Source organism: Chamaea fasciata, unplaced genomic scaffold (genome assembly GCF_029207755.1).
Source record: "Chamaea fasciata isolate MVZ Bird 193981 ecotype frontalis unplaced genomic scaffold, bChaFas1.0.hap1 SCAF_6, whole genome shotgun sequence".
NCBI lineage: Eukaryota > Metazoa > Chordata > Aves > Passeriformes > Sylviidae > Chamaea > Chamaea fasciata.
Window position 1 is genome coordinate 57,002,552 of NW_027094091.1, and position 67,646 is coordinate 57,070,197.

General features: G+C 52.3%; 1 protein-coding gene and 8 long non-coding RNA genes across 9 annotated transcripts in view; all 9 read left to right on the forward strand.

Annotated features, from left to right (window-relative positions):
• Window positions 1–9,643: 9,643 nt before the first annotated feature.
• LOC136290683 (uncharacterized) lies at window positions 9,644–11,464 on the forward strand. Its single transcript, XR_010721309.1, has 3 exons — window positions 9,644–9,806; window positions 10,054–10,154; window positions 11,179–11,464. It is a non-coding gene; the product is annotated as an uncharacterized lncRNA (long non-coding RNA).
• A 92-nt stretch (window positions 11,465–11,556) lies between these two features.
• On the forward strand, window positions 11,557–13,066 carry LOC136290684 (uncharacterized). The gene is made up of 3 exons (XR_010721310.1): window positions 11,557–11,871; window positions 12,069–12,141; window positions 12,788–13,066. It is a non-coding gene; the product is annotated as an uncharacterized lncRNA (long non-coding RNA).
• Window positions 13,067–22,942: 9,876 nt separating this feature from the next.
• LOC136290685 (uncharacterized) lies at window positions 22,943–25,364 on the forward strand. The gene is made up of 3 exons (XM_066185017.1): window positions 22,943–23,707; window positions 23,954–24,054; window positions 25,079–25,364. Exons 1-2 carry the CDS (start codon window positions 22,985–22,987, stop codon window positions 23,993–23,995), a joined length of 765 nt encoding a protein of 254 aa, XP_066041114.1. The 5' UTR covers window positions 22,943–22,984; the 3' UTR covers window positions 23,996–24,054; window positions 25,079–25,364.
• A 227-nt stretch (window positions 25,365–25,591) lies between these two features.
• Window positions 25,592–26,908, forward strand: LOC136290686 (uncharacterized). The gene is made up of 3 exons (XR_010721311.1): window positions 25,592–25,771; window positions 25,969–26,041; window positions 26,688–26,908. It is a non-coding gene; the product is annotated as an uncharacterized lncRNA (long non-coding RNA).
• Window positions 26,909–39,433: 12,525 nt separating this feature from the next.
• Window positions 39,434–40,573, forward strand: LOC136290687 (uncharacterized). Its single transcript, XR_010721312.1, has 3 exons — window positions 39,434–39,613; window positions 39,811–39,883; window positions 40,530–40,573. It is a non-coding gene; the product is annotated as an uncharacterized lncRNA (long non-coding RNA).
• A 10,498-nt stretch (window positions 40,574–51,071) lies between these two features.
• LOC136290688 (uncharacterized) lies at window positions 51,072–53,161 on the forward strand. Its single transcript, XR_010721313.1, has 3 exons — window positions 51,072–51,466; window positions 51,713–51,813; window positions 52,838–53,161. It is a non-coding gene; the product is annotated as an uncharacterized lncRNA (long non-coding RNA).
• An 82-nt stretch (window positions 53,162–53,243) lies between these two features.
• LOC136290689 (uncharacterized) lies at window positions 53,244–54,611 on the forward strand. Its single transcript, XR_010721314.1, has 3 exons — window positions 53,244–53,532; window positions 53,730–53,802; window positions 54,449–54,611. It is a non-coding gene; the product is annotated as an uncharacterized lncRNA (long non-coding RNA).
• A 10,405-nt stretch (window positions 54,612–65,016) lies between these two features.
• Window positions 65,017–67,106, forward strand: LOC136290691 (uncharacterized). The gene is made up of 3 exons (XR_010721315.1): window positions 65,017–65,411; window positions 65,658–65,758; window positions 66,783–67,106. It is a non-coding gene; the product is annotated as an uncharacterized lncRNA (long non-coding RNA).
• Window positions 67,107–67,188: 82 nt separating this feature from the next.
• The window catches only part of LOC136290692 (uncharacterized), a 1,361-nt gene continuing 903 nt past the window's right edge, over window positions 67,189–67,646 (forward strand). The window contains exon 1 of the long non-coding RNA XR_010721316.1: window positions 67,189–67,477. This is a non-coding gene — a long non-coding RNA (uncharacterized lncRNA). The remainder of the gene's footprint in view (window positions 67,478–67,646) is intronic.

The window sequence follows — 67,646 nt, forward strand, 5'->3', positions numbered from 1 at the left end:
GTAATAAAGTTTGCTTTCAGGAAAATAATGTATTAAAACAACAGTTGTTTTGTATTCCCCAAAGTAAAACATAAAAAGGAAAAAAAAATGTAATGCTATTTAAAATGTACAAAGACAACAAAATTTAAGTTGCAGTTTTATTTTAGAAAATTAACTCTTTAGAGAACTATTAGCTCTTTAGAATTTTTCTGTACAATTCTTATGTGATCTGTTTTCACACAAAAAAGGTAACCAAATAACAACTTGTCTTGAAGCCATAAGCTGCCAGCTCATAAATCATCTCTTTTTTTCCCAGCAAAATTAGATCTTCTGCTCTAAGCAGTATGCTTTATTATAAAAGATTGTAACATTTAATTTCAGAAAATTGTCATTGCTGACATGTAATGGACAAGGTGTAGACAAGAAATAGACAAGAAAAAAGTAGCTCACATCAAGAACTAAAACTCTGTCCTCCACTTGTCTGATTATTTTTCTGAAAAATTGCAAAAAAGAGTCCTCCAGAAGCCACTGCTTAATGAAAGAGACAATTAACTAAAACAGGAAATTGCTGAGCAACTTGTACTATGCACAATACTGCTGTAATTTCAACACCTGCTAAATGTCTCATTACTTCTTCACCAATTCCTTATTTGAGAACTGGGAAAAGGCTGGAGCAGCAGGTATATTGGTGTATTTAAAGTAATATATTTCCTGGAGTTTTTAAGAGATGCACGAAGTGCATTCTAAAGACCCCATTCCTTATGTTAAGAATTTAGTACTTTTAGTCTAAAAATAACAAATGGGAAAACTTTATTCCATAAAGATGTAAAATCTCTCAGTTTCCTATTCCATAATTTGGAATAAGAATTTGGAGGAATACAAAAAAGGAAAAAGTATGGCCCAGATTGCAGCCAGAGAAGAGACCACGGTGCCAAGAGAGAGTCTCGGGGAAGTTGCCCCCGCGGATGGATGTGAGGAGGCCAAGAAGCAGGAGCAGGACAGCAGCAGCAATTCCTCGCAGCAGCACAGCGAGCCGAGGGAGCCTCCTCACAAGAGCCGGGTGGCCAGAGCTCCTCAGGACACTCGTCCGCCTCCAAAGGGAACAGCCAGAAGCCTCCTGTGCACACCAAGGACACCTTTTCTTTACGTACTGCAAAGAGGCCAGGAGGAAATGCCCCTTCATCCTCCCAGGAACTCCAGCATTCAGCTCGGGCAAATGACACTCAGGAGTTGACGTCCTTTCAAACAAAACTTTCCAGAGGATGAAGCAGAAAACTTTGTCATCAAACCAAAAGCCAGGGGAAGCGAAATGAAAGCTGTGCTTTTATTCCCAGCGAGTGCAGCACTCCATCCCGAGCGATGGGGTTAGGTGGGAAGGAGGCCGGGCAATAGGCTGGTGTCCGAGTAAAGCCTTTCTCCCTGTCAGTCCTGAGGGCTCCCTGAGCGGCTCCTTCTCAGCTGCTGGGCAGGGCCCTCGGGGACAGCCCGCGTGCTGCCCCGGGGCAGGGCTGGCTTCCCGCAGGGCAGCAGGGGCTGCGGGCACAGGGCGCGCTCCAGCAGGGTCCCGCGCCCTCGGAGCCCCGCGGCAGCCGCACACCGGCCCGGCCGCGCTCGGGACGCTCCGTTGGCCCCCGGGCCCCGCCGACGGCACAACCGTCCTTGGGCAGCCCCGCGGGCCGCAGCAGCACGGAGCGCAGCGCAGCGCAGCAGCTCGGCTCGGGAGCAGCGCTCGGCCACACAGCCTGTTCGCGGCGCCTTTCCTGCCTCTGCCGAGGCATTCCTCGCCCGCAAGGCCGCCTCGGGCCAGGTAATTCTGCGCTTGGCCGCCGGGCTTGGGCACACGGGCCAGCCGCGGCTGTCCCCGCCGCCTTCCAGCGCTGGCCCCCCCCGGCGACAGCTTCAAAGCCGGGCTCCTGCTCCTGCCTCTGCCAGCGCTTTGCGGGGAAACAGTCGCTGCCCAGGGAGATCGCCTTCAAGGCCTCTCTCATGCAAAGAGTTAGCAGTGGCATCGCCCAGCCGGCAGTGGCACCGATTCATGTCAGCCGGAGAGGGCGAGGTTGCAGGAGGGCTGGCTGCTCATTCAGCTTGAAGCCTGAATGCCGCTGAGGAGCAGGAGAGCCAGGCAATCCCTGGCAAGGGAGGGGGACGTGGGAAGCACCAAGGGCCCTTGCCTCTGCCCCGTGTGCTGCCAGAAGGAGCCAGCACTGAGCAGGAGAGGCTTGGGGGCAGAGGCAGCAGCTGTGTGCCAGGGGGAAGGAAGCCCGGCCTTTTCCTGGGCAGCGCCTGCAGCAGCTGCTCCAGCTGGGGCCGGGATTGCCCCGTTGGGAGTGGGAGCAGCTGCCCGGGGCCGCTCTTCCAGTTGACCCGTCACAGGCAGGGACTCCCTCCCGAGGGAGGTGGCAAAGCCCCTGTGGAAACCCCCAGGTGCCAAAGTAAAGCCAAAGCTATGGAGGTGTTCTTTCTCCAGTCTTAGCAATCGAGGCCCTTCTAATTACAATGGCCTTGTCTGTATCTAGTGGTCCGTCGTATGTCTAGAAGTAAAGTGGCCAGCAGAATATTGGAACCATTCAAGGCCACGTTGGACAGGCCTTAGATTAGCCTGGGCTAGTGGAAAGTGTCGCTGCCCATGGCAGAGGGGCAGAACCTGGTGAAATCTAGGGCCCCTCCCAACCTCCAACGTTCCACGCTTCTGTGGTTTTATGGTGCTGTGGTTCTCCAAAGCCGGTGTTTTCTCTGACTGTATGTCGCGCTGTCCCTTCGAACAACGGAGTGTATGCAAACCAGCAAGCTTTGCCCACGAAAATATCCCGGGGAGCCTAGAGATAGCAACATTTCAAGGAAAAGCTCTTGAGATGGGGACACAAGGTTTAGGTTTCCAATCAGCTTCCAAGCTTCCTTGCTCCATTAGAGCAGCTCCCTGCCTGCGGCTGGATGCAGAAGGCAGAATGTAGAGCAATGAGATATGTCCTGCTAAGGGCTGCAGAGACGAGCCTGGCCACATCCAGCAGTGTCAAAAGCCTGTTGGAATTGCCATCAGGGTCCCTTGTCTTCTGAATAAGGTGGAGCCATTGGCTCATGCAAACGAGGAGGAGTTATTAAGAAGGGGGGGGAGAAGCTCTGTTGGGGTCTGCAGTTCTTTTGACGCGTGCTTTTGTTGTTCCAGTCTGGTTTTGAACCCTTTTCTGTTGTCCCCTCAATCCTCCCCTCTCCTCCTGTGGTTACTGCCTGGCAGCTCTGGCTGCCAGGGCTGTACAAACGACTGGGGAAGGGCGTGTGCTTGTGGATCTGGGCAAGACCACGGAGTGTGGGAAGTGCTGGGAGGGCATCTAAGGGCTGCTCGTGAATATTGATGAGGGCGGTGCACTCTCATCCTAGAAAAGGCAGCGATGCCATTTTGTGGGCCTGAGCCGGGCTTTGAGTAGTTTACAACCCTTGGGTATCTGCTTTGCTCTCCGCAGTGAGGAAAGCACAGCTTGGTTCCGAAGTTCTGAGCACTGCTGTGTTCACAGGCACGGCTTGGTTGCAAGAGCATTTGTGCCTTGTGGGAATTGTGTCAGGTTAACGCCGCCTGTGCCGCCTCCAAGCCGCGGGGCGTCAGTGTGGGCAAAAACCTGGCCCGGTCAAGGGCATTTGCAAAACTTTTGGGCTGTTTCTTGAAGTGCAAATTTTCCTGCTGGCCACTTGTGTGCTTTGTGGCCGTGTTAAGGAGAAGCCGGTGACAGAGCAGGCTTCCCTGCCACGCTCTTTTCTCGCACGTGTGCGTGCACCTCTCTGTGTCCAAGTTATGCCAGTGCCAAGTCCATTCCAGAGAAGCTGGAAGGTTGTTGGAACGACTTCTCCCTGTGTGCACTTCTTCCTTCTCCCAGCTTTGTTTGTGTTTAAATCCAAGTGGGCACCTTGTTCTTCTAAGGCACTTAATTTCCCCGCCAACATTCTGGTTTTCATGATTGTGAGGAGGGAACAAAGCCGCAGTGTTTGTTTGCTTCCAGGTGTGTCCTCTGAGCCTAGTGTGAGTGTCTGTTCTTGGGCCTCCCAGCTGCAGGGGGAGGTGGGGTCTGACAGGATTCCCATCCCCAGTGGCCCCTGTCTCTCTGTGGCTTGCAGAATGGTTCCCTGCTGGTGCCTTCCCTGGTGTTAAAAGCCATGGCCTAGAGCTCAGCTGCCTCAGCTCTTCCCCCAGGTGTCCGTGCTCCTGTCTCATGCCAGTTGTCCTAAGTGGGGTGCTTCACAAGACTTCAGCCAATGCTCCTGTAGCCTCCTCCCCAGGGAGAAATCATTCTGCTCCCTCCAGAGTGTGACATGCTGCGGATGAACGTCAGCAATTGAAACGTAAAGGTTTTCAGTCCTGTTTCCACCTGTTTGAGGTTGTTTTCCTCTGCCGAGAGAATCTTGTTACCTTTTCAACTGGAGTCGTCTTTTTAGGGCCTTTTTTGGCCCTCCTTATCTTTCCTTCCTCTTTCCGCAAATGCTGCCATTGATGTGAGGCCCATTTGGTTGTCTAAAGGCAGGGCTCCTAGGGCACTTTTGTCCTTAAAATTGAACCGGATCTCCTGGAGCGTGTAGCAGTGGCCTGGTTTGTCATGCTCTTGGCCAGATGTGGAGTTAAGGGCTGACCTGAACTGCAGCAGCAGTGCTGGCAAAAGGGGAAAATGGGTCTCTTGGTTCTCCCATTCTCAGCTCCGTGTAATCCCCATGTTTGGGTGGTTTCTGTTTAGGAACACTGCCGTGACTCCCAGTCGGGCACTCCGGGCTCTGAGTGTAGCAAGGCCCTGCAGATCTTGACCCCTGCTTTGGGCATGACCTCGTGCAGATGGTGAATATCTGTTTGTTCTCTTCCAGAGAAGCTGACTCAGTCTGAGGCTTCGTCATGGAACCGACACACGACCAGAGCAGCGGCAATAGGTAGGAATTAATTGGATGCAGTCTCGGCTTCCCGGGTGCTGGGATGAATGTGGAGATCCATGCAATGTGCCCGCACACTTTTCCTTCCCCAGTGTCCACAAATATCAGAGCCAGAGTATCCCTCCTTTTGCAGTAGTCTTCCACAGAGCAGGGACAGTTTCAAGAGATCTGGTATTCCATGACTGGAGACAGCTTTATTGGGGTTTTAGTGGGGGGCTGGTGGCATTGAGTACATGCCTGTGTGTCTGAGGAGGAACAGGGGGATTTGCCCTGGTGTTCTCTGAATGTCCGAGGTCTCATTTTTCATTCCATTTATGGGGCTGCTTTCAATGCAGCCGCATGACACAGTTCAGTGTTTGAAAGTGGCAAAAGCCTCAAGACAGAGGATTCTCTTTTAGTCAGGACTAGCAATCCCTGAGAAGGCTGGCTGCTGTCCCCTGTGTGTCATTGCCCTGGGGCACAGCACACGCTGGACAGAACTGATGTGTCCAGTGTCAGCATCCTGTGGATTTCACCACTGCTTTGCTCCTGGACACGTGGCCTTGTGGGAAAGCCCCAGTGTGTGCAGGGAGTATCAACAGGGCTTCAGGAGTTAACTCTCCTTTCTCCGTGTCTGTCTGACAGCTGCAACAACAACAGAGCCTTGCTCCGCATTCTGGAGCAAGAGAGGCGGAGGAGGCAGGTGGCTCCAGAAGAGAAATACCCGCTCTCGGAGAAGACTCCCCTCTTTGCCAGACCCTACAAGGTGATGGGAGTGGGGTGCAGGCTGGAAGGAGAGGACGAGGGAGGCTTGGGGTGGGCCAGGAGAGCTGTGTCTCCGCATGGGCTGTGGCAGACTTGAGCCCGACCCCTGCAAACACAGCAGCTTCCCATCTGCTCCGCTGAGCGTGCCAAGCTTCCCTTGTGGGGCTGCATGGAGATTCCAGGAAGATCCTGAGCAGTGTCTCTTGCTGGGCTGGATCTCTTGCTTGGGCTGTTTCTGCCATTTCCCCCTCTCTGTTCTTCTGCTGCAGACCCAGAAAGAAGATTGGCTGTCAAGGCGCATTAAGAACTTGCTGGGCGATGTGGACTCCAAGGTGCTCCTGAGCCACGAGTCCCCTCTGAATCCCGCATGGATTCCAGAAAAGCCCACATCCCAGTCAGAGAGCAGCAGTCACAGGCCGGCATCCAGACAGACAAACGTATGTGAGGACAGAAGGAGAGGATCCTCAGCAGAAGCACGAGACCTCACGCTCAAACCTGGGCAAAATGATGTGGGCAGAGTTGGAGGTCCCTCAAATGAGAGGTCGGAAGGCAAAGCTCCACAGTCCAAAATCCATGCTGAGGCTGTCAGGGTGAGTGCAACGGTTGGGCCCCGCTGTTGCTGGCAGTGCCTCGAGGCCAAGGGAGCAGCACACGCGCCCTGCCTGGCTCGTGGCTCAGCCTCCCCAGAGCTCAAAGGCACTTGCATCCCAGGTGCATTGAAGACAAAGCTCAGCTGCTTCAAAGCACAATTCCATAAAGGGAGAAGACTGCACAAACATACTAAGATTATAAAAATAACAATAATGATAAGTAGCAGTAGAAGTAGTAGTAGTAGTAGCAGTAGCAGTAGTAGTAGTAGTAGTTTAAGAATGGAAACAGTGTTTCCTGACTGCCAGGTCCAAAGGGAACACAGACATTTTTATCAGCAGAGGAGGTGGAAGTGACTGTGGGGATTTCAGCTGGTTTTCTACCTGGCCTCCCTTATTAACTCCCCTTCAGATGGGCCTTTTGATTAGCATTTCATTATTAATGGGCTTGCATGACACTTTTAGAGATGTTGGTAAGCAAATGCCGGCTGAGTGCATGCTTGTTTGCTATCGGTGAGTGAAATGGCCAAAGAAACTCACACTGCTTCCCTCTTTCTTGTTTCAGCGCATCCTGCACGTTAATGTGCACTCTGTTAAAGGAATATTGAAGGTGGGTGCTTTTCCATAGCAGATCTCCACGGGGAAGGCTCTAGAAATCCCTGAGGATTTCTGTCAGACTCTGGGAAGGGTGAAACTCCCTCTGTGTCCATCAGCAAAACTCCTGAGAGCTGCTTCTGCTCCTCTCTTTGCAGGAAATGAGCAGCCCACTGCCACCTCTCCTGTCACCTCTTCGGTCACCTCCTAGAAGAAAGACTTCCAAACTGCCATTGCAGGCAAAGGTAACCCAGCCCATTTTTGCCAGGGCTTCTGAACACTGACAAGAGATCTTTCTGCTGAGCACAAGTTCAGTCTTGGCAGAAGGAGCCTGCTTGGGGGCCAGCCCGAGTTCCCTGACCATAAAGAGCGTTGCTAGTTAGAAACCAAGCACACACTGCACAATGTGTGGCGTTGCATTATACCCAGGTGTCCTGGGTTTTTTTACTTCAGTACAACGAGGAGTCTGATTTTATTTGCGTGAATGACAAATATTCCTGTCTCTCGGGAACTGCCTTAGAAGAATTGGAAACTCTTAATTCTAACTAATTTTTTTCTAACTAATGAGGCTTTGTGCGGAATTCTTACATGCAGAGGCAGCCTGTGCCTTTACAGGCAAGGCTCAGCTGCTTCAACAGCAACTTAGGGAAAGTGCGTTTCTATCAACTGAGCAGACTGCAGGAACACATTTATACAAAAATACTGATAATAAGGACAATGATGATGATGATGAAAATCAGAGTAATAAGGAGTAGATGTAGTAGGAGTAGTAGCAGTAGTTTAGAATTGGTAACAGTTTTCCCTGACTGCCAGTTTCCAATGGGAAGACAGACATCTCAGAGGAGAAGGAGTTGACAGTGGTGGCTTCAGCTCTCTCCAGGCCTGGTCTCCATGATTAACTCCTGTTCAGATGGGCTTTTTTAGTACTTACTCCCGTTTTACTTTTAATACATTTGCATGGCATTTATAGAGCTGTTGGTCAGCAAAGGCTTGCAGAGTACCTGCCGATCAGTAAAAATCCCTAACAAACTCCTTCTGTTTCCCTCATTCTTGTTTCAGGCACAGAAGCCCACTGATGTGCCATCAATTAAAAAAATATTGAGGGTAAGTGCTCCTAAGTGGAAGATCTCCGTGTTTGCTCATGTTTTGCATACACTAAGGAGATGGTTGGGGACAAAACACATTTAGAGAGCTGCTTCTCTCCCCCTCTTTGCAGGAAATGAGCAGCTCCCTGCCACCTCTCCTGTCACCTCTTCACTCCCCTCCAAGAGCAGAGACATCCAAACCGCCACTGGTCAAAAAGGTAAGGCAGCCCATTTTTGCCAGGGCTTCCGATAAATGACGAGAGAACTTTCTGTTCTGACAGACAAGTTCATCTCAGCTCTTTGGCAGCTCTGAGAATGCTTTAGAAATATCTATTCCAAAATGCTCATGGCCCTGACATGCCATTGAAGGCTTAGCTCTTTGCCACTGTCTGGTTTATGGAGTTTTATTCAGCACATCCCCGTCCATGGTGCTGGAGGAGCAAGTTAGTGCACGTGGCCTGTTTGTTTAGAGTCAGCTCTTCCCAGGCCAAAGGCCCGACTTTACAACCTCTGGGCAAGAGTCCCTGGGCTCTGGGGAGCTGTGCTAGGACAAAAAAGCCCACAAAGACATCAGTCTTGAATCCTTCTTTTCTCTTTTGCTTGGCAGCCTGAGCCATCAACTTCTAAAAAGCGGCGCCTTGACAACCCGGTGACCCAGACAAAGCGAGGAGCAGTGCCAAGAGAGGGTCCCAGGGGAATCGTCTGTGGGAATGGACGTGAGGAGGGTGAGAAGCAGAAGCAGGGCTCCAACAGCAATTCCTGCCAGAGGCCCTCCAAGGCAAGGGAGCGTCCTCACGAGAGCTGTGGGCAAGTGGCCAAGAAATCTCAGAAAATCTTTTGCCAAGTTGCCAAGGATCCTAAGAAGGGCTCTGGACAAGTGACCAAGGATCTTCACAAGAACTTTGGCCAAAAAGACAAGGGTTCTCAGAAGGGCTCTGCGCAAGCAGCCAAGCACTGTGAGAAGAGCTCTGGCCAGGTGATGAATCCATTGCCAAAGAGCTCTGTGCAGGTGGCCAAGGAATTTTGGAAGGTCTCTGGCCAGGCGGGCAAGGCTCCTCATGAATCTCAAGTTACGACTACACACAGCTCTCTGAAGCCAGCTGTGCACACCAAGGAGGCCTTGCTCAAAACAGCTGCGGATATTAAAAGGCTCACTGAGACTCTGGTGCACAAGAGATACAAAAGTGTCCCGATGGAGAGTGAGCCTGGTTCTTTGATGGTCACAGACCAGTTTTGCAAGGACAAGCAGAAAGTCCAGGAAGCAGAGAAACCAATATCTGCTTTCAAAGCAGACCTGAAGCTGGGAGTGCATGAGGTGTCTGAGAAGAGAAAGCACAAGGAGCCTGACAAGAACTGTGGCCAAATGGCCAGTCACTCCCGGAAGAGCTATGGCCAAGTGGCCAAGGATCCATGGGAAGCTCATCTTCCCACCAAACACAGCTGGCTGAAGCCTCTTGTGCTCCCCAAAGAGGCCGTGCCCAGGAACACTGTGGGAATCAAAAGGCCCGGGGAGCCCCTGGAGCACAACGAACCCAAGAGAGTGAGGAAGGTGGAGAGCGAGCCTGGTCCTTTGCAGGTCACAGCCCAGTTTTGCAAGGACCAGCTGAAAGTCAAAGCAGGGAAGCCAAAAGCCACAGAGAGTAAAGGCCTGAAGCTGGCACCTCACGAGCCCTCTGGGACGAGAAAGGACAAGGGCTCCCACCAGGCCAACGCCAAAGGCTTTGTGGACCCCAATCTCCTGGGACATGCTCAGCAACGGGACACTCTCATCCCCAGTGGCCACAGGCCTGGGGATCCGCACAAGGAGAAGGTGCCCTTGCCTCCAGGGGAGAAGAAGTGGTTCTTGCCTGCAAGGAAGGCAGACTTGAAGAGGAAAGCCGTGAGGAGTCCTGAGGAGTCCCCTGGAAAGAAGAAGGTGAGAGGGGCAGGGGGAGATGGGTTTGGCCAATGATCAAGGGGGTGTTAGAAAAACCCATGTGAAGTTTCCCCTTCATACGCTGGCACTAGAGCCACGATCCTTCTCCTCTTAAAGTAATTTCAGTGTGTGATATTTTCTCTTTTCAACCAGAATCTCTCAATCTGAGCTGTACCGGTCTGCATTCTAGGTGAATTTTCAAGACCTGAGTGATTTTTTTTTTCCCTGTTTTCTTTCTTCCTGTTAGAGGGAAGACAAGGGGGATACTCCCAGGAAGAAAAAGGAATGAAAAAAAAAGCCAAGAAAATAATTGCAGCTTTCAGGAAACAAAGGCTCCAGTAAACTGAAGTGAGTATGCAGTGCTGAGATGTCAGAAAGATGAGTAAATCTGTCTTCAGAAGGGCAAGACAAAGAACTGTATCTCCTGTCCTGACACTGGAGAGTTTGCTTCCAACATGGTGTGCCTCCTGCACCTTCACTGCTGCAGACTGGCCTTGACATGCTGGAAGCAAGCAGTTCAAAAGCAGCTCTGTAGGTGTAGCTGGGTGAGGGTGGCAGCCTTTCCCTGCTGACATCCTCTGAGAGCACAGAGGTGTTGGGGCTGATGTTTGCCTGGGGGAGGAGGGATGTTCCAATTGCAGTAGGAATGGAAGAGCTTTGATTGTGGAGTTCCTCCCTCCCTTTCCCTCAGGGAAAATGAGCAGCTGTCTTAGTCCTGTGCTGGCTTTCACAGTGGGAAGGGTAGGAGGTGTTTTGGGGCAGAGAGGGCTCTGGATCAGGTCGGGGATGGTGCTGTGCTCTGTGTCAAATCGTCCTCTGTGCAGCATCAGCTGTGCCAAGGCAGAGCAGGTGCAGAGCACGTGTGCAGTGAGTAGGGACCGAAGCACAGGAAAAGTGGGGGCTGAAGGAGGGGAGAGGACTGTGCCATGCACAGCAGAGTCAGGTGAGAAGTGCAGCCTCCCACCTGAGCCTTCTCACTGGGTTTAACTTCATTTCCTGCTCTGCTGGTGCTGCACTCCATGAGCTGGGATTCTCTGCTCGGTGTGTTCTCGGAACCTTGGAGAAGCTGACTAAAACGGGTGGAAATGAGCAGCGGCGAAACAACAGTGGTTGAGCGCTGTTTGGTGCTGCTATTTGCTGCCAGAGTTCCCCGCTCATCCTGATCTCAGATGCTCAGAAATGTGCTAGGCCACTCTGTTACGGAATGGGACAGTCTCGGCCCATTAAAAGTCTCTCTCACTGAAGCCTCTCAGCTCTGGAAGTGTTGTCTTGTTGAGACACTGGCAAGATTTGTTGCAGGACGTAGCCAAGTGTTTAAGAAAAGCCTACATTAGGTGCGCATCAAAGTCCTGAATTTGCTTCTCTTGTCCAGAGCCATGAGAAGCTTCATTCCAAGCTGGGAGGAAAAATGTGGAGCTGCCGGCCGTGACTGCTGCACAAGGTGCACCCAGCTGACCTTGAGAGCCAAAGGAGAGCCAGAGCCGAGAGTGACGACCCGGAGCTGCCTGCCATGGATCACCCTGCCAGGACCCAGGATCCTCAGAACCCAGGGGAGCTGTGTGATTGTCTTCAGAAACATCCTCTCAGATAAGTGACCATTTCTGTTTGTAGGCAACTGTAAATAGCAGACGGGTGTAGAAGGGATTGTGTTTGTAAAAATAAAGAGTAGTTTGTTTAAAAATAAGAAACAAGAAACCTGGGGGGGGGGGGGGGGGAGCTGCAACCTGGGCCTAAGGTTTTACAGGACACTGACAAAATTCTTGGCCCTTGCAGCTTTGCATTTCTGGGTTATAAAATTGGATTTCATTGGCTGTTCATATAGATTTGGTTGTTTACTGTTGGCTCAGGCTGTGGGGTCTAGGATGTTGAGGGGCAGGAAGGGCTGTGAGTTAGGCCAGACTGTGCACACTGTATTAGCTGACTTCTAATTGCTTTCTTTTTCTTGATCATTTTCCTGCTTCTAGCCCTCACTGCACTCCCAGCCCTCACGGAGCAAGGAAACCTGCTGCTGAATTTCTCTGTGCTTGGGAAGGGTTTCTGGGTACAAAACACTGTGAGCTGCCAGGTGAGAAGCCAAGGTTCCATTTCCATTATTGGAGGGCTTGCTGGGGAAGAAGGCGACAGGGGGAGAGCCTGGAGCATAGACTATGCCTGGGAGAAACGAACATGTTTTTCTGGGCATTTAGGAAAGCCGGGCTTTGGAATTCTGTAGGCATCTCTCTCTGACCAGCTTTCTCTCTGTGGTTTTCCGGGCATCTGCAGGGGATGAGAAGGATCCGTTCCAGTGACTCCTCTGCGAAATGAAGACAAGACAAGAAGACCCGAAGCTGGAAGAGTAAGTGCTCGTTTTACAGCCCTGCCTGTAGTTTCTGAAGACACCAAAGAGGGCTGGCCCTGCACCCATCCCAGTTTCTGCTTCCTCATGAGCACTTCTTTAGGGAGCAAAGAGAGAGGGAGAGATGGGAGAGAGCTGCCCTGTCAGGGCGGCACCTGCTAAGTAGCTTGGCTGCAGCTGAGCAGCACTTGAATTTTGACTCCCCAGTGGGCCTTTGACCAGTACTGGCCAGCAGAAATTCCTAGAGTTGCTGCTGCTTTTTTTGTTGTACATTTTAGTCATGACAAATGCTGTGTCGTCCTGTGGTGCCACCAGTGGGGAATACTCAAAAGCTGTAACCTGCCATCCCACGGGACCTTGGCAGTGTCATTTCCCACAAACACAAAGTTTTGTGGGCCCCACTGGGCAAAGAGATGCACTGCCATGATCTGCTGGCAAACTTGCAAAAGCAAATAAGCACCATGTGCCTGGCAGAAGGGCTGGAAGGCTGTAAAAATCCTCCCCCTAAAGAGGCAGCTGCTGAAGCTGAAAAGGCTTTGCAGGTCCTCTTGGAGTAAAGTCACTCCAGTCATTGACTGTCCTCTGCCAGGTGTGCCTGTTGGATGAATCCAACCAAATGTTTTCTCTCTCCCTCCTTCTGTTCCAGAGTTTTCTGCTGAGGAACGCCAAGGAAGATGACCAGGAACTGAAGATGACCGGCCTGACTTTCCACCCCTAATGACACAGAATTTCCTGTGTCCCAGACTGGAACCCCAGTGCCTTAACTGGGTGATCCGGATGTAAATAGTTCCAAGTTCTCTGTTCTTTTGTTTGTTTGGTTGTTTGTTTTTACTTTCTTGTTCAATGCAGAGATCCTGCATTTTGTTTGTTTGTTTGTTTGTTTGTTGTAAATACAGTTGTAAGTTCTTTTGGTTACCTTTGGAAAACGTTGTGGTTTTTGAGGGTGATGCTTTTCTACCTTGCAAAAGAAAAGATGGGGGGTGGCGGTGGTGGTACCTGCCATTAAAATGAAACTGTGGGGAGAAGGATGGTATCCCAAAACACTTGTGATTACAAGAAAGAATTACCTCCCTTTTCCACATCACTTTATGATACAGGAACAGCTTAGCCAGGCAGTGAAATAAAGTTACTCTTTGCCACGGGTTTGTGGTTGCTCCAGTTGCCCGCCTGTGCCGACTCACACAGCCACATTTCCCAACAATCTTTTGGATACTGCCACGAACAAAGGCAAGGCTCACGTGGATGTTCCTCCTGAAGGGGAAAAACGAGAACTCTTATCTCTGAGGTGCAAGCATGTGGGGTGTCTGCCTGTATGTGTCACCCCGAGCCTTTCCAAAGCCCGGGCTGCAGAAACCCTCGGGGTTAACAAGCCCCGACAGTGATTCTGGCAGCCAACGCTGCTCTCCAGTGTGGCTAGTTTGAACTCCACTCTCCAGTGGCTTCCATTGGGAGTTGATAAATGCGTTTGGAGTGCAGGGATGAGCATCTCACCTTGTGACTCCATCTAACTTGCAGAAAATCTTTTCAAACTCTTCCCAACCCATTACTTGCCTTTTTCCAAGTAATTAATTCAAAAAGATAAAGGACTGTGTAAATATAGAAGTACCGCTTTCAAAATTTCTAGAGAGTTTTACGTCTTGTGTAGTCATCCTTTGAAATCAAAACACCCTCCTGCACCCTCAAAGCATTTGGAGCTGTTCTTCTCGAACCGTGCAATTGAGCTCGTGGATATACACAAACACCTCAGTCTTGTTCAGAAGTAACTGGGGGCATTTCAGGCATAGCTGATTTTAATTTATTTGGTAATCATCTGTCTTCCACAGTCCATCTAGAATTTCCTGTGGAATTTCAATCCAGAATTGCAGTCAGAGACAGTAGTAATACCACCTTGAGTTAGTACGCTCAGGTAGTGCCAAGCAACGAGTTTTGCAGGAAGGTGAATTCAGCCGCATTTTCTCTGTCTACACTCCCTTCAGGCAGAAGGGACAGGACAAGAGGAAATGGCCTCAAGCTGTGCTGGAAAGAACAGGGCATTCTCCCAAGAAAGGCATTCTGGTTTCTTCCCTCCCCACAGCCCTGTAGCCTCCCTGCACTGTGCCACAGGGCACATCCCAAGGAGACTGGAAGTGCCCCGGGTTTACGGGAAAGGCAGACAGCGGGCACGTTCTGTGTCCCGTACACTTGCCGATGGCTGCCAAGGCACACGGGGCTGCAGAGAGACACGCCGTGTGCCAGGCAGGATTCGGTGTCGCCCAGGTGGCCTCAGCCCCAGGCCGGCAGGGTTCCCGACCCACGGCACCCGCCCCCGCCCCCTTTCCCGGCAGCGCTCCCGGCTCCGTGAGGGCCACAGGCCTTGCCCAGAGCCAGACGGCGCTGGCAGCTTTACGTACTGCTTTCCAGCATATTAAAACAGGGCTTTACGTGACTGGTTTTCAGCATTTTTCGCTTTCCTTTTCTTGAGTAGAAATGAAATAGCTCATTTAAAAGTAAGACAGAGATGTACCCGGCACTGGTTATGACCAAGCCCGTCATTTCTGGCAGTAATGCTTCTGGGATAGAATAGTCAAGGCAAAAAACCCAACAAGTGTGGCCCAGATGGCCTCCCGAAGAGAGACCACGGTGCCGAGAGAGAGTCTCGGGGAAGTTGCCCCCGCGGATGGATGTGGGGAGGCCAAGAAGCAGGAGCAGGACAGCAGCAGCAATTCCTCGCAGCAGCACAGCGAGCCGAGGGAGCCTCCTCACAAGAGCCGGGTGGCCAGAGCTCCTCAGGACACTCGTCCGCCTCCAAAGGGAACAGCCAGAAGCCTCCTGTGCACACCAAGGACACCTTTTCTTTACGTACTGCAAAGAGGCCAGGAGGAAATGCCCCTTCATCCTCCCAGGAACTCCAGCATTCAGCTCGGGCAAATGACACTCAGGAGTTGACGTCCTTTCAAACAAAACTTTCCAGAGGATGAAGCAGAAAACTTTGTCATCAAACCAAAAGCCAGGGGAAGCGAAATGAAAGCTGTGCTTTTATTCCCAGCGAGTGCAGCACTCCATCCCGAGCGATGGGGTTAGGTGGGAAGGAGGCCGGGCAATAGGCTGGTGTCCGAGTAAAGCCTTTCTCCCTGTCAGTCCTGAGGGCTCCCTGAGCGGCTCCTTCTCAGCTGCTGGGCAGGGCCCTCGGGGACAGCCCGCGTGCTGCCCCGGGGCAGGGCTGGCTTCCCGCAGGGCAGCAGGGGCTGCGGGCACAGGGCGCGCTCCAGCAGGGTCCCGCGCCCTCGGAGCCCCGCGGCAGCCGCACACCGGCCCGGCCGCGCTCGGGACGCTCCGTTGGCCCCCGGGCCCCGCCGACGGCACAACCGTCCTTGGGCAGCCCCGCGGGCCGCAGCAGCACGGAGCGCAGCGCAGCGCAGCAGCTCGGCTCGGGAGCAGCGCTCGGCCACACAGCCTGTTCGCGGCGCCTTTCCTGCCTCTGCCGAGGCATTCCTCGCCCGCAAGGCCGCCTCGGGCCAGGTAATTCTGCGCTTGGCCGCCGGGCTTGGGCACACGGGCCAGCCGCGGCTGTCCCCGCCGCCTTCCAGCGCTGGCCCCCCCCAGCGACAGCTTCAAAGCCGGGCTCCTGCTCCTGCCTCTGCCAGCGCTTTGCGGGGAAACAGTCGCTGCCCAGGGAGATCGCCTTCAAGGCCTCTCTCATGCAAAGAGTTAGCAGTGGCATCGCCCAGCCGGCAGTGGCACCGATTCATGTCAGCCGGAGAGGGCGAGGTTGCAGGAGGGCTGGCTGCTCATTCAGCTTGAAGCCTGAATGCCGCTGAGGAGCAGGAGAGCCAGGCAATCCCTGGCAAGGGAGGGGGACGTGGGAAGCACCAAGGGCCCTTGCCTCTGCCCCGTGTGCTGCCAGAAGGAGCCAGCACTGAGCAGGAGAGGCTTGGGGGCAGAGGCAGCAGCTGTGTGCCAGGGGGAAGGAAGCCCGGCCTTTTCCTGGGCAGCGCCTGCAGCAGCTGCTCCAGCTGGGGCCGGGATTGCCCCGTTGGGAGTGGGAGCAGCTGCCCGGGGCCGCTCTTCCAGTTGACCCGTCACAGGCAGGGACTCCCTCCCGAGGGAGGTGGCAAAGCCCCTGTGGAAACCCCCAGGTGCCAAAGTAAAGCCAAAGCTATGGAGGTGTTCTTTCTCCAGTCTTAGCAATCGAGGCCCTTCTAATTACAATGGCCTTGTCTGTATCTAGTGGTCCGTCGTATGTCTAGAAGTAAAGTGGCCAGCAGAATATTGGAACCATTCAAGGCCACGTTGGACAGGCCTTAGATTAGCCTGGGCTAGTGGAAAGTGTCCCTGCCCATGGCAGAGGGGCAGAACCTGGTGAAATCTAAGGCCCCTCCCAACCTCCAACGTTCCACGCTTCTGTGGTTTTATGGTGCTGTGGTTCTCCAAAGCCGGTGTTTTCTCTGACTGTATGTCGCGCTGTCCCTTCGAACAACGGAATGTATGCAAACCAGCAAGCTTTGCCCACGAAAATATCCCGGGGAGCCTAGAGATAGCAACATTTCAAGGAAAAGCTCTTGAGATGGGGACACAAGGTTTAGGTTTGCAATCAGCTTCCAAGCTTCCTTGCTCCATTAGAGCAGCTCTCTGCCTGCGGCTGGATGCAGAAGGCAGAATGTAGAGCAATGAGATATGTCCTGCTAAGGGCTGCAGAGACGAGCCTGGCCACATCCAGCAGTGTCAAAAGCCTGTTGGAATTGCCATCAGGGTCCCTTGTCTTCTGAATAAGGTGGAGCCATTGGCTCATGCAAACGAGGAGGAGTTATTAAGAAGGGGGGGGAGAAGCTCTGTTGGGGTCTGCAGTTCTTTTGACGCGTGCTTTTGTTGTTCCAGTCTGGTTTTGAACCCCTTTCTGTTGTCCCCTCAATCCTCCCCTCTCCTCCTGTGGTTACTGCCTGGCAGCTCTGGCTGCCAGGGCTGTACAAACGACTGGGGAAGGGCGTGTGCTTGTGGATCTGGGCAAGACCACGGAGTGTGGGAAGTGCTGGGAGGGCATCTAAGGGCTGCTCGTGAATATTGATGAGGGCGGTGCACTCTCATCCTAGAAAAGGCAGCGATGCCATTTTGTGGGCCTGAGCCGGGCTTTGAGTAGTTTACAACCCTTGGGTATCTGCTTTGCTCTCCGCAGTGAGGAAAGCACAGCTTGGTTCCGAAGTTCTGAGCACTGCTGTGTTCACAGGCATGGCTTGGTTGCAAGAGCATTTGTGCCTTGTGGGAATTGTGTCAGGTTAACGCCGCCTGTGCCGCCTCCAAGCCGCGGGGCGTCAGTGTGGGCAAAAACCTGGCCCGGTCAAGGGCATTTGCAAAACTTTTGGGCTGTTTCTTGAAGTGCAGATTTTCCTGCTGGCCACTTGTGTGCTTTGTGGCCGTGTTAAGGAGAAGCTGGTGACAGAGCAGGCTTCCCTGCCACGCTCTTTCCTCGCACGTGTGCGTGCACCTCTCTGTGTCCAAGTTATGCCAGTGCCAAGTCCATTCCAGAGAAGCTGGAAGGTTGTTGGAACGACTTCTCCCTGTGTGCACTTCTTCCTTCTCCCAGCTTTGTTTGTGTTTAAATCCAAGTGGGCACCTTGTTCTTCTAAGGCACTTAATTTCCCCGCCAACATTCTGGTTTTCATGATTGTGAGGAGGGAACAAAGCCGCAGTGTTTGTTTGCTTCCAGGTGTGTCCTCTGAGCCTAGTGTGAGTGTCTGTTCTTGGGCCTCCCAGCTGCAGGGGGAGGTGGGGTCTGACAGGATTCCCATCCCCAGTGGCCCCTGTCTCTCTGTGGCTTGCAGAATGGTTCCCTGCTGGTGCCTTCCCTGGTGTTAAAAGCCATGGCCTAGAGCTCAGCTGCCTCAGCTCTTCCCCCAGGTGTCCGTGCTCCTGTCTCATGCCAGTTGTCCTAAGTGGGGTGCTTCACAAGACTTCAGCCAATGCTCCTGTAGCCTCCTCCCCAGGGAGAAATCATTCTGCTCCCCAGGGAGAAATCGTTCTGCTCCCCAGGGAGAAATCATTCTGCTCCCTCCAGAGTGTGACATGCTGCGGATGAACGTCAGCAATTGAAACGTAAAGGTTTCCAGTCCTGTTTCCACCTGTTTGAGGTTGTTTTCCTCTGCCGAGAGAATCTTGTTACCTTTTCAACTGGAGTCGTCTTTTTAGGGCCTTTTTTGGCCCTCCTTATCTTTCCTTCCTCTTTCCGCAAATGCTGCCATTGATGTGAGGCCCATTTGGTTGTCTAAAGGCAGGGCTCCTAGGGCACTTTTGTCCTTAAAATTGAACCGGATCTCCTGGAGCGTGTAGCAGTGGCCTGGTTTGTCATGCTCCTGGCCAGATGTGGAGTTAAGGGCTGACCTGAACTGCAGCAGCAGTGCTGGCAAAAGGGGAAAATGGATCTCTTGCTTCTCCCATTCTCAGCTCCGTGTAATCCCCATGTTTGGGTGGTTTCTGTTTAGGAACACTGCCGTGACTCCCAGTCGGGCACTCCGGGCTCTGAGTGTAGCAAGGCCCTGCAGATCTTGACCCCTGCTTTGGGCATGACCTCGTGCAGATGGTGAATATCTGTTTGTTCTCTTCCAGAGAAGCTGACTCAGTCTGAGGCTTCGTCATGGAACCGACACACGACCAGAGCAGCGGCAATAGGTAGGAATTAATTGGATGCAGTCTCAGCTTCCCGGGTGCTGGGATGAATGTGGAGATCCATGCAATGTGCCCGCACGCTTTTCCTTCCCCAGTGTCCACAAATATCAGAGCCAGAGTTTCCCTCCTTTTGCAGTAGTCTTCCACAGAGCAGGGACAGTTTCAAGAGATCTGGTATTCCATGACAGCTTTATTGGGGTTTTAGTGGGGAGCTGGTGGCATTGAGTACATGCCTGTGTGTCTGAGGAGGAACAGGGGGATTTGCCCTGGTGTTCTCTGAATGTCCGAGGTCTCATTTTTCATTCCATTTATGGGGCTGCTTTCAATGCAGCCACATGACACGGTTCAGTGTTTGAAAGTGGCAAAAGCCTCAAGACAGAGGATTCTCTTTTAGTCAGGACTAGCAATCCCTGAGAAGGCTAGCTGCTGTCCCCTGTGTGTCATTGCCCTGGGGCACAGCACACGCTGGACAGAACTGATGTGTCCAGTGTCAGCATCCTGTGGATTTCACCACTGCTTTGCTCCTGGACACGTGGCCTTGTGTGAAAGCCCCAGTGTGTGCAGGGAGTATCAACAGGGCTTCAGGAGTTAACTCTCCTTTCTCCGTGTCTGTCTGACAGCTGCAACAACAACAGAGCCTTGCTCCGCATTCTGGAGCAAGAGAGGCGGAGGAGGCAGGTGGCTCCAGAAGAGAAATATCCGCTCTCGGAGAAGACTCCCCTCTTTGCCAGACCCTACAAGGTGATGGGAGTGGGGTGCAGGCTGGAAGGAGAGGACGAGGGAGGCTTGGGGTGGGCCAGGAGAGCTGTGTCTCCGCATGGGCTGTGGCAGACTTGAGCCCGACCCCTGCAAACACAGCAGCTTCCCATCTGCTCCGCTGAGCGTGCCAAGCTTCCCTTGTGGGGCTGCATGGAGATTCCAGGAAGATCCTGAGCAGTGTCTCTTGCTGGGCTGGATCTCTTGCTTGGGCTGTTTCTGCCATTTCCCCCTCTCTGTTCTTCTGCTGCAGACCCAGAAAGAAGATTGGCTGTCAAGGCGCATTAAGAACTTGCTGGGCGATGTGGACTCCAAGGTGCTCCTGAGCCACGAGTCCCCTCTGAATCCCGCATGGATTCCAGAAAAGCCCACATCCCAGTCAGAGAGCAGCAGTCACAGGCCGGCATCCAGACAGACAAACGTATGTGAGGACATAAGGAGAGGATCCTCAGCAGAAGCACGAGACCTCACGCTCAAACCTGGGCAAAATGATGTGGGCAGAGTTGGAGGTCCCTCAAATGAGAGGTCGGAAGGCAAAGCTCCACAGTCCAAAATCCATGCTGAGGCTGTCAGGGTGAGTGCAACGGTTGGGCCCCTCTGTTGCTGGCAGTGCCTCGAGGCCAAGGGAGCAGCACACGCGCCCTGCCTGGCTCGTGGCTCAGCCTCCCCAGAGCTCAAAGGCACTTGCATCCCAGGTGCATTGAAGACAAAGCTCAGCTGCTTCAAAGCACAATTCCATAAAGGGAGAAGACTGCACAAACATACTAAGATTATAAAAATAACAATAATGATAAGTAGCAGTAGTAGTAGTAGTAGTAGTAGTAGCAGGAGCAGTAGTAGTAGTAGTTTAAGAATGGAAACAGTGTTTCCTGACTGCCAGGTCCAAAGGGAACACAGACATTTTTATCAGCAGAGGAGGAGGAAGTGGCTGTGGGGATTTCAGCTGGTTTTCTACCTGGCCTCCCTTATTAACTCCCCTTCAGATGGGCCTTTTGATTAGCATTTCATTATTAATGGGCTTGCATGACACTTTTAGAGATGTTGGTAAGCAAATGCCGGCTGAGTGCATGCTTGTTTGCTGTCGGTGAGTGAAATGGCCAAAGAAACTCACACTGCTTCCCTCTTTCTTGTTTCAGCGCATCCTGCACGCTAATGTGCACTCTGTTAAAGGAATATTGAAGGTGGGTGCTTTTCCATAGCAGATCTCCACGGGGAAGGCTCTAGAAATCCCTGAGGATTTCTGTCAGACTCTGGGAAGGGTGAAACTCCCTCTGTGTCCATCAGCAAAACTCCTGAGAGCTGCTTCTGCTCCTCTCTTTGCAGGAAATGAGCAGCCCACTGCCACCTCTCCTGTCACCTCTTTGGTCACCTCCTAGAAGAAAGACTTCCAAACTGCCATTGCAGGCAAAGGTAACCCAGCCCATTTTTGCCAGGGCTTCTGAACACTGACAAGAGATCTTTCTGCTGAGCACAAGTTCAGTCTTGGCAGAAGGAGCCTGCTTGGGGGCCAGCCCGAGTTCCCTGACCATAAAGAGCGTTGCTAGTTAGAAACCAAGCACACACTGCACAATGTGTGGCGTTGCATTATACCCAGGTGTCCTGGGTTTTTTCACTTCAGTACAACGAGGAGTCTGATTTTATTTGCGTGAATGACAAATATTCCTGTCTCTCGGGAACTGGCTTAGAAGAATTGGAAACTCTTAATTCTAACTAATTTTTTTCTAACTAATGAGGCTTTGTGCGGAATTCTTACATGCAGAGGCAGCCTGTGCCTTTACAGGCAAGGCTCAGCTGCTTCAAGAGCAACTTAGGGAAAGTGCGTTTCTATCAACTGAGCAGACTGCAGGAACACATTTATACAAAAATACTGATAATAAGGACAATGATGATGATGATGATGATGATGAAAATCAGAGTAATAAGGAGTAGATGTAGTAGGAGTAGTAGCAGTAGTTTAGAATTGGTAACAGTTTTCCCTGACTGCCAGTTTCCAATGGGAAGACAGACATCTCAGAGGAGAAGGAGTTGACAGTGGTGGCTTCAGCTCTCTCCAGGCCTGGTCTCCATGATTAACTCCTGTTCAGATGGGCTTTTTTAGTACTTACTCCCGTTTTACTTTTAATACATTTGCATGGCATTTATAGAGCTGTTGGTCAGCAAAGGCTTGCAGAGTACCTGCCGATCAGTAAAAATCCCCAACAAACTCCTTCTGTTTCCCTCATTCTTGTTTCAGGCACAGAAGCCCACTGATGTGCCATCAATTAAAAAAATATTGAGGGTAAGTGCTCCTAAGTGGAAGATCTCCATGTTTGCTCATGTTTTGCATACACTAAGGAGATGGTTGGGGACAAAACACATTTAGAGAGCTGCTTCTCTCCCTCTCTTTGCAGGAAATGAGCAGCTCCCTGCCACCTCTCCTGTCACCTCTTCACTCCCCTCCAAGAGCAGAGACATCCAAACCGCCACTGGTCAAAAAGGTAAGGCAGCCCATTTTTGCCAGGGCTTCCGATAAATGACGAGAGAATTTTCTGTTCTGACAGACAAGTTCATCTCAGCTCTTTGGCAGCTCTGAGAATGCTTTAGAAATATCTATTCCAAAATGCTCATGGCCCTGACATGCCATTGAAGGCTTAGCTCTTTGCCACTGTCTGGTTTATGGAGTTTTATTCAGCACATCCCCGTCCATGGTGCTGGAGGAGCAAGTTAGTGCACGTGGCCTGTTTGTTTAGAGTCAGCTCTTCCCAGGCCAAAGGCCCGACTTTACAACCTCTGGGCAAGAGTCCCTGGGCTCTGGGGAGCTGTGCTAGGACAAAAAAGCCCACAAAGACATCAGTCTTGAATCCTTCTTTTCTCTTTTGCTTGGCAGCCTGAGCCATCAACTTCTAAAAAGCGGCGCCTTGACAACCTGGTGACCCAGACAAAGCGAGGAGCAGTGCCAAGAGAGGGTCCCAGGGGAATCGTCTGTGGGAATGGACATGAGGAGGGTGAGAAGCAGAAGCAGGGCTCCAACAGCAATTCCTGCCAGAGGCCCTCCAAGGCAAGGGAGCGTCCTCACGAGAGCTGTGGCCAAGTGGCCAAGAAATCTCAGAAATTCTTTTGCCAAGTTGCCAAGGATCCTAAGAAGGGCTCTGGACAAGTGACCAAGGATCTTCACAAGAACTTTGGCCAAAAAGACAAGGGTTCTCAGAAGGGCTCTGCGCAAGCAGCCAAGCACTGTGAGAAGAGCTCTGGCCAGGTGACGAATCCATTGCCAAAGAGCTCTGTGCAGGTGGCCAAGGAATTTTGGAAGGTCTCTGGCCAGGCGGGCAAGGCTCCTCATGAATCTCAAGTTACGACTACACACAGCTCTCTGAAGCCAGCTGTGCACACCAAGGAGGCCTTGCTCAAAACAGCTGCGGATATTAAAAGGCTCACTGAGACTCTGGTGCACAAGAGATACAAAAGTGTCCCGATGGAGAGTGAGCCTGGTTCTTTGATGGTCACAGACCAGTTTTGCAAGGACAAGCAGAAAGTCCAGGAAGCAGAGAAACCAATATCTGCTTTCAAAGCAGACCTGAAGCTGGGAGTGCATGAGGTGTCTGAGAAGAGAAAGCACAAGGAGCCTGACAAGAACTGTGGCCAAATGGCCAGTCACTCCCGGAAGAGCTATGGCCAAGTGGCCAAGGATCCATGGGAAGCTCATCTTCCCACCAAACACAGCTGGCTGAAGCCTCTTGTGCTCCCCAAAGAGGCCGTGCCCAGGAACACTGTGGGAATCAAAAGGCCCGGGGAGCCCCTGGAGCACAACGAACCCAAGAGAGTGAGGAAGGTGGAGAGCGAGCCTGGTCCTTTGCAGGTCACAGCCCAGTTTTGCAAGGACCAGCTGAAAGTCAAAGCAGGGAAGCCAAAAGCCACAGAGAGTAAAGGCCTGAAGCTGGCACCTCACGAGCCCTCTGGGACGAGAAAGGACAAGGGCTCCCACCAGGCCAACGCCAAAGGCTTTGTGGACCCCAAGCTCCTGGGACATGCTCAGCAACGGGACACTCTCATCCCCAGTGGCCACAGGCCTGGAGATCTGCACAAGGAGAAGGTGCCCTTGCCTCCAGGGGAGAAGAAGTGGTTCTTGCCTGCAAGGAAGGCAGACTTGAAGAGGAAAGCCGTGAGGAGTCCTGAGGAGTCCCCTGGAAAGAAGAAGGTGAGAGGGGCAGGGGGAGATGGGTTTGGCCAATGATCAAGGGGGTGTTAGAAAAACCCATGTGAAGTTTCCCCTTCATACGTTGGCACTAGAGCCACGATCCTTCTCCTCGTAAAGTAATTTCAGTGTGTGATATTTTCTCTTTTCAACCAGAATCTCTCAATCTGAGCTGTACCGGTCTGCATTCTAGGTGAATTTTCAAGACCTGAGTGATTTTTTTTTCCCTGTTTTCTTTCTTCCTGTTAGAGGGAAGACAAGGGGGATACTCCCAGGAAGAAAAAGGAATGAAAAAAAATGCCAAGAAAATAATTGCAGCTTTCAGGAAACAAAGGCTCCAGTAAACTGAAGTGAGTATGCAGTGCTGAGATGTCAGAAAGATGAGTAAATCTGTCTTCAGAAGGGCAAGACAAAGAACTGTATCTCCTGTCCTGACACTGGAGAGTTTGCTTCCAACATGGTGTGCCTCCTGCACCTTCACTGCTGCAGACTGGCCTTGACATGCTGGAAGCAAGCAGTTCAAAAGCAGCTCTGTAGGTGTAGCTGGGTGAGGGTGGCAGCCTTTCCCTGCTGACATCCTCTGAGAGCACAGAGGTGTTGGGGCTGATGTTTGCCTGGGGGAGGAGGGATGTTCCAATTGCAGTAGGAATGGAAGAGCTTTGATTGTGGAGTTCCTCCCTCCCTTTCCCTCAGGGAAAATGAGCAGCTGTCTTAGTCCTGTGCTGGCTTTCACAGTGGGAAGGGTAGGAGGTGTTTTGGGGCAGAGAGGGCTCTGGATCAGGTCGGGGATGGTGCTGTGCTCTGTGTCAAATCGTCCTCTGTGCAGCATCAGCTGTGCCAAGGCAGAGCAGGTGCAGAGCACGTGTGCAGTGAGTAGGGACCGAAGCACAGGAAAAGTGGGGGCTGAAGGAGGGGAGAGGACTGTGCCATGCACAGCAGAGTCAGGTGAGAAGTGCAGCCTCCCACCTGAGCCTTCTCACTGGGTTTAACTTCATTTCCTGCTCTGCTGGTGCTGCACTCCATGAGCTGGGATTCTCTGCTCGGTGTGTTCTCGGAACCTTGGAGAAGCTGACTAAAACGGGTGGAAATGAGCAGCGGCGAAACAACAGTGGTTGAGCGCTGTTTGGTGCTGCTATTTGCTGCCAGAGTTCCCCACTCATCCTGATCTCAGATGCTCAGAAATGTGCTAGGCCACTCTGTTACGGAATGGGACAGTCTCGGCCCGTTAAAAGTCTCTCTCACTGAAGCCTCTCAGCTTTGGAAGTGTTGTCTTGTTGAGACACTGGCAAGATTTGTTGCAGGACATAGCCAAGTGTTTAAGAAAAGCCTACATTAGGTGCACATCAAAGTCCTGAATTTGCTTCTCTTGTCCAGAGCCATGAGAAGCTTCATTCCAAGCTGGGAGGAAAAATGTGGAGCTGCCGGCCGTGACTGCTGCACAAGGTGCACCCAGCTGACCTTGAGAGCCAAAGGAGAGCCAGAGCCGAGAGTGACGACCCGGAGCTGCCTGCCATGGATCACCCTGCCAGGACCCAGGATCCTCAGAACCCAGGGGAGCTGTGTGATTGTCTTCAGAAACATCCTCTCAGATAAGTGACCATTTCTGTTTGTAGGCAACTGTAAATAGCAGACGGGTGTAGAAGGGATTGTGTTTGTAAAAATAAAGAGTAGTTTGTTTAAAAATAAGAAACAGGAAACCTGGGGGGGGGGGGGGGGGGGCTGCAACCTGGGCCTAAGGTTTTACAGGACGCTGACAAAATTGTTGGCCCTTGCAGCTTTGCATTTCTGGCTTATAAAATTGGATTTCATTGGCTGTTCATATAGATTTGGTTGTTTACTGTTGGCTCAGGCTGTGGGGTCTAGGATGTTGAGGCGCAGGAAGGGCTGTGAGTTAGGCCAGACTGTGCACACTGTATTAGCTGACTTCTAATTGCTTTCTTTTTCTTGATCATTTTCCTGCTTCTAGCCCTCACTGCACTCCCAGCCCTCACGGAGCAAGGAAACCTGCTGCTGAATTCCTCTGTGCTTGGGAAGGGTTTCTAGGTACAAAACACTGTGAGCTGCCAGGTGAGAAGCCAAGGTTCCATTTCCATTATTGGAGGGCTTGCTGGGGAAGAAGGCGACAGGGGGAGAGCCTGGAGCATAGACTATGCCTGGGAGAAACGAACGTGTTTTTCTGGGCATTTAGGAAAGCCGGGCTTTGGAATTCTGTAGGCGTCTCTCTCTGACCAGCTTTCTCTCTGTGGTTTTCCGGGCATCTGCAGGGGATGAGAAGGATCCGTTCCAGTGACTCCTCTGCGAAATGAAGACAAGACAAGAAGACCCGAAGCTGGAAGAGTAAGTGCTCGTTTTACAGCCCTGCCTGTAGTTTCTGAAGACACCAAAGAGGGCTGGCCCTGCACCCATCCCAGTTTCTGCTTCCTCATGAGCACTTCTTTAGGGAGCAAAGAGAGAGGGAGAGATGGGAGAGAGCTGCCCTGTCAGGGCGGCACCTGCTAAGTAGCTTGGCTGCAGCTGAGCAGCACTTGAATTTTGACTCCCCAGTTGGCCTTTGACCAGTACTGGCCAGCAGAAATTCCTAGAGTTGCTGCTGCTTTTTTTATTGTACATTTTAGTCATGACAAATGCTGTGTCGTCCTGTGGTGCCACCAGTGGGGAATACTCAAAAGCTGTAACCTGCCATCCCACGGGACCTTGGCAGTGTCATTTCCCACAAACACAAAGTTTTGTGGGCCCCACTGGGCAAAGGGATGCACTGCCATGATCTGCTGGCAACCTTGCAAAAGCAAATAAGCACCATGTGCCTGGCAGAAGGGCTGGAAGGCTGTAAAAATCCTCCCCCTAAAGAGGCAGCTGCTGAAGCTGAAAAGGCTTTGCAGGTCCTCTTGGAGTAAAGTCACTCCAGTCATTGATTGTCCTCTGCCAGGTGTGCCTGTTGGATGAATCCAACCAAATGTTTTCTCTCTCCCTCCTTCTGTTCCAGAGTTTTCTGCTGAGGAACGCCAAGGAAGATGACCAGGAGCCGGCCTGACCGGAAATTCTGAGACAGAATTTCCTGTGTCCCAGACTGGAACCCCAGTGCCTTAACTGGGTGTTCCGGATGTAAATAGTTCCAAGTTCTCTGTTCTTTTGTTTGTTTGGTTGTTTGTTTTTACTTTCTTGTTCAATGCAGAGATCCTGCATTTTGTTTGTTTGTTTGTTTGTTTGTTGTAAATACAGTTGTAAGTTCTTTTGGTTACCTTTGGAAAACGTTGTGGTTTTTGAGCGTGATGCTTTTCTACCTTGCAAAAGAAAAGATGGGGGGTGGCGGTGGTGGTACCTGCCATTAAAATGAAACTGTGGGGAGAAGGATGGTATCCCAAAACACTTGTGATTACAAGAAAGAATTACCTCCCTTTTCCACATCACTTTATGATACAGGAACAGCTTAGCCAGGCAGTGAAATAAAGTTACTCTTTGCCACGGGTTTGTGGTTGCTCCAGTTGCCCGCCTGTGCCGACTCACACAGCCACATTTCCCAACAATCTTTTGGATACTGCCACGAACAAAGGCAAGGCTCACGTGGATGTTCCTCCTGAAGGGGAAAAACGAGAACTCTTATCTCTGAGGTGCAAGCATGTGGGGTGTCTGCCTGTATGTGTCACCCCGAGCCTTTCCAAAGCCCGGGCTGCAGAAACCCTCGGGGTTAACAAGCCCTGACAGTGATTCTGGCAGCCAACGCTGCTCTCCAGTGTGGCTAGTTTGAACTCCACTCTCCAGTGGCTTCCATTGGGAGTTGATAAATGCGTTTGGAGTGCAGGGATGAGCATCTCACCTTGTGACTCCATCTAACTTGCAGAAAATCTTTTCAAACTCTTCCCAACCCATTACTTGCCTTTTTCCAAGTAATTAATTCAAAAAGATAAAGGACTGTGTAAATATAGGAGTACCGCTTTCAAAATTTCTAGAGAGTTTTACGTCTTGTGTAGTCATCCTTTGAAATCAAAACACCCTCCTGCACCCTCAAAGCATTTGGAGCTGTTCTTCTCGAACCGTGCAACTGAGCTCGTGGATATACACAAACACCTCAGTCTTGTTCAGAAGTAACTGGGGGCATTTCAGGCATAGCTGATTTTACTTTATTTGGTAATCATCTGTCTTCCACAGTCCATCTAGAATTTCCTGTGGAATTTCAATCCAGAATTGCAGTCAGAGACAGTAGTAATACCACCTTGAGTTAGTACGCTCAGGTAGTGCCAAGCAACGAGTTTTGCGGGAAGGTGAATTCAGCCGCATTTTCTCTGTCTACACTCCCTTCAGGCAGAAGGGACAGGACAAGAGGAAATAGCCTCAAGCTGTGCTGGAAAGAACAGGGCATTCTCCCAAGAAAGGCATTCTGGTTTCTTCCCTCCCCACAGCCCTGTAGCCTCCCTGCACTGTGCCACAGGGCACATCCCAAGGAGACTGGAAGTGCCCCGGGTTTACGGGAAAGGCAGACAGCGGGCACGTTCTGTGTCCCGTACACTTGCCGATGGCTGCCAAGGCACACGGGGCTGCAGAGAGACACGCCGCGTGCCAGGCGGGATTCGGTGTCGCCCAGGTGGCCTCAGCCCCAGGCCGGCAGGGTTCCCGACCCACAGCAGCCGCCCCCGCCCCCTTTCCCGGCAGCGCTCCCGGCTCCGTGAGGGCCACAGGCCTTGCCCAGAGCCAGACGGCGCTGGCAGCTTTACGTACTGCTTTCCAGCATATTAAAACAGGGCTTTACGTGACTGGTTTTCAGCATTTTTCGCTTTCCTTTTCTTGAGTAGAAATGAAATAGCTCATTTAAAAGTAAGACAGAGATGTACCCGGCACTGGTTATGACCAAGCCCGTCATTTCTGGCAGTAATGCTTCTGGGATAGAATAGTCAAGGCAAAAAACCCAACAAGTGTGGCCCAGATGACCTCCCGAAGAGAGACCACGGTGCCGAGAGAGAGTCTCGGGGAAGTTGCCCCCGCGGATGGATGTGGGGAGGCCAAGAAGCAGGAGCAGGACAGCAGCAGCAATTCCTCGCAGCAGCACAGCGAGCCGAGGGAGCCTCCTCACAAGAGCCGGGTGGCCAGAGCTCCTCAGGACACTCGTCCGCCTCCAAAGGGAACAGCCAGAAGCCTCCTGTGCACACCAAGGACACCTTTTCTTTACGTACTGCAAAGAGGCCAGGAGGAAATGCCCCTTCATCCTCCCAGGAACTCCAGCATTCAGCTCGGGCAAATGACACTCAGGAGTTGACGTCCTTTCAAACAAAACTTTCCAGAGGATGAAGCAGAAAACTTTGTCATCAAACCAAAAGCCAGGGGAAGCGAAATGAAAGCTGTGCTTTTATTCCCAGCGAGTGCAGCACTCCATCCCGAGCGATGGGGTTAGGTGGGAAGGAGGCCGGGCAATAGGCTGGTGTCCGAGTAAAGCCTTTCTCCCTGTCAGTCCTGAGGGCTCCCTGAGCGGCTCCTTCTCAGCTGCTGGGCAGGGCCCTCGGGGACAGCCCGCGTGCTGCCCCGGGGCAGGGCTGGCTTCCCGCAGGGCAGCAGGGGCTGCGGGCACAGGGCGCGCTCCAGCAGGGTCCCGCGCCCTCGGAGCCCCGCGGCAGCCGCACACCGGCCCGGCCGCGCTCGGGACGCTCCGTTGGCCCCCGGGCCCCGCCGACGGCACAACCGTCCTTGGGCAGCCCCGCGGGCCGCAGCAGCACGGAGCGCAGCGCAGCGCAGCAGCTCGGCTCGGGAGCAGCGCTCGGCCACACAGCCTGTTCGCGGCGCCTTTCCTGCCTCTGCCGAGGCATTCCTCGCCCGCAAGGCCGCCTCGGGCCAGGTAATTCTGCGCTTGGCCGCCGGGCTTGGGCACACGGGCCAGCCGCGGCTGTCCCCGCCGCCTTCCAGCGCTGGCCCCCCCCAGCGACAGCTTCAAAGCCGGGCTCCTGCTCCTGCCTCTGCCAGCGCTTTGCGGGGAAACAGTCGCTGCCCAGGGAGATCGCCTTCAAGGCCTCTCTCATGCAAAGAGTTAGCAGTGGCATCGCCCAGCCGGCAGTGGCACCGATTCATGTCAGCCGGAGAGGGCGAGGTTGCAGGAGGGCTGGCTGCTCATTCAGCTTGAAGCCTGAATGCCGCTGAGGAGCAGGAGAGCCAGGCAATCCCTGGCAAGGGAGGGGGACGTGGGAAGCACCAAGGGCCCTTGCCTCTGCCCCGTGTGCTGCCAGAAGGAGCCAGCACTGAGCAGGAGAGGCTTGGGGGCAGAGGCAGCAGCTGTGTGCCAGGGGGAAGGAAGCCCGGCCTTTTCCTGGTCAGCGCCTGCAGCAGCTGCTCCAGCTGGGGCCGGGATTGCCCCGTTGGGAGTGGGAGCAGCTGCCCGGGGCCGCTCTTCCAGTTGACCCGTCACAGGCAGGGACTCCCTCCCGAGGGAGGTGGCAAAGCCCCTGTGGAAACCCCCAGGTGCCAAAGTAAAGCCAAAGCTATGGAGGTGTTCTTTCTCCAGTCTTAGCAATCGAGGCCCTTCTAATTACAATGGCCTTGTCTGTATCTAGTGGTCCGTCGTATGTCTAGAAGTAAAGTGGCCAGCAGAATATTGGAACCATTCAAGGCCACGTTGGACAGGCCTTAGATTAGCCTGGGCTAGTGGAAAGTGTCCCTGCCCATGGCAGAGGGGCAGAACCTGGTGAAATCTAAGGCCCCTCCCAACCTCCAACGTTCCACGCTTCTGTGGTTTTATGGTGCTGTGGTTCTCCAAAGCCGGTGTTTTCTCTGACTGTATGTCACGCTGTCCCTTCGAACAACGGAGTGTATGCAAACCGGCAAGCTTTGCCCACGAAAATATCCCGGGGAGCCTAGAGATAGCAACATTTCAAGGAAAAGCTCTTGAGATGGGGACACAAGGTTTACGTTTCCAATCAGCTTCCAAGCTTCCTTGCTCCATTAGAGCAGCTCCCTGCCTGCGGCTGGATGCAGAAGGCAGAATGTAGAGCAATGAGATATGTCCTGCTAAGGGCTGCAGAGACGAGCCTGGCCACATCCAGCAGTGTCAAAAGCCTGTTGGAATTGCCATCAGGGTCCCTTGTCTTCTGAATAAGGTGGAGCCATTGGCTCATGCAAACGAGGAGGAGTTATTAAGAAGGGGGGGGAGAAGCTCTGTTGGGGTCTGCAGTTCTTTTGACGCGTACTTTTGTTGTTCCAGTCTGGTTTTGAACCCCTTTCTGTTGTCCCCTCAATCCTCCCCTCTCCTCCTGTGGTTACTGCCTGGCAGCTCTGGCTGCCAGGGCTGTAAAAACGACTGGGGAAGGGCGTGTGCTTGTGGATCTGGGCAAGACCACGGAGTGTGGGAAGTGCTGGGAGGGCATCTAAGGGCTGCTTGTGAATATTGATGAGGGCGGTGCACTCTCATCCTAGAAAAGGCAGCGATGCCATTTTGTGGGCCTGAGCCGGGCTTTGAGTAGTTTACAACCCTTGGGTATCTGCTTTGCTCTCCGCAGTGAGGAAAGCACAGCTTGGTTCCGAAGTTCTGAGCACTGCTGTGTTCACAGGCACGGCTTGGTTGCAAGAGCATTTGTGCCTTGTGGGAATTGTGTCAGGTTAACGCCGCCTGTGCCGCCTCCAAGCCGCGGGGCGTCAGTGTGGGCAAAAACCTGGCCCGGTCAAGGGCATTTGCAAAACTTTTGGGCTGTTTCTTGAAGTGCAGATTTTCCTGCTGGCCACTTGTGTGCTTTGTGGCCGTGTTAAGGAGAAGCTGGTGACAGAGCAGGCTTCCCTGCCACGCTCTTTCCTCGCACGTGTGCGTGCACCTCTCTGTGTCCAAGTTATGCCAGTGCCAAGTCCATTCCAGAGAAGCTGGAAGGTTGTTGGAACGACTTCTCCCTGTGTGCACTTCTTCCTTCTCCCAGCTTTGTTTGTGTTTAAATCCAAGTGGGCACCTTGTTCTTCTAAGGCACTTAATTTCCCCGCCAACATTCTGGTTTTCATGATTGTGAGGAGGGAACAAAGCCGCAGTGTTTGTTTGCTTCCAGGTGTGTCCTCTGAGCCTAGTGTGAGTGTCTGTTCTTGGGCCTCCCAGCTGCAGGGGGAGGTGGGGTCTGACAGGATTCCCATCCCCAGTGGCCCCTGTCTCTCTGTGGCTTGCAGAATGGTTCCCTGCTGGTGCCTTCCCTGGTGTTAAAAGCCATGGCCTAGAGCTCAGCTGCCTCAGCTCTTCCCCCAGGTGTCCGTGCTCCTGTCTCATGCCAGTTGTCCTAAGTGGGGTGCTTCACAAGACTTCAGCCAATGCTCCTGTAGCCTCCTCCCCAGGGAGAAATCATTCTGCTCCCTCCAGAGTGTGACATGCTGCGGATGAACGTCAGCAATTGAAACGTAAAGGTTTTCAGTCCTGTTTCCACCTGTTTGAGGTTGTTTTCCTCTGCCGAGAGAATCTTGCTACCTTTTCAACTGGAGTCGTCTTTTTAGGGCCTTTTTTGGCCCTCCTTATCTTTCCTTCCTCTTTCCGCAAATGCTGCCATTGATGTGAGGCCCATTTGGTTGTCTAAAGGCAGGGCTCCTAGGGCACTTTTGTCCTTAAAATTGAACCGGATCTCCTGGAGCGTGTAGCAGTGGCCTGGTTTGTCATGCTCCTGGCCAGATGTGGAGTTAAGGGCTGACCTGAACTGCAGCAGCAGTGCTGGCAAAAGGGGAAAATGGATCTCTTGCTTCTCCCATTCTCAGCTCCGTGTAATCCCCATGTTTGGGTGGTTTCTGTTTAGGAACACTGCCGTGACTCCCAGTCGGGCACTCCGGGCTCTGAGTGTAGCAAGGCCCTGCAGATCTTGACCCCTGCTTTGGGCATGACCTCGTGCAGATGGTGAATATCTGTTTGTTCTCTTCCAGGGAAGCTGACTCAGTCTGAGGCTTCGTCATGGAACCGACACACGACCAGAGCAGCGGCAATAGGTAGGAATTAATTGGATGCAGTCTCGGCTTCCCGGGTGCTGGGATGAATGTGGAGATCCATGCAATGTGCCCGCACGCTTTTCCTTCTCCAGTGTCCACAAATATCAGAGCCAGAGTTTCCCTCCTTTTGCAGTACTCTTCCACAGAGCAGGGACAGTTTCAAGAGATCTGGTATTCCATGACTGGAGACAGCTTTATTGGGGTTTTAGTGGGGGGCTGGTGGCATTGAGTACATGCCTGTGTGTCTGAGGAGGAACAGGGGGATTTGCCCTGGTGTTCTCTGAATGTCCGAGGTCTCATTTTTCATTCCATTTATGGGGCTGCTTTCAATGCAGCCGCATGACACAGTTCAGTGTTTGAAAGTGGCAAAAGCCTCAAGACAGAGGATTCTCTTTTAGTCAGGACTAGCAATCCCTGAGAAGGCTGGCTGCTGTCCCCTGTGTGTCATTGCCCTGGGGCACAGCACACGCTGGACAGAACTGATGTGTCCAGTGTCAGCATCCTGTGGATTTCACCACTGCTTTGCTCCTGGACACGTGGCCTTGTGTGAAAGCCCCAGTGTGTGCAGGGAGTATCAACAGGGCTTCAGGAGTTAACTCTCCTTTCTCCGTGTCTGTCTGACAGCTGCAACAACAACAGAGCCTTGCTCCGCATTCTGGAGCAAGAGAGGCGGAGGAGGCAGGTGGCTCCAGAAGAGAAATACCCGCTCTCGGAGAAGACTCCCCTCTTTGCCAGACCCTACAAGGTGATGGGAGTGGGGTGCAGGCTGGAAGGAGAGGACGAGGGAGGCTTGGGGTGGGCCAGGAGAGCTGTGTCTCCGCATGGGCTGTGGCAGACTTGAGCCCGACCCCTGCAAACACAGCAGCTTCCCATCTGCTCCGCTGAGCGTGCCAAGCTTCCCTTGTGGGGCTGCATGGAGATTCCAGGAAGATCCTGAGCAGTGTCTCTTGCTGGGCTGGATCTCTTGCTTGGGCTGTTTCTGCCATTTCCCCCTCTCTGTTCTTCTGCTGCAGACCCAGAAAGAAGATTGGCTCTCAAGGCGCATTAAGAACTTGCTGGGCGATGTGGACTCCAAGGTGCTCCTGAGCCACGAGTCCCCTCTGAATCCCGCATGGATTCCAGAAAAGCCCACATCCCAGTCAGAGAGCAGCAGTCACAGGCCGGCATCCAGACAGACAAACGTATGTGAGGACATAAGGAGAGGATCCTCAGCAGAAGCACGAGACCTCACGCTCAAACCTGGGCAAAATGATGTGGGCAGAGTTGGAGGTCCCTCAAATGAGAGGTCGGAAGGCAAAGCTCCACAGGCCAAAATCCATGCTGAGGCTGTCAGGGTGAGTGCAACGGTTGGGCCCCTCTGTTGCTGGCAGTGCCTCGAGGCCAAGGGAGCAGCACACGCGCCCTGCCTGGCTCATGGCTCAGCCTCCCCAGAGCTCAAAGGCACTTGCATCCCAGGTGCATTGAAGACAAAGCTCAGCTGCTTCAAAGCACAATTCCATAAAGGGAGAGGACTGCACAAACATACTAAGATTATAAAAATAACAATAATGATAAGTAGCAGTAGTAGTAGTAGTAGTAGTAGTAGGAGGAGCAGTAGTAGTAGTAGTTTAAGAATGGAAACAGTGTTTCCTGACTGCCAGGTCCAAAGGGAACACAGACATTTTTATCAGCAGAGGAGGAGGAAGTGACTGTGGGGATTTCAGCTGGTTTTCTACCTGGCCTCCCTTATTAACTCCCTTTCAGATGGGCCTTTTGATTAGCATTTCATTATTAATGGGCTTGCATGACACTTTTAGAGATGTTGGTAAGCAAATGCCGGCTGAGTGCATGCTTGTTTGCTATCGGTGAGTGAAATGGCCAAAGAAACTCAGACTGCTTCCCTCTTTCTTGTTTCAGCGCATCCTGCACGTTAATGTGCACTCTGTTAAAGGAATATTGAAGGTGGGTGCTTTTCCATAGCAGATCTCCACGGGGAAGGCTCTAGAAATCCCTGAGGATTTCTGTCAGACTCTGGGAAGGGTGAAACTCCCTCTGTGTCCATCAGCAAAACTCCTGAGAGCTGCTTCTGCTCCTCTCTTTGCAGGAAATGAGCAGCCCACTGCCACCTCTCCTGTCACCTCTTCGGTCACCTCCTAGAAGAAAGACTTCCAAACTGCCATTGCAGGCAAAGGTAACCCAGCCCATTTTTGCCAGGGCTTCTGAACACTGACAAGAGATCTTTCTGCTGAGCACAAGTTCAGTCTTGGCAGAAGGAGCCTGCTTGGGGGCCAGCCCGAGTTCCCTGACCATAAAGAGCGTTGCTAGTTAGAAACCAAGCACACACTGCACAATGTGTGGCGTTGCATTATACCCAGGTGTCCTGGGTTTTTTCACTTCAGTACAACGAGGAGTCTGATTTTATTTGCGTGAATGACAAATATTCCTGTCTCTCGGGAACTGGCTTAGAAGAATTGGAAACTCTTAATTCTAACTAATTTTTTTCTAACTAATGAGGCTTTGTGCGGAATTCTTACATGCAGAGGCAGCCTGTGCCTTTACAGGCAAGGCTCAGCTGCTTCAAGAGCAACTTAGGGAAAGTGCGTTTCTATCAACTGAGCAGACTGCAGGAACACATTTATACAAAAATACTGATAATAAGGACAATGATGATGATGATGATGATGAAAATCAGAGTAATAAGGAGTAGATGTAGTAGGAGTAGTAGCAGTAGTTTAGAATTGGTAACAGTTTTCCCTGACTGCCAGTTTCCAATGGGAAGACAGACATCTCAGAGGAGAAGGAGTTGACAGTGGTGGCTTCAGCTCTCTCCAGGCCTGGTCTCCATGATTAACTCCTGTTCAGATGGGCTTTTTTAGTACTTACTCCCGTTTTACTTTTAATACATTTGCATGGCATTTATAGAGCTGTTGGTCAGCAAAGGCTTGCAGAGTACCTGCCGATCAGTAAAAATCCCCAACAAACTCCTTCTGTTTCCCTCATTCTTGTTTCAGGCACAGAAGCCCACTGATGTGCCATCAATTAAAAAAATATTGAGGGTAAGTGCTCCTAAAAAGAAGATCTCTGTGTTTGCTCATGTTTTGCATACACTAAGGAGATGGTTGGGGACAAAACACATTTAGAGAGCTGCTTCTCTCCCTCTCTTTGCAGGAAATGAGCAGCTCCCTGCCACCTCTCCTGTCACCTCTTCACACACCTCCAAGAGCAGAGACATCCAAACCGCCACTGGTCAAAAAGGTAAGGCAGCCCATTTTTGCCAGGGCTTCCGATAAATGACGAGAGAACTTTCTGTTCTGACAGACAAGTTCATCTCAGCTCTTTGGCAGCTCTGAGAATGCTTTAGAAATATCTATTCCAAAATGCTCATGGCCCTGACATGCCATTGAAGGCTTAGCTCTTTGCCACTGTCTGGTTTATGGAGTTTTATTCAGCACATCCCCGTCCATGGTGCTGGAGGAGCAAGTTAGTGCACGTGGCCTGTTTGTTTAGAGTCAGCTCTTCCCAGGCCAAAGGCCCGACTTTACAACCTCTGGGCAAGAGTCCCTGGGCTCTGGGGAGCTGTGCTAGGACAAAAAAGCCCACAAAGACATCAGTCTTGAATCCTTCTTTTCTCTTTTGCTTGGCAGCCTGAGCCATCAACTTCTAAAAAGCGGCGCCTTGACAACCTGGTGACCCAGACAAAGCGAGGAGCAGTGCCAAGAGAGGGTCCCAGGGGAATCATCTGTGGGAATGGACGTGAGGAGGGTGAGAAGCAGAAGCAGGGCTCCAACAGCAATTCCTGCCAGAGGCCCTCCAAGGCAAGGGAGCGTCCTCACGAGAGCTGTGGCCAAGTGACCAAGAAATCTCAGAAATTCTTTTGCCAAGTGGCCAAGGATCCTAAGAAGGGCTCTGGACAAGTGACCAAAAATCTTCACAAGAACTTTGGCCAAAAAGACAAGGGTTCTCAGAAGGGCTCTGCGCAAGCAGCCAAGCACTGTGAGAAGAGCTCTGGCCAGGTGATGAATCCATTGCCAAAGAGCTCTGTGCAGGTGGCCAAGGAATTTTGGAAGGTCTCTGGCCAGGCGGGCAAGGCTCCTCATGAATCTCAAGTTACGACTACACACAGCTCTCTGAAGCCAGCTGTGCACACCAAGGAGGCCTTGCTCAAAACAGCTGCGGATATTAAAAGGCTCACTGAGACTCTGGTGCACAAGAGATACAAAAGTGTCCCGATGGAGAGTGAGCCTGGTTCTTTGATGGTCACAGACCAGTTTTGCAAGGACAAGCAGAAAGTCCAGGAAGCAGAGAAACCAATATCTGCTTTCAAAGCAGACCTGAAGCTGGGAGTGCATGAGGTGTCTGAGAAGAGAAAGCACAAGGAGCCTGACAAGAACTGTGGCCAAATGGCCAGTCACTCCCGGAAGAGCTGTGGCCAAGTGGCCAAGGATCCATGGGAAGCTCATCTTCCCACCAAACACAGCTGGCTGAAGCCTCTTGTGCTCCCCAAAGAGGCCGTGCCCAGGAACACTGTGGGAATCAAAAGGCCCGGGGAGCCCCTGGAGCACAACGAACCCAAGAGAGTGAGGAAGGTGGAGAGCGAGCCTGGTCCTTTGCAGGTCACAGCCCAGTTTTGCAAGGACCAGCTGAAAGTCAAAGCAGGGAAGCCAAAAGCCACAGAGAGTAAAGGCCTGAAGCTGGCACCTCACGAGCCCTCTGGGACGAGAAAGGACAAGGGCTCCCACCAGGCCAATGCCAAAGGCTTTGTGGACCCCAAGCTCCTGGGACACGCTCAGCAACGGGACACTCTCTATCCCAGTGGCCACAGGCCTGGGGATCTGCACAAGGAGAAGGTGCCCTTGCCTCCAGGGGAGAAGAAGTGGTTCTTGCCTGCAAGGAAGGCAGACTTGAAGAGGAAAGCCGTGAGGAGTCCTGAGGAGTCCCCTGGAAAGAAGAAGGTGAGAGGGGCAGGGGGAGATGGGTTTGGCCAATGATCAAGGGGGTGTTAGAAAAACCCATGTGAAGTTTCCCCTTCATACGTTGGCACTAGAGCCACGATCCTTCTCCTCTTAAAGTAATTTCAGTGTGTGATATTTTCTCTTTTCAACCAGAATCTCTCAATCTGAGCTGTACCGGTCTGCATTCTAGGTGAATTTTCAAGACCTGAGTGATTTTTTTTTCCCTGTTTTCTTTCTTCCTGTTAGAGGGAAGACAAGGGGGATACTCCCAGGAAGAAAAAGGAATGAAAAAAAATGCCAAGAAAATAATTGCAGCTTTCAGGAAACAAAGGCTCCAGTAAACTGAAGTGAGTATGCAGTGCTGAGATGTCGGAAAGATGAGTAAATCTAAGTCTGTCTTCAGAAGACAACGAACTGTATCTCCTGTCCTGACACTGGAGAGTTTGCTTCCAACATGGTGTGCCTCCTGCACCTTCACTGCTGCAGACTGGCCTTGACATGCTGGAAGCAAGCAGTTCAAAAGCAGCTCTGTAGGTGTAGCTGGGTGAGGGTGGCAGCCTTTCCCTGCTGACATCCTCTGAGAGCACAGAGGTGTTGGGGCTGATGTTTGCCTGGGGGAGGAGGGATGTTCCAATTGCAGTAGGAATGGAAGAGCTTTGATTGTGGAGTTCCTCCCTCCCTTTCCCTCAGGGAAAATGAGCAGCTGTCTTAGTCCTGTGCTGGCTTTCACAGTGGGAAGGGTAGGAGGTGTTTTGGGGCAGAGAGGGCTCTGGATCAGGTCGGGGATGGTGCTGTGCTCTGTGTCAAATCGTCCTCTGTGCAGCATCAGCTGTGCCAAGGCAGAGCAGGTGCAGAGCACGTGTGCAGTGAGTAGGGACCGAAGCACAGGAAAAGTGGGGGCTGAAGGAGGGGAGAGGACTGTGCCATGCACAGCAGAGTCAGGTGAGAAGTGCAGCCTCCCACCTGAGCCTTCTCACTGGGTTTAACTTCATTTCCTGCTCTGCTGGTGCTGCACTCCATGAGCTGGGATTCTCTGCTCGGTGTGTTCTCGGAACCTTGGAGAAGCTGACTAAAACGGGTGGAAATGAGCAGCGGCGAAACAACAGTGGTTGAGCGCTGTTTGGTGCTGCTATTTGCTGCCAGAGTTCCCCGCTCATCCTGATCTCAGATGCTCAGAAATGTGCTAGGCCACTCTGTTACGGAATGGGACAGTCTCGGCCCGTTAAAAGTCTCTCTCACTGAAGCCTCTCAGCTCTGGAAGTGTTGTCTTGTTGAGACACTGGCAAGATTTGTTGCAGGACGTAGCCAAGTGTTTAAGAAAAGCCTACATTAGGTGCGCATCAAAGTCCTGAATTTGCTTCTCTTGTCCAGAGCCATGAGAAGCTTCATTCCAAGCTGGGAGGAAAAATGTGGAGCACTTCCGGCCGTGACTGCTGCACAAGGTGCACCCAGCTGACCTTGAGAGCCAAAGGAGAGCCAGAGCCGAGAGTGACGACCCGGAGCTGCCTGCCATGGATCACCCTGCCAGGACCCAGGATCCTCAGAACCCAGGGGAGCTGTGTGATTGTCTTCAGAAACATCCTCTCAGATAAGTGACCATTTCTGTTTGTAGGCAACTGTGAATAGCAGACGGGTGTAGAAGGGATTGTGTTTGTAAAAATAAAGAGTAGTTTGTTTAAAAATAAGAAACAGGAAACCTGGGGGGGGGGGGGGGGGGGGGGCTGCAACCTGGGCCTAAGGTTTTACAGGACGCTGACAAAATTGTTGGCCCTTGCAGCTTTGCATTTCTGGCTTATAAAATTGGATTTCATTGGCTGTTCATTAAAATTTGGTTGTTGGCTCAGGCTGTGGGGTCTAGGATGTTGAGGGGCAGGAAGGGCTGTGAGTTAGGCCAGACTGTGCACACTGTATTAGCTGACTTCTAATTGCTTTCTTTTTCTTGATCATTTTCCTGCTTCTAGCCCTCACTGCACTCCCAGCCCTCACGGAGCAAGGAAACCAGCTGCTGAATTTCTCTGTGCTTGGGAAGGGTTTCTAGGTACAAAACACTGTGAGCTGCCAGGTGAGAAGCCAAGGTTCCATTTCCATTATTGGAGGGCTTGCTGGGGAAGAAGGCGACAGGGGGAGAGCCTGGAGCATAGACTATGCCTGGGAGAAACGAACATGTTTTTCTGGGCATTTAGGAAAGCCGGGCTTTGGAATTCTGTAGGCGTCTCTCTCTGACCAGCTTTCTCTCTGTGGTTTTCCGGGAATCTGCAGGGGATGAGAAGGATCCGTTCCAGTGACTCCTCTGCGAAATGAAGACAAGACAAGAAGACCCGAAGCTGGAAGAGTAAGTGCTCGTTTTACAGCCCTGCCTGTAGTTTCTGAAGACACCAAAGAGGGCTGGCCCTGCACCCATCCCAGTTTCTGCTTCCTCATGAGCACTTCTTTAGGGAGCAAAGAGAGAGGGAGAGATGGGAGAGAGCTGCCCTGTCAGGGCGGCACCTGCTAAGTAGCTTGGCTGCAGCTGAGCAGCACTTGAATTTTGACTCCCCAGTGGGCCTTTGACCAGTACTGGCCAGCAGAAATTCCTAGAGTTGCTGCTGCTTTTTTTATTGTACATTTTAGTCATGACAAATGCTGTGTCGTCCTGTGGTGCCACCAGTGGGGAATACTCAAAAGCTGTAACCTGCCATCCCACGGGACCTTGGCAGTGTCATTTCCCACAAACACAAAGTTTTGTGGGCCCCACTGGGCAAAGGGATGCCCTGCCATGATCTGCTGGCAAACTTGCAAAAGCAAATAAGCACCATGTGCCTGGCAGAAGGGCTGGAAGGCTGTAAAAATCCTCCCCCTAAAGAGGCAGCTGCTGAAGCTGAAAAGGCTTTGCAGGTCCTCTTGGAGTAAAGTCACTCCAGTCATTGACTGTCCTCTGCCAGGTGTGCCTGTTGGATGAATCCAACCAAATGTTTTCTCTCTCCCTCCTTCTGTTCCAGAGTTTTCTGCTGAGGAACGCCAAGGAAGATGACCAGGAGCCGGCCTGACCAGAAATTCTGAGACAGAATTTCCTGTGTCCCAGACTGGAACCCCAGTGCCTTAACTGGGTGTTCCGGATGTAAATAGTTCCAAGTTCTCTGTTCTTTTGTTTGTTTGGTTGTTTGTTTTTACTTTCTTGTTCAATGCAGAGATCCTGCATTTTGTTTGTTTGTTTGTTGTAAATACAGTTGTGAGTTCTTTTGGTTACCTTTGGAAAACGTTGTGGTTTTTGAGGGTGATGCTTTTCTACCTTGCAAAAGAAAAGATGGGGGGTGGCGGTGGTGGTACCTGCCATTAAAATGAAACTGTGGGGAGAAGGATGGTATCCCAAAACACTTGTGATTACAAGAAAGAATTACCTCCCTTTTCCACATCACTTTATGATACAGGAACAGCTTAGCCAGGCAGTGAAATAAAGTTACTCTTTGCCACGGGTTTGTGGTTGCTCCAGTTGCCCGCCTGTGCCGACTCACACAGCCACATTTCCCAACAATCTTTTGGATACTGCCACGAACAAAGGCAAGGCTCACGTGGATGTTCCTCCTGAAGGGGAAAAACGAGAACTCTTATCTCTGAGGTGCAAGCATGTGGGGTGTCTGCCTGTATGTGTCACCCCGAGCCTTTCCAAAGCCCGGGCTGCAGAAACCCTCGGGGTTAACAAGCCCTGACAGTGATTCTGGCAGCCAACGCTGCTCTCCAGTGTGGCTAGTTTGAACTCCACTCTCCAGTGGCTTCCATTGGGAGTTGATAAATGCGTTTGGAGTGCAGGGATGAGCATCTCACCTTGTGACTCCATCTAACTTGCAGAAAATCTTTTCAAACTCTTCCCAACCCATTACTTGCCTTTTTCCAAGTAATTAATTCAAAAAGATAAAGGACTGTGTAAATATAGGAGTACCGCTTTCAAAATTTCTAGAGAGTTTTACGTCTTGTGTAGTCATCCTTTGAAATCAAAACACCCTCCTGCACCCTCAAAGCATTTGGAGCTGTTCTTCTCGAACCGTGCAACTGAGCTCGTGGATATACACAAACACCTCAGTCTTGTTCAGAAGTAACTGGGGGCATTTCAGGCATAGCTGATTTTAATTTATTTGGTAATCATCTGTCTTCCACAGTCCATCTAGAATTTCCTGTGGAATTTCAATCCAGAATTGCAGTCAGAGACAGTAGTAATACCACCTTGAGTTAGTACGCTCAGGTAGTGCCAAGCAACGAGTTTTGCAGGAAGGTGAATTCAGCCGCATTTTCTCTGTCTACACTCCCTTCAGGCAGAAGGGACAGGACAAGAGGAAATAGCCTCAAGCTGTGCTGGAAAGAACAGGGCATTCTCCCAAGAAAGGCATTCTGGTTTCTTCCCTCCCCACAGCCCTGTAGCCTCCCTGCACTGTGCCACAGGGCACATCCCAAGGAGACTGGAAGTGCCCTGGGTTTACGGGAAAGGCAGACAGCGGGCACGTTCTGTGTCCCGTACACTTGCCGATGGCTGCCAAGGCACACGGGGCTGCAGAGACACACGCCGTGTGCCAGGCGGGATTCGGTGTCGCCCAGGTGGCCTCAGCCCCAGGCCGGCAGGGTTCCCGACCCACGGCAGCCGCCCCCGCCCCCTTTCCCGGCAGCGCTCCCGGCTCCGTGAGGGCCACAGGCCTTGCCCAGAGCCAGACGGCGCTGGCAGCTTTACGTACTGCTTTCCAGCATATTAAAACAGGGCTTTACGTGACTGGTTTTCAGCATTTTTCGCTTTCCTTTTCTTGAGTAGAAATGAAATAGCTCATTTAAAAGTAAGACAGAGATGTACCCGGCACTGGTTATGACCAAGCCCGTCATTTCTGGCAGTAATGCTTCTGGGATAGAATAGTCAAGGCAAAAAACCCAACAAGTGTGGCCCAGATGGCCTCCCGAAGAGAGACCACGGTGCCAAGAGAGAGTCTCGGGGAAGTTGCCCCCGCGGATGGATGTGGGGAGGCCAAGAAGCAGGAGCAGGACAGCAGCAGCAATTCCTCGCAGCAGCACAGCGAGCCGAGGGAGCCTCCTCACAAGAGCCGGGTGGCCAGAGCTCCTCAGGACACTCGTCCGCCTCCAAAGGGAACAGCCAGAAGCCTCCTGTGCACACCAAGGACACCTTTTCTTTACGTACTGCAAAGAGGCCAGGAGGAAATGCCCCTTCATCCTCCCAGGAACTCCAGCATTCAGCTCGGGCAAATGACACTCAGGAGTTGACGTCCTTTCAAACAAAACTTTCCAGAGGATGAAGCAGAAAACTTTGTCATCAAACCAAAAGCCAGGGGAAGCGAAATGAAAGCTGTGCTTTTATTCCCAGCGAGTGCAGCACTCCATCCCGAGCGATGGGGTTAGGTGGGAAGGAGGCCGGGCAATAGGCTGGTGTCCGAGTAAAGCCTTTCTCCCTGTCAGTCCTGAGGGCTCCCTGAGCGGCTCCTTCTCAGCTGCTGGGCAGGGCCCTCGGGGACAGCCCGCGTGCTGCCCCGGGGCAGGGCTGGCTTCCCGCAGGGCAGCAGGGGCTGCGGGCACAGGGCGCGCTCCAGCAGGGTCCCGCGCCCTCGGAGCCCCGCGGCAGCCGCACACCGGCCCGGCCGCGCTCGGGACGCTCCGTTGGCCCCCGGGCCCCGCCGACGGCACAACCGTCCTTGGGCAGCCCCGCGGGCCGCAGCAGCACGGAGCGCAGCGCAGCGCAGCAGCTCGGCTCGGGAGCAGCGCTCGGCCACACAGCCTGTTCGCGGCGCCTTTCCTGCCTCTGCCGAGGCATTCCTCGCCCGCAAGGCCGCCTCGGGCCAGGTAATTCTGCGCTTGGCCGCCGGGCTTGGGCACACGGGCCAGCCGCGGCTGTCCCCGCCGCCTTCCAGCGCTGGCCCCCCCCGGCGACAGCTTCAAAGCCGGGCTCCTGCCTCTGCCAGCGCTTTGCGGGGAAACAGTCGCTGCCCAGGGAGATCGCCTTCAAGGCCTCTCTCATGCAAAGAGTTAGCAGTGTCATCGCCCAGCCGGCAGTGGCACCGATTCATGTCAGCCGGAGAGGGCGAGGTTGCAGGAGGGCTGGCTGCTCATTCAGCTTTAAGCCTGAATGCCGCTGAGGAGCAGGAGAGCCAGGCAATCCCTGGCAAGGGAGGGGGACGTGGGAAGCACCAAGGGCCCTTGCCTCTGCCCCGTGTGCTGCCAGAAGGAGCCAGCACTGAGCAGGAGAGGCTTGGGGGCAGAGGCAGCAGCTGTGTGCCAGGGGGAGGGAAGTCCGGCCTTTTCCTGGGCAGCGCCTGCAGCAGCTGCTCCAGCTGGGGCCGGGATTGCCCCGTTGGGAGTGGGAGCAGCTGCCCGGGGCCGCTCTTCCAGTTGACCCGTCACAGGCAGGGACTCCCTCCCGAGGGAGGTGGCAAAGCCCCTGTGGAAACCCCCAGGTGCCAAAGTAAAGCCAAAGCTATGGAGGTGTTCTTTCTCCAGTCTTAGCAATCGAGGCCCTTCTAATTACAATGGCCTTGTCTGTATCTAGTGGTCCGTCGTATGTCTAGAAGTAAAGTGGCCAGCAGAATATTGGAACCATTCAAGGCCACGTTGGACAGGCCTTAGATTAGCCTGGGCTAGTGGAAAGTGTCCCTGCCCATGGCAGAGGGGCAGAACCTGGTGAAATCTAAGGCCCCTCCCAACCTCCAACGTTCCACGCTTCTGTGGTTTTATGGTGCTGTGGTTCTCCAAAGCCGGTGTTTTCTCTGACTGTATGTCGCGCTGTCCCTTCGAACAACGGAGTGTATGCAAACCAGCAAGCCTTGCCCCCGAAAATATCCCGGGGAGCCTAGAGATAGCAACATTTCAAGGAAAAGCTCTTGAGATGGGGACACAAGGTTTACGTTTCCAATCAGCTTCCAAGCTTCCTTGCTCCATTAGAGCAGCTCCCTGCCTGCGGCTGGATGCAGAAGGCAGAATGTAGAGCAATGAGATATGTCCTGCTAAGGGCTGCAGAGACGAGCCTGGCCACATCCAGCAGTGTCAAAAGCCTGTTGGAATTGCCATCAGGGTCCCTTGTCTTCTGAATAAGGTGGAGCCATTGGCTCATGCAAACGAGGAGGAGTTATTAAGAAGGGGGGGGAGAAGCTCTGTTGGGGTCTGCAGTTCTTTTGACGCGTACTTTTGTTGTTCCAGTCTGGTTTTGAACCCCTTTCTGTTGTCCCCTCAATCCTCCCCTCTCCTCCTGTGGTTACTGCCTGGCAGCTCTGGCTGCCAGGGCTGTAAAAACGACTGGGGAAGGGCGTGTGCTTGTGGATCTGGGCAAGACCACGGAGTGTGGGAAGTGCTGGGAGGGCATCTAAGGGCTGCTCGTGAATATTGATGAGGGCGGTGCACTCTCATCCTAGAAAAGGCAGCGATGCCATTTTGTGGGCCTGAGCCGGGCTTTGAGTAGTTTACAACCCTTGGGTATCTGCTTTGCTCTCCGCAGTGAGGAAAGCACAGCTTGGTTCCGAAGTTCTGAGCACTGCTGCCTTCACAGGCACGGCTTGGTTGCAAGAGCATTTGTGCCTTGTGGGAATTGTGTCAGGTTAACGCCGCCTGTGCCGCCTCCAAGCCGCGGGGCGTCAGTGTGGGCAAAAACCTGGCCCGGTCAAGGGCATTTGCAAAACTTTTGGGCTGTTTCTTGAAGTGCAGATTTTCCTGCTGGCCACTTGTGTGCTTTGTGGCCGTGTTAAGGAGAAGTCGGTGACAGAGCAGGCTTCCCTGCCACGCTCTTTTCTCGCACGTGTGCGTGCACCTCTCTGTGTCCAAGTTATGCCAGTGCCAAGTCCATTCCAGAGAAGCTGGAAGGTTGTTGGAACGACTTCTCCCTGTGTGCACTTCTTCCTTCTCCCAGCTTTGTTTGTGTTTAAATCCAAGTGGGCACCTTGTTCTTCTAAGGCACTTAATTTCCCCGCCAACATTCTGGTTTTCATGATTGTGAGGAGGGAACAAAGCCGCAGTGTTTGTTTGCTTCCAGGTGTGTCCTCTGAGCCTAGTGTGAGTGTCTGTTCTTGGGCCTCCCAGCTGCAGGGGGAGGTGGGGTCTGACAGGATTCCCATCCCCAGTGGCCCCTGTCTCTCTGTGGCTTGCAAAATGGCTCCCTGCTGGTGCCTTCCCTGGTGTTAAAAGCCATGGCCTAGAGCTCAGCTGCCTCAGCTCTTCCCCCAGGTGTCCGTGCTCCTGTCTCATGCCAGTTGTCCTAAGTGGGGTGCTTCACAAGACTTCAGCCAATGCTCCTGTAGCCTCCTCCCCAGGGAGAAATGATTCTGCTCCCTCCAGAGTGTGACATGCTGCGGATGAATGTCAGCAATTGAAACGTAAAGGTTTTCAGTCCTGTTTCCACCTGTTTGAGGTTGTTTTCCTCTGCCGAGAGAATCTTGTTACCTTTTCAACTGGAGTCGTCTTTTTAGGGCCTTTTTTGGCCCTCCTTATCTTTTCTTCCTCTTTCCGCAAATGCTGCCATTGATGTGAGGCCCATTTGGTTGTCTAAAGGCAGGGCTCCTAGGGCACTTTTGTCCTTAAAATTGAACCGGATCTCCTGGAGCGTGTAGCAGTGGCCTGGTTTGTCATGCTCCTGGCCAGATGTGGAGTTAAGGGCTGACCTGAACTGCAGCAGCAGTGCTGGCAAAAGGGGAAAATGGATCTCTTGCTTCTCCCATTCTCAGCTCCGTGTAATCCCCATGTTTGGGTGGTTTCTGTTTAGGAACACTGCCGTGACTCCCAGTCGGGCACTCCGGGCTCTGAGTGTAGCAAGGCCCTGCAGATCTTGACCCCTGCTTTGGGCATGACCTCGTGCAGATGGTGAATATCTGTTTGTTCTCTTCCAGAGAAGCTGACTCAGTCTGAGGCTTCGTCATGGAACCGACACACGACCAGAGCAGCGGCAATAGGTAGGAATTAATTGGATGCAGTCTCGGCTTCCCGGGTGCTGGGATGAATGTGGAGATCCATGCAATGTGCCCGCACGCTTTTCCTTCCCCAGTGTCCACAAATATCAGAGCCAGAGTTTCCCTCCTTTTGCAGTAGTCTTCCCCAGAGCAGGGACAGTTTCAAGAGATCTGGTATTCCATGACTGGAGACAGCTTTATTGGGGTTTTAGTGGGGGGCTGGTGGCATTGAGTACATGCCTGTGTTTCTGAGGAGGAACGGGGGGATTTGCCCTGGTGTTCTCTGAATGTCCGAGGTCTCATTTTTCATTCCATTTATGGGGCTGCTTTCAATGCAGCTACATGACACAGTTCAGTGTTTGAAAGTGGCAAAAGCCTCAAGACAGAGGATTCTCTTTTAGTCAGGACTAGCAATCCCTGAGAAGGCTGGCTGCTGTCCCCTGTGTGTCATTGCCCTGGGGCACAGCACACGCTGGACAGAACTGATGTGTCCAGTGTCAGCATCCTGTGGATTTCACCACTGCTTTGCTCCTGGACACGTGGCCTTGTGGGAAAGCCGCAGTGTGTGCAGGGAGTATCAACAGGGCTTCAGGAGTTAACTCTCCTTTCTCCGTGTCTGTCTGACAGCTGCAACAACAACAGAGCCTTGCTCCGCATTCTGGAGCAAGAGAGGCGGAGGAGGCAGGTGGCTCCAGAAGAGAAATACCCGCTCTCGGAGAAGACTCCCCTCTTTGCCAGACCCTACAAGGTGATGGGAGTGGGGTGCAGGCTGGAAGGAGAGGACGAGGGAGGCTTGGGGTGGGCCAGGAGAGCTGTGTCTCCGCATGGGCTGTGGCAGACTTGAGCCCGACCCCTGCAAACACAGCAGCTTCCCATCTGCTCCGCTGAGCGTGCCAAGCTTCCCTTGTGGGGCTGCATGGAGATTCCAGGAAGATCCTGAGCAGTGTCTCTTGCTGGGCTGGATCTCTTGCTTGGGCTGTTTCTGCCATTTCCCCCTCTCTGTTCTTCTGCTGCAGACCCAGAAAGAAGATTGGCTGTCAAGGCGCATTAAGAACTTGCTGGGCGATGTGGACTCCAAGGTGCTCCTGAGCCACGAGTCCCCTCTGAATCCCGCATGGATTCCAGAAAAGCCCACATCCCAGTCAGAGAGCAGCAGTCACAGGCCGGCATCCAGACAGACAAACGCATGTGAGGACATAAGGAGAGGATCCTCAGCAGAAGCACGAGACCTCACGCTCAAACCGGGGCAAAATGATGTGGGCAGAGTTGGAGGTCCCTCAAATGAGAGGTCGGAAGGCAAAGCTCCACAGGCCAAAATCCATGCTGAGGCTGTCAGGGTGAGTGCAACGGTTGGGCCCCGCTGTTGCTGGCCGTGCCTCGAGGCCAAGGGAGCAGCACACGCGCCCTGCCTGGCTCGTGGCTCAGCCTCCCCAGAGCTCAAAGGCACTTGCATCCCAGGTGCATTGAAGACAAAGCTCAGCTGCTTCAAAGCACAATTCCATAAAGGGAGAAGACTGCACAAACATACTAAGATTATAAAAATAACAATAATGATAAGTAGCAGTAGTAGTAGTAGTAGTAGCAGTAGCAGTAGTAGTAGTAGTTTAAGAATGGAAACAGTGTTTCCTGACTGTCAAGTCCAAAGGGAACACAGACATTTTTATCAGCAGAGGAGGAGGAAGTGACTGTGGGGATTTCAGCTGGTTTTCTACCTGGCCTCCCTTATTAACTCTGCTTCAGATGGGCCTTTTGATTAGCATTTCATTATTAATGGGCTTGCATGACACTTTTAGAGATGTTGGTAAGCAAATGCCGGCTGAGTGCATGCTTGTTTGCTGTCGGTGAGTGAAATGGCCAAAGAAACTCACACTGCTTCCCTCTTTCTTGTTTCAGCGCATCCTGCACGTTAATGTGCACTCTGTTAAAGGAATATTGAAGGTGGGTGCTTTTCCATAGCAGATCTCCACGGGGAAGGCTCTAGAAATCCCTGAGGATTTCTGTCAGACTCTGGGAAGGGTGAAACTCCCTCTGTGTCCATCAGCAAAACTCCTGAGAGCTGCTTCTGCTCCTCTCTTTGCAGGAAATGAGCAGCCCACTGCCACCTCTCCTGTCACCTCTTCGGTCACCTCCTAGAAGAAAGACTTCCAAACTGCCATTGCAGGCAAAGGTAACCCAGCCCATTTTTGCCAGGGCTTCTGAACACTGACAAGAGATCTTTCTGCTGAGCACAAGTTCAGTCTTGGCAGAAGGAGCCTGCTTGGGGGCCAGCCCGAGTTCCCTGACCATAAAGAGCGTTGCTAGTTAGAAACCAAGCACACACTGCACAATGTGTGGCGTTGCATTATACCCAGGTGTCCTGGGTTTTTTCACTTCAGTACAACGAGGAGTCTGATTTTATTTGCGTGAATGACAAATATTCCTGTCTCTCGGGAACTGGCTTAGAAGAATTGGAAACTCTTAATTCTAACTAATTTTTTTCTAACTAATGAGGCTTTGTGCGGAATTCTTACATGCAGAGGCAGCCTGTGCCTTTACAGGCAAGGCTCAGCTGCTTCAACAGCAACTTAGGGAAAGTGCGTTTCTATCAACTGAGCAGACTGCAGGAACACATTTATACAAAAATAATGATAATAAGGACAATGATGATGATGATGAAAATCAGAGTAATAAGGAGTAGATGTAGTAGGAGTAGTAGCAGTAGTTTAGAATTGGTAACAGTTTTCCCTGACTGCCAGTTTCCAATGGGAAGACAGACATCTCAGAGGAGAAGGAGTTGACAGTGGTGGCTTCAGCTCTCTCCAGGCCTGGTCTCCATGATTAACTCCTGTTCAGATGGGCTTTTTTAGTACTTACTCCCGTTTTACTTTTAATACATTTGCATGGCATTTATAGAGCTGTTGGTCAGCAAAGGCTTGCAGAGTACCTGCCGATCAGTAAAAATCCCCAACAAACTCCTTCTGTTTCCCTCATTCTTGTTTCAGGCACAGAAGCCCACTGGTGTGCCATCAATTAAAAAAATATTGAGGGTAAGTGCTCCTAAGTGGAAGATCTCCATGTTTGCTCATGTTTTGCATACACTAAGGAGATGTTTGGGGACAAAACACATTTAGAGAGCTGCTTCTCTCCCCCTCTTTGCAGGAAATGAGCAGCTCCCTGCCACCTCTCCTGTCACCTCTTCACTCCCCTCCAAGAGCAGAGACATCCAAACCGCCACTGGTCAAAAAGGTAAGGCAGCCCATTTTTGCCAGGGCTTCCGATAAATGACGAGAGAACTTTCTGTTCTGACAGACAAGTTCATCTCAGCTCTTTGGCAGCTCTGAGAATGCTTTAGAAATATCTATTCCAAAATGCTCATGGCCCTGACATGCCATTGAAGGCTTAGCTCTTTGCCACTGTCTGGTTTATGGAGTTTTATTCAGCACATCCCCGTCCATGGTGCTGGAGGAGCAAGTTAGTGCACGTGGCCTGTTTGTTTAGAGTCAGCTCTTCCCAGGCCAAAGGCCCGACTTTACAACCTCTGGGCAAGAGTCCCTGGCCTCTGGGGAGCTGTGCTAGGACAAAAAAGCCCACAAAGACATCAGTCTTGAATCCTTCTTTTCTCTTTTGCTTGGCAGCCTGAGCCATCAACTTCTAAAAAGCGGCGCCTTGACAACCTGGTGACCCAGACAAAGCGAGGAGCAGTGCCAAGAGAGGGTCCCAGGGGAATCGTCTGTGGGAATGGACGTGAGGAGGGTGAGAAGCAGAAGCAGGGCTCCAACAGCAATTCCTGCCAGAGGCCCTCCAAGGCAAGGGAGCGTCCTCACGAGAGCTGTGGCCAAGTGACCAAGAAATCTCAGAAATTCTTTTGCCAAGTGGCCAATGATTCTGAGAAGAGCTCTGGCAAAGTTTTCAAGACATCTCAAAAAAGCTGCGTCCAAGTGGCCAAGGATTGTCCAAAGAGCTCCAGCCAAGTGGCCAAGGATCCTAAGAAGAGCTCTGGACAAGTGACCAAGGATCTTCACAAGAACTTTGCCCAAGAAGACAAGGGTTCTCAGAAGGGCTCTGCGCAAGCAGCCAAGCACTGTGAGAAGAGCTCTGGCCAGGTGACGAATCCATTGCCAAAGAGCTCTGTGCAGGTGGCCAAGGAATTTTGGAAGGTCTCTGGCCAGGCGGGCAAGGCTCCTCATGAATCTCAAATTACAACTACACACAGCTCTCTGAAGCCAGCTGTGCACACCAAGGAGGCCTTGCTCAAAACAGCTGCGGATATTAAAAGGCTCACTGAGACTCTGGTGCACAAGAGATACAAAAGTGTCCCGATGGAGAGTGAGCCTGGTTCTTTGATGGTCACAGACCAGTTTTGCAAGGACAAGCAGAAAGTCCAGGAAGCAGAGAAACCAATATCTGCTTTCAAAGCAGACCTGAAGCTGGGAGTGCATGAGGTGTCTGAGAAGAGAAAGCACAAGGAGCCTGACAAGAACTGTGGCCAAATGGCCAGTCACTCCCAGAAGAGCTATGGCCAAGTGGCCAAGGATCCATGGGAAGCTCATCTTCCCACCAAACACAGCTGGCTGAAGCCTCTTGTGCTCCTCAAAGAGGCCGTGCCCAGGAACACTGTGGGAACCAAAAGGCCTGGGGAGCCCCTGGAGCACAACGAACCCAAGAGAGTGAGGAAGGTGGAGAGCGAGCCTGGTCCTTTGCAGGTCACAGCCCAGTTTTGCAAGGACCAGCTGAAAGTCAAAGCAGGGAAGCCAAAAGCCACAGAGAGTAAAGGCCTGAAGCTGGCACCTCACGAGCCCTCTGGGACGAGAAAGGACAAGGGCTCCCACCAGGCCAACGCCAAAGGCTTTGTGGAGCCCAAGCTCCTGGGACATGCTCAGCAACGGGACACTCTCATCCCCAGTGGCCACAGGCCTGGGGATCCGCACAAGGAGAAGGTGCCCTTGCCTCCAGGGGAGAAGAAGTGGTTCTTGCCTGCAAGGAAGGCAGACTTGAAGAGGAAAGCCGTGAGGAGTCCTGAGGAGTCCCCTGGAAAGAAGAAGGTGAGAGGGGCAGGGGGAGATGGGTTTGGCCAATGATCAAGGGGGTGTTAGAAAAACCCATGTGAAGTTTCCCCTTCATATGCTGGCACTAGAGCCACGATCCTTCTCCTCGTAAAGTAATTTCAGTGTGTGATATTTTCTCTTTTCAACCAGAATCTCTCAATCTGAGCTGTACCGGTCTGCATTCTAGGTGAATTTTCAAGACCTGAGTGATTTTTTTTTCCCTGTTTTCTTTCTTCCTCTTAGAGGGAAGACAAGGGGGATAGTCCCAGGAAGAAAAAGGAATGAAAAAAAATGCCAAGAAAATAATTGCAGCTTTCAGGAAACAAAGGCTCCAGTAAACTGAAGTGAGTATGCAGTGCTGAGATGTCAGAAAGATGAGTAAATCTGTCTTCAGAAGGGCAAGACAAAGAACTGTATCTCCTGTCCTGACACTGGAGAGTTTGCTTCCAACATGGTGTGCCTCCTGCACCTTCACTGCTGCAGACTGGCCTTGACATGCTGGAAGCAAGCAGTTCAAAAGCAGCTCTGTAGGTGTAGCTGGGTGAGGGTGGCAGCCTTTCCCTGCTGACATCCTCTGAGAGCACAGAGGTGTTGGGGCTGATGTTTGCCTGGGGGAGGAGGGATGTTCCAATTGCAGTAGGAATGGAAGAGCTTTGATTGTGGAGTTCCTCCCTCCCTTTCCCTCAGGGAAAATGAGCAGCTGTCTTAGTCCTGTGCTGGCTTTCACAGTGGGAAGGGTAGGAGGTGTTTTGGGGCAGAGAGGGCTCTGGATCAGGTCGGGGATGGTGCTGTGCTCTGTGTCAAATCGTCCTCTGTGCAGCATCAGCTGTGCCAAGGCAGAGCAGGTGCAGAGCACGTGTGCAGTGAGTAGGGACCGAAGCACAGGAAAAGTGGGGGCTGAAGGAGGGGAGAGGACTGTGCCATGCACAGCAGAGTCAGGTGAGAAGTGCAGCCTCCCACCTGAGCCTTCTCACTGGGTTTAACTTCATTTCCTGCTCTGCTGGTGCTGCACTCCATGAGCTGGGATTCTCTGCTCGGTGTGTTCTCGGAACCTTGGAGAAGCTGACTAAAACGGGTGGAAATGAGCAGCGGCGAAACAACAGTGGTTGAGTGCTGTTTGGTGCTGCTATTTGCTGCCAGAGTTCCCCGCTCATCCTGATCTCAGATGCTCAGAAATGTGCTAGGCCACTCTGTTACGGAATGGGACAGTCTCGGCCCGTTAAAAGTCTCTCTCACTGAAGCCTCTCAGCTCTGGAAGTGTTGTCTTGTTGAGACACTGGCAAGATTTGTTGCAGGACATAGCCAAGTGTTTAAGAAAAGCCTACATTAGGTGCGCATCAAAGTCCTGAATTTGCTTCTCTTGTCCAGAGCCATGAGAAGCTTCATTCCAAGCTGGGAGGAAAAATGTGGAGCTGCCGGCCGTGACTGCTGCACAAGGTGCACTCAGCTGACCTTGAGAGCCAAAGGAGAGCCAGAGCCGAGAGTGACGACCCGGAGCTGCCTGCCATGGATCACCCTGCCAGGACCCAGGATCCTCAGAACCCAGGGGAGCTGTGTGATTGTCTTCAGAAACATCCTCTCAGATAAGTGACCATTTCTGTTTGTAGGCAACTGTAAATAGCAGACGGGTGTAGAAGGGATTGTGTTTGTAAAAATAAAGAGTAGTTTGTTTAAAAATAAAAAACAGGAAACCTGGGGGGGGGGGGGGGCGGGGGCTGCAACCTGGGCCTAAGGTTTTACAGGACGCTGACAAAACTGTTGGCCCTTGCAGCTTTGCATTTCTGGGTTATAAAATTGGATTTCATTGGCTGTTCATATAGATTTGGTTGTTTACTGTTGGCTCAGGCTGTGGGGTCTAGGATGTTGAGGGGCAGGAAGGGCTGTGAGTTAGGCCAGACTGTGCACACTGTATTAGCTGACTTCTAATTGCTTTCTTTTTCTTGATCATTTTCCTGCTTCTAGCCCTCACTGCACTCCCAGCCCTCACGGAGCAAGGAAACCTGCTGCTGAATTTCTCTGTGCTTGGGAAGGGTTTCTAGGTACAAAACACTGTGAGCTGCCAGGTGAGAAGCCAAGGTTCCATTTCCATTATTGGAGGGCTTGCTGGGGAAGAAGGCGACAGGGGGAGAGCCTGGAGCATAGACTATGCCTGGGAGAAACGAACATGTTTTTCTGGGCATTTAGGAAAGCCGGGCTTTGGAATCCTGTAGGCGTCTCTCTCTGACCAGCTTTCTCTCTGTGGTTTTCCGGGCATCTGCAGGGGATGAGAAGGATCCGTTCCAGTGACTCCTCTGCGAAATGAAGACAAGACAAGAAGACCCGAAGCTGGAAGAGTAAGTGCTCGTTTTACAGCCCTGCCTGTAGTTTCTGAAGACACCAAAGAGGGCTGGCCCTGCACCCATCCCAGTTTCTGCTTCCTCATGAGCACTTCTTTAGGGAGCAAAGAGAGAGGGAGAGATGGGAGAGAGCTGCCCTGTCAGGGCGGCACCTGCTAAGTAGCTTGGCTGCAGCTGAGCAGCACTTGAATTTTGACTCCCCAGTGGGCCTTTGACCAGTACTGGCCAGCAGAAATTCCTAGAGTTGCTGCTGCTTTTTTTATTGTACATTTTAGTCATGACAAATGCTGTGTCGTCCTGTGGTGCCACCAGTGGGGAATACTCAAAAGCTGTAACCTGCCATCCCACGGGACCTTGGCAGTGTCATTTCCCACAAACACAAAGTTTTGTGGGCCCCACTGGGCAAAGGGATGCACTGCCATGATCTGCTGGCAACCTTGCAAAAGCAAATAAGCACCATGTGCCTGGCAGAAGGGCTGGAAGGCTGTAAAAATCCTCCCCCTAAAGAGGCAGCTGCTGAAGCTGAAAAGGCTTTGCAGGTCCTCTTGGAGTAAAGTCACTCCAGTCATTGACTGTCCTCTGCCAGGTGTGCCTGTTGGATGAATCCAACCAAATGTTTTCTCTCTCCCTCCTTCTGTTCCAGAGTTTTCTGCTGAGGAACGCCAAGGAAGATGACCAGGAACTGAAGATGACCGGCCTGACTTTCCACCCCTAATGACACAGAATTTCCTGTGTCCCAGACTGGAACCCCAGTGCCTTAACTGGGTGTTCCGGATGTAAATAGTTCCAAGTTCTCTGTTCTTTTGTTTGTTTGGTTGTTTGTTTTTACTTTCTTGTTCAATGCAGAGATCCTGCATTTTGTTTGTTTGTTTGTTTGTTTGTTTGTTGTAAATACAGTTGTAAGTTCTTTTGGTTACCTTTGGAAAACGTGGTTTTTGAGGGTGATGCTTTTCCACCTTGCAAAAGAAAAGATGGGGGGTGGCGGTGGTGGTACCTGCCATTAAAATGAAACTGTGGGGAGAAGGATGGTATCCCAAAACACTTGTGATTACAAGAAAGAATTACCTCCCTTTTCCACATCACTTTATTATATAGGAACAGCTTAGCCAGGCAGTGAAATAAAGTTACTCTTTGCCACGGGTTTGTGGTTGCTCCAGTTGCCCGCCTGTGCCGACTCACACAGCCACATTTCCCAACAATCTTTTGGATACTGCCACGAACAAAGGCAAGGCTCAAGTGGATGTTCCTCCTGAAGGGGAAAAACGAGAACTCTTATCTCTGAGGTGCAAGCATGTGGGGTGTCTGCCTGTATGTGTCACCCCGAGCCTTTCCAAAGCCCGGGCTGCAGAAACCCTCGGGGTTAACAAGCCCTGACAGTGATTCTGGCAGCCAACGCTGCTCTCCAGTGTGGCTAGTTTGAACTCCACTCTCCAGTGGCTTCCATTGGGAGTTGATAAATGCGTTTGGAGTGCAGGGATGAGCATCTCACCTTGTGACTCCATCTAACTTGCAGAAAATCTTTTCAAACTCTTCCCAACCCATTACTTGCCTTTTTCCAAGTAATTAATTCAAAAAGATAAAGGACTGTGTAAATATAGGAGTACCGCTTTCAAAATTTCTAGAGAGTTTTACGTCTTGTGTAGTCATCCTTTGAAATCAAAACACCCTCCTGCACCCTCAAAGCATTTGGAGCTGTTCTTCTCAAACCGTGCAACTGAGCTCGTGGATATACACAAACACCTCAGTCTTGTTCAGAAGTAACTGGGGGCATTTCAGGCATAGCTGATTTTAATTTATTTGGTAATCATCTGTCTTCCACAGTCCATCTAGAATTTCCTGTGGAATTTCAATCCAGAATTGCAGTCAGAGACAGTAGTAATACCACCTTGAGTTAGTACGCTCAGGTAGTGCCAAGCAACGAGTTTTGCGGGAAGGTGAATTCAGCCGCATTTTCTCTGTCTACAGTCCCTTCAGGCAGAAGGGACGGGACAAGAGGAAATAGCCTCAAGCTGTGCTGGAAAGAACAGGGCATTCTCCCAAGAAAGGCATTCTGGTTTCTTCCCTCCCCACAGCCCTGTAGCCTCCCTGCACAGTGCCACAGGGCACATCCCAAGGAGACTGGAAGTGCCCCGGGTTTACGGGAAAGGCAGACAGCGGGCACGTTCTGTGTCCCGTACACTTGCCGATGGCTGCCAAGGCACACGGGGCTGCAGAGAGACACGCCGTGTGCCAGGCGGGATTCGGTGTCGCCCAGGTGGCCTCAGCCCCAGGCCGGCAGGGTTCCCGACCCACGGCACCCGCCCCCGCCCCCTTTCCCGGCAGCGCTCCCGGCTCCGTGAGGGCCACAGGCCTTGCCCAGAGCCAGACGGCGCTGGCAGCTTTACGTACTGCTTTCCAGCATATTAAAACAGGGCTTTACGTGACTGGTTTTCAGCATTTTTCGCTTTCCTTTTCTTGAGTAGAAATGAAATAGCTCATTTAAAAGTAAGACAGAGATGTACCCGGCACTGGTTATGACCAAGCCCGTCATTTCTGGCAGTAATGCTTCTGGGATAGAATAGTCAAGGCAAAAAACCCAACAAGTGTGGCCCAGACGGCCTCCCGAAGAGAGACCACAGTGCCGAGAGAGAGTCTCGGGGAAGTTGCCCCCGCGGATGGATGTGGGGAGGCCAAGAAGCAGGAGCAGGACAGCAGCAGCAATTCCTCGCAGCAGCACAGCGAGCCGAGGGAGCCTCCTCACAAGAGCCGGGTGGCCAGAGCTCCTCAGGACACTCGTCCGCCTCCAAAGGGAACAGCCAGAAGCCTCCTGTGCACACCAAGGACACCTTTTCTTTACGTACTGCAAAGAGGCCAGGAGGAAATGCCCCTTCATCCTCCCAGGAACTCCAGCATTCAGCTCGGGCAAATGACACTCAGGAGTTGACGTCCTTTCAAACAAAACTTTCCAGAGGATGAAGCAGAAAACTTTGTCATCAAACCAAAAGCCAGGGGAAGCGAAATGAAAGCTGTGCTTTTATTCCCAGCGAGTGCAGCACTCCATCCCGAGCGATGGGGTTAGGTGGGAAGGAGGCCGGGCAATAGGCTGGTGTCCGAGTAAAGCCTTTCTCCCTGTCAGTCCTGAGGGCTCCCTGAGCGGCTCCTTCTCAGCTGCTGGGCAGGGCCCTCGGGGACAGCCCGCGTGCTGCCCCGGGGCAGGGCTGGCTTCCCGCAGGGCAGCAGGGGCTGCGGGCACAGGGCGCGCTCCAGCAGGGTCCCGCGCCCTCGGAGCCCCGCGGCAGCCGCACACCGGCCCGGCCGCGCTCGGGACGCTCCGTTGGCCCCCGGGCCCCGCCGACGGCACAACCGTCCTTGGGCAGCCCCGCGGGCCGCAGCAGCACGGAGCGCAGCGCAGCGCAGCAGCTCGGCTCGGGAGCAGCGCTCGGCCACACAGCCTGTTCGCGGCGCCTTTCCTGCCTCTGCCGAGGCATTCCTCGCCCGCAAGGCCGCCTCGGGCCAGGTAATTCTGCGCTTGGCCGCCGGGCTTGGGCACACGGGCCAGCCGCGGCTGTCCCCGCCGCCTTCCAGCGCTGGCCCCCCCCGGCGACAGCTTCAAAGCCGGGCTCCTGCCTCTGCCAGCGCTTTGCGGGGAAACAGTCGCTGCCCAGGGAGATCGCCTTCAAGGCCTCTCTCATGCAAAGAGTTAGCAGTGGCATCGCCCAGCCGGCAGTGGCACCGATTCATGTCAGCCGGAGAGGGCGAGGTTGCAGGAGGGCTGGCTGCTCATTCAGCTTTAAGCCTGAATGCCGCTGAGGAGCAGGAGAGCCAGGCAATCCCTGGCAAGGGAGGGGGACGTGGGAAGCACCAAGGGCCCTTGCCTCTGCCCCGTGTGCTGCCAGAAGGAGCCAGCACTGAGCAGGAGAGGCTTGGGGGCAGAGGCAGCAGCTGTGTGCCAGGGGGAGGGAAGTCCGGCCTTTTCCTGGGCAATGCCTGCAGCAGCTGCTCCAGCTGGGGCCGGGATTGCCCCGTTGGGAGTGGGAGCAGCTGCCCGGGGCCGCTCTTCCAGTTGACCCGTCACAGGCAGGGACTCCCTCCCGAGGGAGGTGGCAAAGCCCCTGTGGAAACCCCCAGGTGCCAAAGTAAAGCCAAAGCTATGGAGGTGTTCTTTCTCCAGTCTTAGCAATCGAGGCCCTTCTAATTACAATGGCCTTGTCTGTATCTAGTGGTCCGTCGTATGTCTAGAAGTAAAGTGGCCAGCAGAATATTGGAACCATTCAAGGCCACGTTGGACAGGCCTTAGATTAGCCTGGGCGAGTGGAAAGTGTCCCTGCCCATGGCAGAGGGGCAGAACCTGGTGAAATCTAAGGCCCCTCCCAACCTCCAACGTTCCACGCTTCTGTGGTTTTATGGTGCTGTGGTTCTCCAAAGCCGGTGTTTTCTCTGACTGTATGTCGCGCTGTCCCTTCGAACAACGGAGTGTATGCAAACCAGCAAGCTTTGCCCACGAAAATATCCCGGGGAGCCTAGAGATAGCAACATTTCAAGGAAAAGCTCTTGAGATGGGGACACAAGGTTTAGGTTTCCAATCAGCTTCCAAGCTTCCTTGCTCCATTAGAGCAGCTCCCTGCCTGCGGCTGGATGCAGAAGGCAGAATGTAGAGCAATGAGATATGTCCTGCTAAGGGCTGCAGAGACGAGCCTGGCCACATCCAGCAGTGTCAAAAGCCTGTTGGAATTGCCATCAGGGTCCCTTGTCTTCTGAATAAGGTGGAGCCATTGGCTCATGCAAACGAGGAGGAGTTATTAAGAAGGGGGGGGAGAAGCTCTGTTGGGGTCTGCAGTTCTTTTGACACGTGCTTTTGTTGTTCCAGTCTGGTTTTGAACCCCTTTCTGTTGTCCCCTCAATCCTCCCCTCTCCTCCTGTGGTTACTGCCTGGCAGCTCTGGCTGCCAGGGCTGTACAAACGACTGGGGAAGGGCGTGTGCTTGTGGATCTGGGCAAGACCACGGAGTGTGGGAAGTGCTGGGAGGGCATCTAAGGGCTGCTTGTGAATATTGATGAGGGCGGTGCACTCTCATCCTAGAAAAGGCAGCGATGCCATTTTGTGGGCCTGAGCCGGGCTTTGAGTAGTTTACAACCCTTGGGTATCTGCTTTGCTCTCCGCAGTGAGGAAAGCACAGCTTGGTTCCGAAGTTTTGAGCACTGCTGTGTTCACAGGCACGGCTTGGTTGCAAGAGCATTTGTGCCTTGTGGGAATTGTGTCAGGTTAACGCCGCCTGTGCCGCCTCCAAGCCGCGGGGCGTCAGTGTGGGCAAAAACCTGGCCCGGTCAAGGGCATTTGCAAAACTTTTGGGCTGTTTCTTGAAGTGCAAATTTTCCTGCTGGCCACTTGTGTGCTTTGTGGCCGTGTTAAGGAGAAGCCGGTGACAGAGCAGGCTTCCCTGCCACGCTCTTTTCTCGCACGTGTGCGTGCACCTCTCTGTGTCCAAGTTATGCCAGTGCCAAGTCCATTCCAGAGAAGCTGGAAGGTTGTTGGAACGACTTCTCCCTGTGTGCACTTCTTCCTTCTCCCAGCTTTGTTTGTGTTTAAATCCAAGTGGGCACCTTGTTCTTCTAAGGCACTTAATTTCCCCGCCAACATTCTGGTTTTCATGATTGTGAGGAGGGAACAAAGCCGCAGTGTTTGTTTGCTTCCAGGTGTGTCCTCTGAGCCTAGTGTGAGTGTCTGTTCTTGGGCCTCCCAGCTGCAGGGGGAGGTGGGGTCTGACAGGATTCCCATCCCCAGTGGCCCCTGTCTCTCTGTGGCTTGCAGAATGGTTCCCTGCTGGTGCCTTCCCTGGTGTTAAAAGCCATGGCCTAGAGCTCAGCTGCCTCAGCTCTTCCCCCAGGTGTCCGTGCTCCTGTCTCATGCCAGTTGTCCTAAGTGGGGTGCTTCACAAGACTTCAGCCAATGCTCCTGTAGCCTCCTCCCCAGGGAGAAATGATTCTGCTCCCTCCAGAGTGTGACATGCTGCGGATGAATGTCAGCAATTGAAACGTAAAGGTTTTCAGTCCTGTTTCCACCTGTTTGAGGTTGTTTTCCTCTGCCGAGAGAATCTTGTTACCTTTTCAACTGGAGTCGTCTTTTTAGGGCCTTTTTTGGCCCTCCTTATCTTTCCTTCCTCTTTCCGCAAATGCTGCCATTGATGTGAGGCCCATTTGGTTGTCTAAAGGCAGGGCTCCTAGGGCACTTTTGTCCTTAAAATTGAACCGGATCTCCTGGAGCGTGTAGCAGCGGCCTGGTTTGTCATGCTCCTGGCCAGATGTGGAGTTAAGGGCTGACCTGAACTGCAGCAGCAGTGCTGGCAAAAGGGGAAAATGGGTCTCTTGGTTCTCCCATTCTCAGCTCCGTGTAATCCCCATGTTTGGGTGGTTTCTGTTTAGGAACACTGCCGTGACTCCCAGTCGGGCACTCCGGGCTCTGAGTGTAGCAAGGCCCTGCAGATCTTGACCCCTGCTTTGGGCATGACCTCGTGCAGATGGTGAATATCTGTTTGTTCTCTTCCAGAGAAGCTGACTCAGTCTGAGGCTTCGTCATGGAACCGACACACGACCAGAGCAGCGGCAATAGGTAGGAATTAATTGGATGCAGTCTCGGCTTCCCGGGTGCTGGGATGAATGTGGAGATCCATGCAATGTGCCCGCACGCTTTTCCTTCCCCAGTGTCCACAAATATCAGAGCCAGAGTTTCCCTCCTTTTGCAGTAGTCTTCCCCAGAGCAGGGACAGTTTCAAGAGATCTGGTATTCCATGACTGGAGACAGCTTTATTGGGGTTTTAATGGGGGGCTGGTGGCATTGAGTACATGCCTGTGTGTCTGAGGAGGAACAGGGGGATTTGCCCTGGTGTTCTCTGAATGTCCGAGGTCTCATTTTTCATTCCATTTATGGGGCTGCTTTCAATGCAGCCACATAACACAGTTCAGTGTTTGAAAGTGGCAAAAGCCTCAAGACAGAGGATTCTCTTTTAGTCAGGACTAGCAATCCCTGAGAAGGCTGGCTGCTGTCCCCTGTGTGTCATTGCCCTGGGGCACAGCACACGCTGGACAGAACTGATGTGTCCAGTGTCAGCATCCTGTGGATTTCACCACTGCTTTGCTCCTGGACACGTGGCCTTGTGGGAAAGCCCCAGTGTGTGCAGGGAGTATCAACAGGGCTTCAGGAGTTAACTCTCCTTTCTCCGTGTCTGTCTGACAGCTGCAACAACAACAGAGCCTTGCTCCGCATTCTGGAGCAAGAGAGGCGGAGGAGGCAGGTGGCTCCAGAAGAGAAATACCCGCTCTCGGAGAAGACTCCCCTCTTTGCCAGACCCTACAAGGTGATGGGAGTGGGGTGCAGGCTGGAAGGAGAGGACGAGGGAGGCTTGGGGTGGGCCAGGAGAGCTGTGTCTCCGCATGGGCTGTGGCAGACTTGAGCCCGACCCCTGCAAACACAGCAGCTTCCCATCTGCTCCGCTGAGCGTGCCAAGCTTCCCTTGTGGGGCTGCATGGAGATTCCAGGAAGATCCTGAGCAGTGTCTCTTGCTGGGCTGGATCTCTTGCTTGGGCTGTTTCTGCCATTTCCCCCTCTCTGTTCTTCTGCTGCAGACCCAGAAAGAAGATTGGCTGTCAAGGCGCATTAAGAACTTGCTGGGCGATGTGGACTCCAAGGTGCTCCTGAGCCACGAGTCCCCTCTGAATCCCGCATGGATTCCAGAAAAGCCCACATCCCAGTCAGAGAGCAGCAGTCACAGGCCGGCATCCAGACAGACAAACGCATGTGAGGACATAAGGAGAGGATCCTCAGCAGAAGCACGAGACCTCACGCTCAAACCGGGGCAAAATGATGTGGGCAGAGTTGGAGGTCCCTCAAATGAGAGGTCAGAAGGCAAAGCTCCACAGGCCAAAATCCATGCTGAGGCTGTCAGGGTGAGTGCAACGGTTGGGCCCCTCTGTTGCTGGCAGTGCCTCGAGGCCAAGGGAGCAGCACACGCGCCCTGCCTGGCTCGTGGCTCAGCCTGCCCAGAGCTCAAAGGCACTTGCATCCCAGGTGCATTGAAGACAAAGCTCAGCTGCTTCAAAGCACAATTCCATAAAGGGAGAAGACTGCACAAACATACTAAGATTATAAAAATAACAATAATGATAAGTAGCAGTAGTAGTAGTAGCAGTAGCAGTAGTAGTAAAAGTAGTAGTAGTTTAAGAATGGAAACAGGGTTTCCTGACTGCCAGGTCCAAAGGGAACACAGACATTTTTATCAGCAGAGGAGGAGGAAGTGACTGTGGGGATTTCAGCTGGTTTTCTACCTGGCCTCCCTTATTAACTCTGCTTCAGATGGGCCTTTTGATTAGCATTTCATTATTAATGGGCTTGCATGACACTTTTAGAGATGTTGGTAAGCAAATGCCGGCTGAGTGCATGCTTGTTTGCTGTCGGTGAGTGAAATGGCCAAAGAAACTCACACTGCTTCCCTCTTTCTTGTTTCAGCGCATCCTGCACGTTAATGTGCACTCTGTTAAAGGAATATTGAAGGTGGGTGCTTTTCCATAGCAGATCTCCACGGGGAAGGCTCTAGAAATCCCTGAGGATTTCTGTCAGACTCTGGGAAGGGTGAAACTCCCTCTGTGTCCATCAGCAAAACTCCTGAGAGCTGCTTCTGCTCCTCTCTTTGCAGGAAATGAGCAGCCCACTGCCACCTCTCCTGTCACCTCTTCGGTCACCTCCTAGAAGAAAGACTTCCAAACTGCCATTGCAGGCAAAGGTAACCCAGCCCATTTTTGCCAGGGCTTCTGAACACTGACAAGAGATCTTTCTGCTGAGCACAAGTTCAGTCTTGGCAGAAGGAGCCTGCTTGGGGGCCAGCCCGAGTTCCCTGACCATAAAGAGCGTTGCTAGTTAGAAACCAAGCACACACTGCACAATGTGTGGCGTTGCATTATACCCAGGTGTCCTGGGTTTTTTCACTTCAGTACAACGAGGAGTCTGATTTTATTTGCGTGAATGACAAATATTCCTGTCTCTCGGGAACTGGCTTAGAAGAATTGGAAACTCTTAATTCTAACTAATTTTTTTCTAACTAATGAGGCTTTGTGCGGAATTCTTACATGCAGAGGCAGCCTGTGCCTTTACAGGCAAGGCTCAGCTGCTTCAACAGCAACTTAGGGAAAGTGCGTTTCTATCAACTGAGCAGACTGCAGGAACACATTTATACAAAAATACTGATAATAAGGACAATGATGATGATGATGAAAATCAGAGTAATAAGGAGTAGATGTAGTAGGAGTAGTAGCAGTAGTTTAGAATTGGTAACAGTTTTCCCTGACTGCCAGTTTCCAATGGGAAGACAGACATCTCAGAGGAGAAGGAGTTGACAGTGGTGGCTTCAGCTCTCTCCAGGCCTGGTCTCCATGATTAACTCCTGTTCAGATGGGCTTTTTTAGTACTTACTCCCGTTTTACTTTTAATACATTTGCATGGCATTTATAGAGCTGTTGGTCAGCAAAGGCTTGCAGAGTACCTGCCGATCAGTAAAAATCCCCAACAAACTCCTTCTGTTTCCCTCATTCTTGTTTCAGGCACAGAAGCCCACTGGTGTGCCATCAATTAAAAAAATATTGAGGGTAAGTGCTCCTAAGTGGAAGATCTCCATGTTTGCTCATGTTTTGCATACACTAAGGAGATGTTTGGGGACAAAACACATTTAGAGAGCTGCTTCTCTCCCCCTCTTTGCAGGAAATGAGCAGCTCCCTGCCACCTCTCCTGTCACCTCTTCACTCCCCTCCAAGAGCAGAGACATCCAAACCGCCACTGGTCAAAAAGGTAAGGCAGCCCATTTTTGCCAGGGCTTCCGATAAATGACGAGAGAACTTTCTGTTCTGACAGACAAGTTCATCTCAGCTCTTTGGCAGCTCTGAGAATGCTTTAGAAATATCTATTCCAAAATGCTCATGGCCCTGACATGCCATTGAAGGCTTAGCTCTTTGCCACTGTCTGGTTTATGGAGTTTTATTCAGCACATCCCCGTCCATGGTGCTGGAGGAGCAAGTTAGTGCACGTGGCCTGTTTGTTTAGAGTCAGCTCTTCCCAGGCCAAAGGCCCGACTTTACAACCTCTGGGCAAGAGTCCCTGGCCTCTGGGGAGCTGTGCTAGGACAAAAAAGCCCACAAAGACATCAGTCTTGAATCCTTCTTTTCTCTTTTGCTTGGCAGCCTGAGCCATCAACTTCTAAAAAGCGGCGCCTTGACAACCTGGTGACCCAGACAAAGCGAGGAGCAGTGCCAAGAGAGGGTCCCAGGGGAATCGTCTGTGGGAATGGACGTGAGGAGGGTGAGAAGCAGAAGCAGGGCTCCAACAGCAATTCCTGCCAGAGGCCCTCCAAGGCAAGGGAGCGTCCTCACGAGAGCTGTGGCCAAGTGACCAAGAAATCTCAGAAATTCTTTTGCCAAGTGGCCAATGATTCTGAGAAGAGCTCTGGCAAAGTTTTCAAGACATCTCAAAAAAGCTGCGTCCAAGTGGCCAAGGATTGTCCAAAGAGCTCCAGCCAAGTGGCCAAGGATCCTAAGAAGAGCTCTGGACAAGTGACCAAGGATCTTCACAAGAACTTTGCCCAAGAAGACAAGGGTTCTCAGAAGGGCTCTGCGCAAGCAGCCAAGCACTGTGAGAAGAGCTCTGGCCAGGTGACGAATCCATTGCCAAAGAGCTCTGTGCAGGTGGCCAAGGAATTTTGGAAGGTCTCTGGCCAGGCGGGCAAGGCTCCTCATGAATCTCAAATTACAACTACACACAGCTCTCTGAAGCCAGCTGTGCACACCAAGGAGGCCTTGCTCAAAACAGCTGCGGATATTAAAAGGCTCACTGAGACTCTGGTGCACAAGAGATACAAAAGTGTCCCGATGGAGAGTGAGCCTGGTTCTTTGATGGTCACAGACCAGTTTTGCAAGGACAAGCAGAAAGTCCAGGAAGCAGAGAAACCAATATCTGCTTTCAAAGCAGACCTGAAGCTGGGAGTGCATGAGGTGTCTGAGAAGAGAAAGCACAAGGAGCCTGACAAGAACTGTGGCCAAATGGCCAGTCACTCCCAGAAGAGCTATGGCCAAGTGGCCAAGGATCCATGGGAAGCTCATCTTCCCACCAAACACAGCTGGCTGAAGCCTCTTGTGCTCCTCAAAGAGGCCGTGCCCAGGAACACTGTGGGAACCAAAAGGCCTGGGGAGCCCCTGGAGCACAACGAACCCAAGAGAGTGAGGAAGGTGGAGAGCGAGCCTGGTCCTTTGCAGGTCACAGCCCAGTTTTGCAAGGACCAGCTGAAAGTCAAAGCAGGGAAGCCAAAAGCCACAGAGAGTAAAGGCCTGAAGCTGGCACCTCACGAGCCCTCTGGGACGAGAAAGGACAAGGGCTCCCACCAGGCCAACGCCAAAGGCTTTGTGGAGCCCAAGCTCCTGGGACATGCTCAGCAACGGGACACTCTCATCCCCAGTGGCCACAGGCCTGGGGATCCGCACAAGGAGAAGGTGCCCTTGCCTCCAGGGGAGAAGAAGTGGTTCTTGCCTGCAAGGAAGGCAGACTTGAAGAGGAAAGCCGTGAGGAGTCCTGAGGAGTCCCCTGGAAAGAAGAAGGTGAGAGGGGCAGGGGGAGATGGGTTTGGCCAATGATCAAGGGGGTGTTAGAAAAACCCATGTGAAGTTTCCCCTTCATATGCTGGCACTAGAGCCACGATCCTTCTCCTCGTAAAGTAATTTCAGTGTGTGATATTTTCTCTTTTCAACCAGAATCTCTCAATCTGAGCTGTACCGGTCTGCATTCTAGGTGAATTTTCAAGACCTGAGTGATTTTTTTTTCCCTGTTTTCTTTCTTCCTCTTAGAGGGAAGACAAGGGGGATAGTCCCAGGAAGAAAAAGGAATGAAAAAAAATGCCAAGAAAATAATTGCAGCTTTCAGGAAACAAAGGCTCCAGTAAACTGAAGTGAGTATGCAGTGCTGAGATGTCAGAAAGATGAGTAAATCTGTCTTCAGAAGGGCAAGACAAAGAACTGTATCTCCTGTCCTGACACTGGAGAGTTTGCTTCCAACATGGTGTGCCTCCTGCACCTTCACTGCTGCAGACTGGCCTTGACATGCTGGAAGCAAGCAGTTCAAAAGCAGCTCTGTAGGTGTAGCTGGGTGAGGGTGGCAGCCTTTCCCTGCTGACATCCTCTGAGAGCACAGAGGTGTTGGGGCTGATGTTTGCCTGGGGGAGGAGGGATGTTCCAATTGCAGTAGGAATGGAAGAGCTTTGATTGTGGAGTTCCTCCCTCCCTTTCCCTCAGGGAAAATGAGCAGCTGTCTTAGTCCTGTGCTGGCTTTCACAGTGGGAAGGGTAGGAGGTGTTTTGGGGCAGAGAGGGCTCTGGATCAGGTCGGGGATGGTGCTGTGCTCTGTGTCAAATCGTCCTCTGTGCAGCATCAGCTGTGCCAAGGCAGAGCAGGTGCAGAGCACGTGTGCAGTGAGTAGGGACCGAAGCACAGGAAAAGTGGGGGCTGAAGGAGGGGAGAGGACTGTGCCATGCACAGCAGAGTCAGGTGAGAAGTGCAGCCTCCCACCTGAGCCTTCTCACTGGGTTTAACTTCATTTCCTGCTCTGCTGGTGCTGCACTCCATGAGCTGGGATTCTCTGCTCGGTGTGTTCTCGGAACCTTGGAGAAGCTGACTAAAACGGGTGGAAATGAGCAGCGGCGAAACAACAGTGGTTGAGTGCTGTTTGGTGCTGCTATTTGCTGCCAGAGTTCCCCGCTCATCCTGATCTCAGATGCTCAGAAATGTGCTAGGCCACTCTGTTACGGAATGGGACAGTCTCGGCCCGTTAAAAGTCTCTCTCACTGAAGCCTCTCAGCTCTGGAAGTGTTGTCTTGTTGAGACACTGGCAAGATTTGTTGCAGGACATAGCCAAGTGTTTAAGAAAAGCCTACATTAGGTGCGCATCAAAGTCCTGAATTTGCTTCTCTTGTCCAGAGCCATGAGAAGCTTCATTCCAAGCTGGGAGGAAAAATGTGGAGCTGCCGGCCGTGACTGCTGCACAAGGTGCACTCAGCTGACCTTGAGAGCCAAAGGAGAGCCAGAGCCGAGAGTGACGACCCGGAGCTGCCTGCCATGGATCACCCTGCCAGGACCCAGGATCCTCAGAACCCAGGGGAGCTGTGTGATTGTCTTCAGAAACATCCTCTCAGATAAGTGACCATTTCTGTTTGTAGGCAACTGTAAATAGCAGACGGGTGTAGAAGGGATTGTGTTTGTAAAAATAAAGAGTAGTTTGTTTAAAAATAAAAAACAGGAAACCTGGGGGGGGGGGGGGGCGGGGGCTGCAACCTGGGCCTAAGGTTTTACAGGACGCTGACAAAACTGTTGGCCCTTGCAGCTTTGCATTTCTGGGTTATAAAATTGGATTTCATTGGCTGTTCATATAGATTTGGTTGTTTACTGTTGGCTCAGGCTGTGGGGTCTAGGATGTTGAGGGGCAGGAAGGGCTGTGAGTTAGGCCAGACTGTGCACACTGTATTAGCTGACTTCTAATTGCTTTCTTTTTCTTGATCATTTTCCTGCTTCTAGCCCTCACTGCACTCCCAGCCCTCACGGAGCAAGGAAACCTGCTGCTGAATTTCTCTGTGCTTGGGAAGGGTTTCTAGGTACAAAACACTGTGAGCTGCCAGGTGAGAAGCCAAGGTTCCATTTCCATTATTGGAGGGCTTGCTGGGGAAGAAGGCGACAGGGGGAGAGCCTGGAGCATAGACTATGCCTGGGAGAAACGAACATGTTTTTCTGGGCATTTAGGAAAGCCGGGCTTTGGAATCCTGTAGGCGTCTCTCTCTGACCAGCTTT

What these genes read in the sequence shown, in the direction of transcription:
- LOC136290685 (XM_066185017.1), top strand. Translation starts at nt 22,985, where the DNA reads ATGGAGAGTGAGCCTGGTTCTTTGATGGTCACAGACCAGTTTTGCAAG. An exon ending in AGTCCCCTGGAAAGAAGAAG is followed by an intron (nt 23,708 to 23,953) that starts GTGAGAGGGGCA and finishes TCTTCCTGTTAG; the next exon opens with AGGGAAGACAAGGGGGATAC.